The sequence below is a fragment of the Taurulus bubalis genome (genome assembly GCF_910589615.1).
Source record: "Taurulus bubalis genome assembly, chromosome: 3".
Taxonomy (NCBI): Eukaryota; Metazoa; Chordata; class Actinopteri; order Perciformes; family Cottidae; genus Taurulus; species Taurulus bubalis.
The window spans coordinates 22,303,932-22,376,020 of NC_136591.1; the positions used below are offsets into that span (position 1 = coordinate 22,303,932).

The 72,089-nt window shown below is 40.8% G+C and overlaps 1 protein-coding gene across 1 annotated transcript; it reads right to left on the reverse strand.

Moving 5' to 3' along the window:
• Nucleotides 1-13,864: 13,864 nt before the first annotated feature.
• On the reverse strand, nt 13,865-36,776 carry syndig1l (synapse differentiation inducing 1-like; the record flags this gene model as incomplete). Its single annotated transcript, XM_079215371.1, has 3 exons — nt 13,865-14,023; nt 20,307-20,444; nt 36,261-36,776. 3 exons carry the CDS (start codon nt 36,774-36,776, stop codon nt 13,865-13,867), a joined length of 813 nt encoding a protein of 270 aa, XP_079071497.1.
• Nucleotides 36,777-72,089: the final 35,313 nt, after the last annotated feature.

Sequence of the window (72,089 nt, forward strand, 5' to 3'; positions counted from 1 at the left end):
CCCATTTAAAAGCGCGAGGCATTAATGCGAGGCCCTTTCTGCACTCTGAGGCTGAGGAGAGGGAAAGAGAACGGATAAAATGACAAGGCATAACTCCCATGAGCTGCTACTCAAATGATAGATTTGTAGTGAGAGAAGAAGTTAGGCAGAAGCATAAGGATATATTTCATCACCAAAGAAATGTGTCAAAGTGTTTCATCTCCCAAAAAAGATCCCTGCTGTTTCTTAAATAATAGAAGACCTCTGTAAGGCTCAAATTCCCTCTTGATAATGAAGCATGAAAGAATACTAAAACGCAATTTTTTTTCACAGTTACTAGAAAGTCAAAAAAATAAAAAATAGTATCCAGCACCAGTGTGTTTAGCCTTTTAATTACTTGACCTATTCTGCCTCATGTATAATGTATGTTTTTATATACTGCATATTTAGGCCTTCGAAAGACCACCTGCCAACCTGTCTTTGATTGAGGTGGAATTTAAAGTTGTTTTCTCAGTGGCGTCCCTTATCTCTCACCATTTAGGTGTGTAAAGCATGGAGGCACACAAGGAACGTGGCTCACCAAATGAACAAGAGAAAAGGCGTCTATTGGAATTTTGCCCTTGAAAATGGTAATAGACCAGCTGAACAGACAGCGCCATGAACACCAGTATGAAACCAAATGCAGCAGGAGTGCCTATAAGCTGAACTTAACATTTGTGGGAAATATCCAAACCCGGTCACATGTTTTTCATGCTTAATGAGCCACATTCTCTCTCTGTTCCCCTACAGTTGATGGATTGTCTCCAAGGTTCCCCGCAGGTCAGCAATGAGTTCACCACTGAAGCAATAAACCTGGTATGTGCTTTCAAACTTTCTGTTTACAGCATTTTTTGACCACAATCAGTTGGGCAAGAAAGCAGGCTGACCTATAGCGCTTTAACCACAGAACCACTGGACTCCTTACCTTCGAAGGTCATCAAGCTTACAATGGGAACTGACACAGCTGATGTATGTCTCCCACTCAATAATAGTAGTTGTGTGACAATTTTCCATTGCCCCTCACAGGCAGGAGGTTTCTTTTCAGAAAGCGTTGTTGTTGTGGAAACAGGTGCACAATATATGAGCCCTATTGCTTTAGCCAAGTTGCTTGTTAAATGAGGCATATTGTTACAAAAATGCTCATGCATTTGGGAATCTGGAGTGCTTTCCAACCCGCAATCTGAAACAAGACAACCCAGTCAGTTTTTTTGTGGGCGTTCTCGATAACATGTGATTCAACAAGCCATTCAGATTGGGCTCCCATTCCTATGTTACATGCAGACTCCTTAGAATATAGCACCCCCCCATCTGAGTCTCTCCACCGATGGCTTGCTACCAATCGGAGCAGAACGTGTGTTTCGGACAAAGTGTGAATACAAGTATATTCAGACGGACAGTAGTAGAAAAAAGATGTGCTTTTGAACATGAAAGCATGGAAACATGTTCTCGTAGAAACCAAAAATACAAGTGTGAACCAGGGAAGTTGTTGCCTGTGTAGCAAGTCTGACTATTGTGACAGGGACCAGAGTTTTTATCCTTTCGGTCCTTAAATTAACCGGGTCTTTCCGCAACAAAGATATTTTGCCTAATTTTTTGCCTAATTCCGTAGCTGCCATGCTGTGAAATTGTAAAGTGAGAACCATGAAAAACCTTGACATTGAGACGATCCAAGGTTGTGCAGAATAGTTCACTATTGACATTATCATCGGGCGATGCGTTCATGCTCTTCAATGCCTTTTTTCTCTCCAACCCACGGCGGAAGGAAAATGCAGCACTTTTTGTCTGGTGCGTGTGTGCTTTGGCATGTTGTGTAGAACATGCGGCGCCCCAGAGAGTCTCACAGCAGCTGTCGGTCTTTTGTGAAGAAAGATCTGGTGGGCAAGACACTACCAGCTGGCGGGAGGGAGGGAGGGTGCTCCGCCAAGAGGAGGGTGACTTTAGAGGCTCTGCTCAATGCAACAGCGATAGCAGACGTCTGTGTGGCGGTGCCTCTGTCTTGTTCTGTAATCTCTTACTATCTGTTGAGATTGAATGGATCTTTCTGAGGGTCCGTGATAAGTTGCAGCGCTGGAGGCATTAAGCGGATCTTTCTAAAACACCAGATTGCTCCAGATTTACTCCAATTAGCCGACGAGGGGAAAAATTCCAGATTGGACACGGAGTCACTTTCGGTCCAAATTGATTCCTGTGCATATTTTGAGAATAATATTTTATCCATTGTGGCCCTGAGTTTGTGCATGGAAAGTGGGGATCAGGGGCCTCCTTAAAAGGGTCAACACTGTGGTATAAGACTGGGCACGCCATGATACTCTGCAGTGGTCACAGGACAATGGTTGTTCACATACCAAGGTTGTTAGTTTATATGTTGTGATACTTAGTGCAAGTTGTATAGAGGCCTTTGTCTGACAATATACTGTATGGCACATACAGTATATTGTCCATAATTCTAGTGTATCAGGTTTACGGTTAGAGAGTCTGAGTAAATTTTGCTTTTTGATTTAATTGATCATCACAAGACACAACTGAAGAGTAATGGGTCACGTTTGCTTGTTGATGATTGTAGAATTATAATGCAGCATCAATGCTGATCATATTTCCCGTTTCAAGGACGTGCTATGTATATTTTTCATGTTCTTTATCTGTAACGATGTGATTCTTAAGCTGATTCCAGCATCGTTTTTTTAACAACACTCAGTTTCCATTAAAAGGCTTCCTCAGGCATTAATAGATGAAATTTCTAGATTGTATCAAAGCAAATATTTGCATACACTGTCTGTGTGTGTGTGTGTGTGTGTGTGTGTGTTTAAAAAAAAAATGAAATCATGTTATTTTCCATAAAAATGAGTGTGAAGTGCTGCAGGGCGGCCATCAGACACATATCGTAAACATTCAAACAAAATGTTGTGGCGGTGTGAGACAAAACAACACAGGATTAGGCGTGTAAAAACAAAGCATCTTAAATTGGGAAATACTCAAAGCGTTTATCTCAACCACTTTTCCCCATATCTGGATTCCAACTGTTCCAAAAGGGGCTTGCAGAACGCTGTGAGAAGAGTCGGTGCTTGAAAGAAAATGAAAGAGAGCGAGCGCGAAAGGCAAATCCCATCCCTCCCTCCATACCCTGATTAATTAGTTCCAAGTTATCCATGAAAGTAATACACTGATAAGGCCAGGAACAAACAGAAGCCAATTACTAGCGTTTCCCTGTGAGCGCAGAGCTGCTGAACACCAGCAGCACTGATGGAAAACATTTAAGGCTGGGTCTTGTTGGCTGATTGGACAGGTGTTTGAGGGTGTTGGAGGGTGTTAGCGAGGGTTCTCTTTGCCTCGCAGCGCGCAGCATGTCTTTTCATTACCGAGCCAAGTACACAGCCTTATCAAGCTGCTCTCGTCAATGATGGAAGATGAGACCTCGCATAAAACCGTCATCGACAACAACAAAGTGTGAAGAAAGGGATCCTTGGGACCTGACCTCGAGGAAAACACAAAGATGCACACACACATGCACGCGCTGCAAAAACGTCCTGGTTAACATGTCCGAGTAATAGTTAGTCATGTTAGTGTTCTTTTGTGCTTTACACTGCTGTAATCCCGCTGCTGCAACACCATCAATACATCGATTCTGCCACCGCCATGCTTCACAAGCAGCCTTTGACTTCAGATAAGAGTTTTTCTGCAATAATCCAAACAGCTGGATTCTTCTGCCCACCGCATAATTAGGGATTGATTAGCAGCCGACTGGTCTGCTCATGCATCATGCTCAAAACCACAGGGTTGGGAGCTTTCAGCAGGTCTCCATCTGTGTTTTCGTGCCTATTTCCGAGCTCTCCGCGTCTAAGAGTGCGTTGATTTGTTTAGAAGCATTACAGCTATGTTAGCGTGCATTACGTCCAACCTTGAGTCTCACTCAATGCAGCTGGATGGTCCGCCTCCAAACGCGTCATGACCTGACATCCATTCTCCTCCTAGTCATTGTCATCCATCCTTCTGATAATAAAATAATCAGAAGATAAATAATAAAAATAAAATAATAAAATAATAACATAATAATCAAGGCCAACCCTTCAGCCTGCCAGAGGTTTCAAATGTAAAAAGCAACTTTTCTTTTCTTCCTGTGGCGTAGGTGAGTCCCCAGACATCACTCATACACCTTCCTCCCGATGCTTCAGCGGCGAGGGAAAATGTCTACAAGCAGGATTGATTTGTTACGGAGTCGAGCCACGTAAACTCGGCCATGCCCTGGGGGAGTCAACAAAGCCTTCACGCAGACTTGCTTGCCATTGGATGGGGCTGTCATCGGGAGATAATTGACTGTCAATTAGGTGACGGAGACAACAACGTTAGAGTCGGCAGGAAGGCAGTAAATCACTACCTGTCTGTCAGACGCCATTGACTACTCCGGGCCTCGTCGTCATTCCCTCTCCATCTCTTGTTCTAGCATAAGCACCATTCCCTCTGAGGTATCCTGCTCTTTCGCTTTCTCTCGTCTTGTCCTGCTCCTCTCCTGATGGTGTTTACAGTACGTATGGCGCCATTTTCTTATATGACCATGCAACCTTTTTAAGGATTGATCGCCTTATTAGCCGCATCAAGATGACTGAGTGTGCGGCACCCGTTTTAAAGGTCCCCCCCCTTGAATGTTGCCACACCCCGTCTTGCATTGCTACACACATTGACTCATGTATGTAGCGAACCCTAACCCTTTTATTTCGTCATTGTGTAATCTGAGCTCTATTGAGTTGGCATCCAAGTACAGACACAGAGCTGTGAAGCAGTCGATAAAATAAAAAAGACATTAGAATAGACCAGTCCATGAGCTTCAGCTGGAGCAAACATACACAACACCATCTCCCAGAAATGAATTTTGCTTTTGCACTCGAGGCAGCAAATTCCTTGTTTTTTTGTGTCGTTTGAGTGCTAATTTGTTTAGAATGGAGCGCTGATCCAGATCAAAGAGACTCCAGTGATATGAATATTATCCAGGCTCATAATCAGACTTGATTCCAGCTGGAAAAAAATTCTGTGCTAAGTGCAGCTTCCTGCAAACAACCTTTTTGTTTCTTGAGCTGTAAGCTGGGAGAGCTCCATATCATTAAAGGAGAGAAATCTCACCTGGAACTAGTCTCTGTGTACCGGTTCACCAGCTGAGGCCGAGATAACGGCATCGGCCAACCTGCCAACTCTGAAGGAGAAATTACGAGTCAAGGAACACAAGAAGTTGCGAGTGGCGGCTGCGGGAGGTGTTCCCACAGAGCCGGGTGTATTGTTCAAGATAATGACAGTAGCAAGTGTGTGTGGGGGTTGGTGGCTGGTGCATTATTCACACTGTTACTGTTTCCATTTCATATTGTCAACAGCTGCATGCGACTGAAGGCCTCATCTCGTCTACAGAGAGAGAGACAGTAGTAAAATTCCCGCCGAGGCGCTGTGAATTCAATCAAGCATGAGCACACTTGAAGACAAGGAGGTCCAGATGACATTTGAAATGCTGCAATCTTTTAGGAATCATTAATGTGACAGTTGTCTGGCTGTAGTTAAAGGAAGTGGACAGATTCTTTAGTTGAGAGCTTTGCATATCATTCTTACCATTTAATGACATTTTATGACCACTTTATTACAGAGATGAGTCTGTGTAGCGTGGTCGCTTATCTAATTGACACACACATATGCACACACAGTGGCATTTGATATGTGCAAGATGATGGAAAGTTGTTCAGAAAAGAGACAAAATAATTGACTCGGTCCTCCCTCAGATGGGAGTGATATTCTTGCAACCTTGACATTCGAAAGTCAGTTTTGCCTTGTAGACATTCGATTGCTCTCAATTAACACCTGCAAAGTGTCACTGTACAGTCATAAATGCAATGGATGCCCACATTTCCCCTGCAGTGTGTTACTGCTCGAGGCAAACTGCTGGTTTTGATTAGCGGCAGCTCTGCCATACCTTTGACGAAGTGAAAGGTCTGAGCCCCTTTAACTGCTGTGCTGATTCCTTTTTAATGTCTCGGTTAATGAAATAGCATTTTAATCCAACTTGTGACACATAGACACTGCTGCGTCTGTCCTCCATGCTGGCATGAAAAGCATGCATTATGTGAACCGAGGTAAGAGTCTACATCCTGTCCTCTTTATCACCAAAGTGGAAGAAAAACGGGTGCTTTTTTATTTTACAACTTTTTTTTACGGTAGTTTCTTCAGGACCAGCTTCTGTCACCAGACACCCGCAGCTCTTCTCTTAGCAGGTCGCTTTGAGTTGTCCATTTTATTATGCTTCATCCGCGCCCTGCTCCTCTTTGTCCTGAGGAAGATAGCTTTTGAATTTCAGAAACAGTCGTTGCTGCTCGGAAATGTTTATGAGGCCGACAAACCCGAGCGCACAAGTCACTATGGAGGGAAAAAGAGATTGGTTTTTCACTTCTGCTAAAACATAAACTGATGTGCTTTTGCCACAGGCAACAGATTTAAATGGCTGTGTGTGTTTTTCTTGGTGGTGTGTATGTGTGCAGGTTGTGAAACAACCTGGTCGAACACATGGTCTCTCTCTGATGGGTTACAAGGTCGATTGGTATATTTCAACATCCCTTTCAACAAGTCGAGATCCATCCATACATAATGGTTACAAAATTAAATAAAGTTAAAAACTATAATTCAAGGGAAGCCTAAGTATCTAATCCATCCAAAAACTGAAGTGAAAAAATGACGGGTCGTGGTTTGAGCTGTAGATGTTCGTATGTGAATTGTATTACCTTTGGGCACAGTCATGCTAGTGGTTTCCCCCTGTTTCTAGTAGTTATGCTAAGCTAACTGGCTGTAGCTTCAGTGCGCATAAGCATATTTCAAAATGTCGAACTATTACCAAGTAAAACAAAGACTTCACAAGAGTTCCATTCTAACAGTCCGCAGGCCGTAAAGCTGAATAATATACCTTGCAGTTTGAATCTGTCACCCACATTGCTTACTGCTTTGTCGGCTTTTACATAATCTTATCTTGCAGAAAAAAAGATATGTTCCCCTCAGCTGCCCAGCTTCCTCTGACCAACTTTCAATGGCCGTACATGCAAAGACTCCGCTGTGCAATCTCATATTTCCCCCTCCCTGATGTTTTTCCGTGCTTCCTTTTGAGTTGATATATAAATCTTTACAGAAGTATCCGGCTCTCTACGGTCCTGGAGGCTTCAAAATCCATAACATTAGTTTCATCTCGCCCCTTGCTCACAGACAAACTGACAAGTGCAGAACGAAGATAAAAGCCGAAGTTATGTGAAAACATTATTATGTGAAAACGATTACATTATTTTTGAATGGGCTTTCCTGGAAAACGAACAGCAAATACTCTCTGTGAGGTCATGGATGAGAGATAGTTTTTTTTTTTCTTCTTCCTGTGTGAGAGGTTTCCAGGAAGACCTGCATTATTCACTCGCTCTTCAACAGCATTAACAGCCCGATATCTGCCCGCATAAAGAAACTGCTGCTGCAAGGTAAACAACGATCCTGATGCAGTACTGAGAGGAAGACCGTTAATGTGTGCAAATAATTGCACAACTTAATTTAAGAGCTCTTTCATGAATCTCCCTTTGACTCAAACTGCCACAGGTTTATTATTGTGCAGGCATTTCTGAAAGAGGGACGTCCAGACTGCCAAAAAGCTCCCCCATTATTTCTTAGGGTGCCTGAAATCAGAGTTAAAGCTGCAATTTATGGTTCTATTATTTCATTGATTAGATTTGTCTTTCTGTGCTTACAGTATCTTAGCATTTGCTGGCAACATTAATGCCACATTTTTTTCAGTGTTAGCTGCTGCCTAATTATAGTGAGGATTTTGATTCACGTCTCTCAATCTAGTGCAGATATGTCCAGCTATGTCTCATGCATAACTGACAAATGCAGCAGTTCTAATCTGTGTCATTCAGCAGGGACAGAATTTTCTTTCCCGATTGAAAGAGATAAGTAAAATCAAATATACCCACAAAGAATATATAGAGACTGGTTGTGGAGCAGCGATCTGTTTGAAGATGGAATAAGTTTGTACCAAAGGTTCAGTTTTGTTCATGACTAGAATCCTTTTGTGATCTATCCATAGCCCCTGAGCTGCTATGGAAATGGAGCCCAACCGGCTGGGGGCCCAGCTAGTAGTATCATCTAAGATGAGAAAATGTAGGTAACATATCATTTGCATACAATTTTTTTTGGGGGGGGGGGCTTTTGAGACATTTAGTTTCCTCTCGGCATACATGGCAGTGCCCACTAACAGTTTCACACTACACATTCACTAAGGTATGTTAAAAAACTGTTAATTGAGCTATTTTGATTAAATGCCTGAGTCACATAAGCTAAATGAACCTCATTATCTGATGTTGCAATCCGTCCAAAAACCTTTTTATTGCCCCAAGCTATTCCATTACAAACAAAACAATTTGCATATCTTTTCTTTTCTGTCTAATCAATGAAAAACTAAATCTCCCCAAAATCCGCAGGTTAACAAAGCATTGGTATGAGAAAAAAGATGTGCATTGGTTCTTATTCTACAGATGTAGGAAAATTACTTCAGTCGGTGGAGGTTTACTTGCTTGATTTTTATCAGCTTCCTCGTTGGTATAAAATCTTTATCAGCTAACAAACCTCAAAACGATTTGAGGGGAGTTTGGAACCTCAAAATGACTGCGTATTACACCCCCAAATTGTCTGGCTGGTTGGGAAAACAATATGATTGCAAGCCACAAAAGTAATTATATTCTAACATTTCCTTTCAAATTCATTCTCTTTCCTTTCCTGTCTCTTTCTTTGGTTACAAAAAGCTTTCGTTTCCAACTCTCTAGGAAGAAATTTACTGCAGTGAAAACAACGGTAGCTAAGAAAAGAATCAGTGAGAGACATGTGCAATGCAAGCTCTGATTAAAACACAACGTTTAGCACGACGAGGCAGCTGATCCGCGTCTCCTTTTGCCTCATCCACCCGAGGACAGTTCTTGTCATGTGTGGGTAAATGTGAGAGCTCATATAAAGTGGAGGCTTCCAGGGTATTGCACCATCCTTTGAGTGAAATACAATAACTAATCTCAACAAGTGCACTTGTGGAAAAAGACTGAAGTTTTAACGTTGTTGCTTCCAGTTGGAAACACGAGGGGAGCGGATAAAACCCTGCTCATCCCTCTCCCACGATAATCTTTGGCATGATCCACTGATGCGGCCGAAAAATGGTTGTTACAATGATGACAACCTACTCGCATACTGTATGAGAAGAACTGGGGGAGTCCGATTCACTGATATTTAGTCAAATAAAAAAAGAAAGAAAACCCTCTATACTCTGTAATGATTGAAAGCTTGTGATGATTTTATTTGGAGCTCGATAAAAACAAGCTCTTCTTCTGAAGATCTAACTTCGGAAAACATTTTTTAAAGGGAGCATGTGAAATCCCTCTTGCACAAATCAAACAGACAACACCAGAGGACCAGCAAAATAGTTTCCTGCTCAGTCTTGTTTGCTCAGGCAAAGTCACTGAACGCTGGGAAAGACAACAGTCTTCTTTTGATCTATCGTGCTTATTAATTCAATCTGCCTGTGTGTCTGGCGTTGAGCACAGTCCTTTTTAAATCCCGGTGAAGGGAAGAAAAAAAAAGTGGAGCGTGCTCTTTGTTTTGTTTTTATATGGACATTTCTCACCCCTGATGACAAGGCAAGCGTCTCAACATCGTCTATTGTGCTGCTTTGTCACTGACAAAGACATCAACTTGTGACTCGCTCCTTATTCACTGATGAGTAATGAGAGCTCTTACCCAGCTGGTGCTGCAGTCGCTTCCACTGTAGCATCTAGCCTTCACTGGCAGGCCACGTCCAACCTGCATCACCTCAGAATCAGCTCTGACACGGAGCGATTCAGCTGCATGTAGGGTTTACTTACTGCCTACATGGGAAGATTATGTTGTGTCATTCACTGTTATAGAGCAGTAATTCCCAACCAGGGTATTTTACCTCAAACTCAAAAAGAATATCCATACATTTGTGTTCAGGAGGAAAATAAAACGGCCAGATTAAAAATTGGTGTGACTCTAATTTTAAGTAGATTTACAATAACCAGTAAGCTGCCCTTAATAAAGCCCATGAGTGCGTAACTGCAAGCAGACCAGTTTAAATGGTTAATTAAAATGCCAGCTACAATGAACAATTAATGAATACACCGTTAGCTATTTCCATTTAGCTAAAGCTTATAAAAGTAAAGGATAGACGGGTTTCTGTGCATCTAGGGGGCCGACAGCAGCACGCTTTATAGGAATTTTTGCAGAGCTCCAAAGCTGAGATGGCAGAGTTGCTGTGCAGTTCAGTGCACCAACCACAAAAAGGATGGGATCTGTGGGATCACGTGCATTCGTTCAGAACAGAAGGATGGATCCAGGGCCGTTAAAATGGCGGCTTGGGATCCCGGTGACCCTGAAGGCAGCTTAAAATAGCTGAAACTAACCTCGATAATTATGCTAACAGTTGAAATAGTTGTGGTAAAAGTAATGGATAAATGGTTAAAATAGCTAAAACTAAGCTCATGGGTTGAAGTACTTAGGTAATAATAAGTAGGCAAATGGATATAATTTGAAAATAGTTAGTGATAGTTGAAATATTTCATCAAGATTATACTCCATTCATGAAAACATATTTAGGCAGTGTTGATGAAGGGGTACTTTATATCTTCTGATATAGCTCTGCGGGTACAGACAATATTGTTGTAGATTATACACCATATACATGTGAATTACAACCCACTAAAGCTCTGTTAGACTGCATGATTGTGACTATCAAAATAATATAACGGCACAGTGTGAAATGTCAGTTTGTCCTGTACCTGCATTATTCTGTGTGTGAAAGGCTCTGCATTTATGCTCAATAACCATGATGGTGACAGCACAGAGAAAGGGGTACTTTTCGGCTCGCAGCGATGAGAAAACTGCAGCCACAAATTTCAGAGCTACTCGTCCGTCTTTCTAGCGAAACCACCTCCACTCCATGACTCAGTCTGTGTTTGCTATTGTTTTAAGGACAATTCAAGCATCTCAATTACTGGGCCAGTTCTCTCAGGTCGTGGAGGGTTTGAGGGAATATGAATCAGACTCTAGTACTTCACATTATATAAACCACAGAGGAAAAAAAAAACTGTTTTGATTTTAAGAAAGGACATCCTTCCTTTACGATTTATTTGTCATTACATTTGAACATGTCTTTATTTGCACTATATACATGTTGCCTTCACACAGGATAGGAAAAAAAAATCCCCAAAACATAAACGAAAAAAAAAAGAAGTAATCTTTAATTTGGCTTAAGAGCACGACACGAAGAGAGCACTACCACCCTGGCATTGAAGAATGCATTGAGCGATCGTCTTTGTTGCATGGATGTGTACATTAACTCATCACAATGAGAAGGAAATAACAGCAGTGAAACCCGCGTTGTAACACATTGCAGGTTGCCAAAGAAGCCAGATAAAAATACATCATTTTGAATGACACGCTACATAACACAAAGCATGTTCATCGTTATCGGCAATAAAACTTTCTCCAAGAGATGAAAGCAGACGCACAGAGTCTTTCGGTATAGTTACAGTGATGGTGATGATCTGTGTGTACACCGACATGGAATCAGCGGGCTCTTGAGTTGCCACAGGGAACATGTGGTCCGAAGGGGGTCGGTGGTTGTAAGGCCAAACGTATACAGTGTAATGACCGGCTTTTCAGATGACTCAATGGGGTGAATAACAGGGCCCCGAACAAACTCCGAGAAATCAATCGGCATTCAGCTTCCGACTGCCTCTTTGTTTATTCAAACAGGCAGCCGAAAATATAATTCAAAAGAAAAGCTTGGAGCCTTAGCTGCAGTTTTTTATTTAAGCAAAGCACACTGGAAACTTTCCTTCGTGGAGAGCATGGGAAAAAAAAAATCACTTTTGATTAGTACGGCAGAACCGACTTGCACGGTTATTTTTAAAATGTTCTCTGAGCCGAAGATGTGTTAATGGATTGTTTACTTGCAGGCTTTGACAGCAACCAGCGACGCCAAAAGTGGCTTATTAGTGAAATTAATGTGGTTGTGCTATTTTAAGGCTATGCTCCAGAGAGTACACATTCCTTCGGAAAAAAAAGTCATTATCAGGGAGCTAATTGTGCACCATGAATGTCAGGTATGACTAATGCAGGCCCTGACGTCGCCTCTAGAGGCTCGAGCTAATGGCTGCCTGGGTCCACAACACAACAACAACATCTCTGTAATCAATAATCCCTTCATACAAAGAGAATCTGTGAATTTCAGTAATAATTATTACCTTCTGAAGGAACAAATTGAAGTCTCAATGCTTTATTACTGTGGAATATCCTCTGTTTTAATAGCCGAATTAGGGAATGTGATTTAAAGCATTGCACAAAATATGAGCCTCTTCATAGCCTGATCACTTTTAATTGAGGCTTTTTTTATTATAATCTGACAAAAACAAGTTCTACATCCAATCAATCATGCGTAGCAGTATACTGCTGGCATAGCTAGAGTCATGCAAAGAATAATTGACCACAGATAAATTCAAAGCTGTCCGACTGCAACACTTTGTTTATATGCACAACCCTGGAGGATAGGTAAGGCCTGCCTTTTAATTACATTATTTACCTGATTTATAACTTCCTCGCCCATTGTGATGGCTGATGTTTCATTTCACACTGCCTTTACAGATGCAGCGTTTTTTGGGAGACACTGCATGCCGGTTTCCCCTGAAATTTCGGACCATCTGGCCACCTAGCATACAGCACTTTACTTTAAAGGCTCGACACATGAACATTCCTTAAAGCAAGATCAATCAAGGTGCCTTCAGACAGCAGGGAACACAAAAAGACAAACATAAAAAACAAAGCACATTTGCATGTACGCAGGCAAACCATATCTGGCGTGAACAGATATTGTTAGATTCCAGGGCATGTCTTTGATGGATGGACACCTCCTCTGAGGTAAAATACAGGCCTGAGGCTCCATCGAGAGTCTTGTTATTCATGCCAGTGCATATTGTTCACTGAGACAGAAAACGGCCTCTAATCATGTTTGATCATGTTTTTTTCTCTTGGAGCTTTATTCTTCTTTTTCTAATCAATGGTTCTGTTTCTCTGAAGTTTCTCCAAAAATGAAAGCCCTCCTTTGTCAGGATTGAAGACAATGTTGAGTGTGGTCATCTACTGTGAGGCAGGTAGCCCAGAGACAAATGGCAGCCTTGGTATTTTTGAGTCGATGAGGGCAGCTCACGGTCTAGACAGTCCTGGGTGGCACACTGAGATGATGGGAGATTCACGGAGAGGCTCCAATTTTAACTGCAGCCTAAATGACGACGACATAGAGTTGGTTTAAGAGTGATGTGCATTGATTTCTGACCCTCCACAACCTCTGCTCTTTAATAATTGCTGAAGTGAGCAGCGTTATTGTCTCAGTCGTTCCTCCTCAGTGTGTCTTGAAAGTTAAAAAACAGCCAAAAGAGGATGATGTCAACTGGAGTTAAAGTCAATGGGATGCAGAACTGGACTCCAACATGGAATACATCCATTACTCAAACCCTCTCCCTGTCTCAACAACAACAACACAAAACCCATTCTCTATCCCCAATTCCCCTTCTTCTCACCCTCCAGCTTGACCTCTCTCCAGTCAGTGTGGCTAATCTTGGCTGACTGGGGGCCTGTGGGGAGAGGGAAGCTGGAGAGAAACGAAAGGCGGAGGGAAAGACTGTACATCCTCTGAAAACTTTTCCACGAAGTCTGCAGGAGCAATGCCGATCCCACGAGGCGGTCGTTCTCTACCTGGGCTCCCCGGAGGTGTTTTGGAGGGAAGGTGCGTTTGCTATATGTGTCCTGGTTTAGAAAGGTAGGCGATAAGAGCTACCACCACTCCCACATACACACCGGTGCCTATAGTGATGGAGAGGGCGGCGAGGAACAAAGCACGTCTGGAGGCGATGTTGGCCAGTGGGAAGTCACCTTTGTTCACTGCCTTGGTGGTCTGGGAAGGAGGACATGCAAGAGAAGAAGAAAGTCAGATACAGTTTAGAGGGGGACCTCAGGAGAAAGGGTAACCTATTTTTCAAAAGAACCATAATTACAGAAGCTGTCTATTATTTTTGTGGTTGTCTGTGGAAAATATGCAACTGGAGGGGAGGGGGTGGTGCCCATTGCCCGAGCTGCTCAGCGCAACCCAGGAGGGCTCATCATGCATGACGGGACTAAAAAATGGCAATTAGTGTGAAAATGTCAAGGACTGGAGGTTCTGGTCATATCAGCGGGTGGCTCTGAATCATAAATGACATCTGAGAAAAGCAGATTTATCATAATTAAAGAGAGAAGAAAAAAACACTGACAAAGAACCACAGAGATTCAGCAGCAAAACATCTTTCACAGTCGGACACACACATAATATGGAGAGTACATTTTGACAGTGCTGCTATTGTTTGGAAACTATTATGGAAGATATGGATAATATGTCAACAACTTGTGCTCAAACGTAAAAGATGAACATTGTTATGCCTTTTGAATCATCAAAAAGCAGGTTTGTGTGCTCTTTTGCATGAGACAACAACCCCCATCAGCATGACCGACTTACCAAGTATTTAAGGTTATAGTGCATTTTTTACAACCCCCTATAGGCACATATAGATCCTCTGTGTGGGTTGTTGTATTAACCATTCTGCTTAAATAACAGTTTGTTTTACTCAGACTGACCGCAGTATAAAACAACTTAAATCGTTTAGTGCCGAGTCGGGTCACTACGAGTGTCCCCTTTAACGTTGCATGTCGTTTATTTTAAACAATTGCCAGAACTATTGATCACAGCAGCTTTTAACGATCTCAATACGCTATTCAGAGCGTGAATATAGCGGTAAACAACTGTTTCCAAAGTAAAGATATTAGTAATCTACCTGAGCAGGCAATGAAGCTGCTCTCTCTCTGTGTGTGTTCTCTTCTATGTGCTTTTAGTGCATTTTAGTGTATGTGAGTCCCTCCGTTATACCCCACTGGTTGAATCATTGGACAGTTACAGCTGATAACGCCAACCAACGCCGTTGTCCCTGACACACAGCTCCTCCCACTCCGGTTTCCCTAAGGTTAACACTGTTAACTACAAGCTGTCGGCTCAGCCATCTCCATGTTGAGGGCGTGTGGAGGCTGTAGATATGTTCTGAATGTCCAAACAAGCAACTTTTAAAATAATTTGATACTTAATAACTTAAAGGTGCCCTATGGAGTTTCTCTTGTCAACAGTATTTCAAATATTTAATCCTATTAAAAGGGTTCGATAAAGCATTAAGTCCCAGTTAATGAGTGAGATGGAGGAACTGAGCCGACCTTTATGAGCCAGATAGGACACATCGGCTAAAGTGATGCCTTCAGGGCTCTTGCTGCTTGTATTATTCCATACCAGATATGAGTACTTTGCTTGAAAATAAAACAATCGATAGAGGGTTCTCTTGTTTATCCTGCCCATTGTTCATGTGTTTACACGGCTGCGTTTTCTGAGTGTCTTCCAGCTGTCTTACTATTCCAATGCACTTGCTTGCCATGAGGGAAATGGAAAAAAGAGAGTCTCTGTTTTTGATTTGTTGTTTTCATTCATAAAGCTGAATAGAGTGGAAGAGTTTAAATTGTTACAAAGTCAAAAAAAGCCACTGTACTTCATCCTCCAGTGTCTTCCCTCCTCAACTAATTTCTGAATCACATAATAATCTCAAACTAATGAGATGAGATGGCATCAATGCACAACTATAATGTATTGTACCTATAACACAATACATTGGTCACACTGTTGAGCTGAATGTTTGCCAGAGCACTCTCTGTGTAAAAATGTAGTTTGTGAGTGTGCAAAATGACCTTCGTTACTAATGATAATGGAGCTGATAGTGTGTGGATGTGATGAAGCAGACATCAGACCTCCAACTCGGAGGCCACGGTCATTTCTTGCAAAAAGCAAGCCCCATTCATTTTGGAAGTGGAGCTGGAAAATAAAAGACAAGGTTACGTTTCTTGTTCATGGCTGAGGTTAAGAGGAATTGTGGCTGGTAGTGGAATGCGGTCTGCTGTGATGATTATTTTTTATCTGGCAGTGGTGATGAATAGAAAAATAAACACCAAAGCAAGGCGCTACACAAATCAACATTTGATTTTTGCTCTCAGACTGTGTAGAAGTGGATCAAATGAGGTTTTCTCTGCAGAATGCCTAACCTTGCTCATCGTCACAGAATGAGGACTTTGGAGCCGAGCCACTGCTTTTCCTCATTTAGAGGAGCCAGCTGGTTCAGGTACCTGACCCTGTTGCTCCTTTATTTTTAGCTGTGCTCTGCACGGCCAACTAAAGGGAGAGCCTAAGGTAAATGGAGAGACTAGCAGTTAATATTCAATAGCTCATAAATAGGCTACATGTCAAACTGTTGTTTATTTTTTTCAATTATTATAAATATGTTTTTTGTTTTCATTTTTGTTTCATTTTTTAAATAAATAGTAATATTAACTGATATAATTATTGGACCACAATACTGTATTATTCATATTACTCATAGCCTTAACATTTGCACTACAGTCATACAAACAGAAAAGAGCATCCACTTCAGACAGTGAACCAACTCCCATCCAGACTCCATTTCCCCCCATATGGCTCCGCATGCTTGTTCTTTTTGTCTGTACTTATTGAGCTAGTTAACTCAGTACGACAGATGCAAATTCCAACTGACACAAAGTGTGATGTGTCCTGGGTTTTAATATTAGAATAATAAGACAGCGATGGCACATTTCCCTGCAAAAGAAAAAGCACAAAAAAGGACAGATGCCTTTCCAGCTGTGTAATGGCTACTTACTCCTTTCAAGTGGTTTATGTTTGTTTTAGTTAAATCAGATCTTCATTGTAACGTTGCATGTTGCCCTTTTAGGGTTATCTTTAGGGTATGAAGACATTTATCAAAGATCAGATATGTAGAACTCTATTTATCACTGACAAACTGTCTGAATCTCTCTTGCACTGTAGGCACCAAACACCATGTTCATGGAGCAGCCAGCTTTGCATCTCACAGTCTTTAACCACAGCAGTTTATTACCAAAATAATAAATACATCATAAATAAAAGAAAAAAAAAAGCTAGGTTGTTACATACTGAAAAATTAGGTTGAAGTTAGCTTTCAGACGTTTTGATTATGTATTATGACCCCACATCAAGGTCTCTAGAAAGAGAGAATCCTCAAAAAAGTCTAATGTGACACTGGATAGTTTAATTGTCCGCATCACTGGCAGAAAGCAGAATTAAAGGGCACATGATACTTATGTAATTTCTCCACCAAAAACAGTTATTAATCAATTGCTTTATTCATAATTTTCCACCGAAAATTAATAATGAAATATCAGCATGTTGCTGCTCTTGAGGGTCATGACTCAAAAACACTAAATATAATGATACTATAATGTGGACAAAACAGATGAGTACAGTGTGTGTGTGTGTGTGTGTGTGTGTGTGTGTGTGTGTGTGTGTGTGTGTGTGTGTGTGTGTGTGTGCATGCGCACGCACCTATGCTCTTTCCCTTGTCAGCATCAGCTGTGTAAAATGTGCCGTATATACAGTATGTAGTTTTCCTTGAATCCCCTTGAGAGGAAAATGGTGAGAAGCATAAAGGCTTTATCTCCACAACCTTGACAAAATGATTGAAATGTGGTGTCATAGAAAAGAAGATAACATCACAGACTTTGCTGCACTGAGACTCGCATTGCGACGCGCTCTCGGGAAGTCAATTCAGCACCCATAACATGTTTTTCTTCTCAATAAACGGCCCACAAAGCCACAAATGTCTCTCTTGCTCTCTTCCTCTGTGTCTGTCTTTCCACCTCTTACACAGAGACACGCATACAAATACATGAACTGTTAAAAAATAAAAAATTTGCTCATCAATTTCCATCTGTTGTGATGACTTGTGGGCTGTAAAATAACTTCAGTGGAGCCTTATAAACATTGCGAAAGGAATCCTCAACTCTGCCTCCCCCAGCACAGATGTCTCTGAGCCGAGAGAAATTCATCAGCCTCTCTAAACAAAACACTCACCCTATTAGTGGCAATAATTGAAACTCAATTCTGCTTCTCTATCAAATGCTCCGAGCTAATTCCACCCCCCAGATATTCCCAATATTTTAGTCATTATCAGGTGTGTGTGTGTGTGTGTGTGGGCGATGAACGCTGCGTCCTGAAATAGTAAAGCACTGTTTGCCGTAAAGACATACACAGAATTAAAGATGTAGTCTTTGGCAATATGGGATATGAGGGATAAAGCAGCATATGAATGCAGGTTTATTTTCTTTGCAGATGCCCTCCCTCAAACTCCTCTCCGTGGGAGGTCATGCAGCGGCTCTCTCTGTCTTCACAAGGTCCGACCTTCCATTTAGACAAAAACACTATCGATCTGCCATCCACGGACTCTATTACAGCCGCTAAGCTGTTGCAAATGCCCTCGAAGTAAGTGGCCGAGCTGATGCGTTATCAATTCTAAACCTTTCGTCTCGGCTTAATCTGCCTCCCCCTTGTTTAATCCCATAATGCATCTGCATGCGCTGCCCGACGAAGGCCGAGAGTAGCAATGACAAAAACGGTAAAGTTGGGAAAGGGAGCATTCAACGTTTTTAAGGCTAGATTCAACATCAATGTCGCAGACCTTGCATGCGACGTGATTAGATCCACATATTCTCTCAGATGGGGCATAGTTCACAAGTTCACTGTTAAAACGTACCACATCCTTGTGCTAAATCCTGCAGAATTAATTAATTTAGTTTGGGGGTGGGGAGCGCTCTTTGAACGATTGAATGAAATGGAGACCAGTGAAGTGGGTTATTGAGCTATAAAATGAAGCGACTCCCACTACATCTTTTCCTTGACAGCTCTTCTGGACGCCACCTTCTAAAGGAAGAAGATTGGCAGAAAAGTCATCCATCCCTAAACACAGCCATCACTTCCCCGTAATTACCCAGGAAGAATCAAATTAGCTCCTGACAAGATAATTCACTGACTGCCTTCATCTGCCTCGGACGACTTCCCCCCACCCCTCACTGCGGATAAGTCGGCTAAATGCTCATGCTTTTGATAAGAATTCATCGTCAAAGGCAGGAGAATTCACTGAAAAGCTTCTCTGTCCTTAGTGTGTGCATAATGTGTGTGTTTACATGTGTGTGGGGGCTAGCCGTTGATGGCGCACTTATAAGAAAGAGAATCGAATAGTGACAAACGAGTAGCGATTCCTCGGCTCTTTGGTTGACGCACAGCTTATCAGCGAAGTTGTTTCCCACACAACTGCAAAGAGGAAGGAAATCCAGTTGGTGTCCATTAAGACAACTATTATGTGCAGATTGCCGATGTCGGCTTCAAAACGAACAGTGGTGCCTTGTCACGCCGTGACAGGTCGCACTCTGAGTTCACACTGGCTTGTATCTGTTGTCTCTACAGTTCATAGCAGCATGGCGTTATCTCTCTGTCAAAGTAAATATCTCTGGCAAGTCAATATTGTGTTGTCTATTACCCATTAAGGTATTGAACTTTAAAGCTCTCGTAAGATCTGATATCTAAACCGTAAATAAAGACAGTCAAGGTTAAACAACAGTTCAGAAAGATGCACCGTCTAAAAGTTTCCGAGAGAAAATCCAATGTTGTAAAGTACTTCTCACTTTTAGTGTGTTTTCATGCATTTCCTCCCACAAATACAACAGCTTAACGACAGCTCGAGCACGGCTGTTTACTGTGTCTGAGTGCTCATCGCCTTTAATACGTCGGCACACCTGTAATTGCCTTCATGTTCAATCCTCTTTAAAACACGACCAGTTCAAAGGCTGTCTCTCTTTTTAGTATTCTTATCGCCGCTTCTTTTTTTGGGAGTTTGAAAATAAGAGGCTTGAAAAGTGATTAATACGCTCTTTGGAAAGGTGGCTTTCGGCCTGTTTGCAGAGCATCAAGCAGCCATTACAGATTGGCCTTGATTTATTGATGGGTTGCCTAGTAAAAAGAGGCCTTGCGTTGGCAGTAAGTGTAATTTTTTATGTGTGATAGGCCTTCATCTTTTGGTGACAAAGATGTGGTCACAGAGCTGAGTATGCGCATGTCTGCGTGCATGTCAACAAAGTGTGTGTGTGTGTGGGAGGATGTACCTGCCATATGTTAGACCTCGACAAACAGATACAGTATCATTCAACAACATGTGTGACACACTACAATTTTTGAGGGCGTCGGCATTGCGTTCGTTCGTGTGTGTGTTTGTGTGTCTGTCTGTCCTTACCCCTTGTGAGAAGTAAAACGCTGCAATCCCCAAAGGCCAGAAACAGCACAGCATGGAGAAGATGGCCAGGCCCAGGTGGTCTCGTGGAGGGATGACGATGAAGTTGTCCTCGCTCTCGCTGTCGCTGGAGCAGTCCGTCTGCAGAGAACAACTCAGGTCAAAACGCACATCCGGTTTGTGTCCTGAACTTGAACTAATGAAATGTTCCAATTTATGAGTGGTGATGTAGAAGTGAACAAACAGGCGCGTCCAGCTACTCTCTGACACTGACGTAATTTGACATTTTGGGGAATAGAAGAGTCAATCGATACCTCAGCCATGTCTATACGGTAAATGTAATACTACGCCTAGTAGCCGGTTAGCTTAACTTAGGTTAGCATGAAGACGAAAGGGAACAGCTTGGAAGGCAAAGGAATCTGCTCATCATCTTATTGAATTAAAGGGACAGTTCACCCCAACATCAATAATACATATTTCCCCCCTTATCTGTAGTGCTATTTATGTATATAGATTGTTCTGAGACATTGGCTGTAGAAATGTCTACCTTCTTTCCAATACAATGGGACTATATGGCTCTCGGCTTGTGGTCGAAGTGCCAAAGTAATTGTTGTTCTTGGACCAACGTTTAGCAAAGTCTGTAGATTATCTTGAATAACTGGGTCATAATTCCTGGAAAGAAACATTGCTGTTGAGTTGCTGTTAATTTTCTTGGCACTTTGAGTACCACATTCCAAGTGCCATAAAGTCCCATTATATTTGAGAGAAGTCAGAGACTTCTATGGCCGATATGTCCAAAACTAGGCAACTCAAACCAAAACAGTCAAGACTGAAATAAGTATTTTGTCGTGTTTTTTATTTTGGGGTGAACTTTCCCTTTGAAATTATATTTATGTTGATTGTTTAGTCCTAACAAAAGTGTGAAAATGACAATCACGGTTTCACGAGGAGGTTATGTGCGGAAGTGGCCACCTTAACGGCCAAGAAATAGTCTGGCACATAATCCCCCATAAAAACAGAACGTGTCATATTAACACTTCTGCGTTTATATGGATTAAATAAACAAGATACATTGTGTTCATAACTTGGCTTTCGAGGTGCTGATAGTCTGATGTTGTTAGCATTGGGCAGTGTCCGTCTGGCTTATTTTTTGTCTGCTTCCAATCAGATAACTGGCTACTGGCTGCAGCTTCATTGTTTTAGCATTCAAACTGTGGTCCCAATCTTCTTATCAAGCTCTTGGCAATAAAGGTAATAGGAGTACTTTCCAGAATGCCAAACTATTCATTGACAGCAAACCCTTCATAATTAATTGCAACTTTAGAAAAGATATACATCATTTGGTGGTTTTTGTTCTTCCCTCATGTCATATCTTGTATCTGATATTTGCAGCATCCCTTTGGGTCAATCAGAATCAGTGAACACAAGCTGTAGCACCCTCTGTCAAAAACAGTCAGTGCATCCATTTCCTGTGAAGTTTTGGAAAGGTTTGATCATTGGTCAAGTGCATTTGCTGACAGACATATAGACAAAGGCCAATTTCCTTGTAAAAGATGAACGCTATTCTGTCTCTGTACAGGTAGAGGTGATTTTTGAGTCGACGGAGAAATAATCTGCATTCACTGAGAAAAAGCTATTTTGTGTAATGGGGAAACAAAACATAGACGAGTCACTTGCATTCCGGATCATTTCGTTCCCCGTAATGTCAGAGCTCGTATTCATGGACTTTTTGTGACGGGCCATTAGTTTCTCATTAGTTTTGAGATATGCAGATTCCTACATTTTGGCATCCAAACAACAGATGGCATTAAAGAAGAAGCAGCTACGGTGGATACGGTTGAAGGTACACTTCATTTCAAATGTGAAATAGTTATGAATCAAACACACCTCCTCCCTAAAGCTTTATGGAACTATTTCACGCTCCATGCAAAGTTCCTCACATGAAACTGAAACGCCTTCAGCGAAAAAGAATAGGCGCTCGTACATCTGCATACTGTTTCGGGGGTTCTCAGCCGTGAAGCCACGGCAGAAAAGATCAGGGTGTGTTACAAATGTCAACGTTTTTTTCATGACCACATTTGCCCAAACAACCTTTAATGTACGTACATATATAACATTTATTCTGCCCCACGACAAAGGCAAGACTAAGAAGAGAGATTTATTTTCCAGGCTGCCTGTAATGAAAAGAAATCACAGATTTAGCCTGCGGTTTCTATACAAGCCATTAAGCTGCATCCTTCACACATCATCCTGTTTGAAAGATGAGCCAGCAATAGGGTGGAACATGAGAAATAAATGAAGAAATCAAGGCTAACAGTGTACTGTTGTATAGCAGAAAATGAGCTTCAATGTGAAGCTGAATATTTCATCATATCAGATGGGTGAGGGGGGGAAATGTGACAAAACATGAGGACATTATCAAAAGCTCAATCATCACATTTAAGATGGAAATCTAACAAAGGAAAAGCTCGTCCTTCATTTTCATTTAGCAATCTGACGTCTTATTCTTTTCAGTGGCTTTATAACTCGTAATCCCTTCGTCTGTTTTTCGTTGTTGTTGTGTACCTATCGTTGTGTGTGAATTTGTATTTCAAATCCAAAGATGACAGTGTTTCCTCTTCAACCACAGCTTGGTATATTACCTCGGTAGAAGCCAAGCGTTTTGAGTACACCCAGCTGCAGCCCACCTCGGTGTGCGCTGGCCTCGGGCCTGGACGAGCATAGCCCGCACCAAGCCTGGATGGAGTTGTCGTTTTCTAGTCTAGTCCAGGTGTTGGTGCTGGGAAAAACATTTTGCCTCACTGGCACCGGGCGTGTGTCTCTTTTGCTTCTGAATTTTCAAAGTTAAAAGAAAGCTATCAAATCCACTTTTTGTTACTGATAAACATACTAACAATATAAACATACTTCTGATGCATCATGGTCTCCTTATAGCATTGTATGTTTAAAGTTATGACCACAAAGTCATTGATAATGGCTTTAATTATAAGATTAAGTATGATTCTACTTCATGGTTGGACGCTTTATGTAAAGTAAAAAATATAATTAAAACAATGCAAGACACAACAATAACCACTTAGCCCTTAGATAAACACACATCACATCATAATGCATACAAATATGGAAATTATAATACACCATGCAATTATGAAGAATTATGATACTAAACCATACGAACGTAAGTCTTTATAATGCTATTATTATTATTATTGTTATAAATATGATATACTTAAGTATAGTTAAACATTGCTATAAGCAGATTATAAAGCATAAGTATGCTTATAATGCATTATTGACATTGGCATCATAAGTGTTACCAAATTAGTTATTGTATTTACTGTTAGATTTTCTTTGAGTTGAAGGAAAACAAAAGGCAGCAGGAGGATTTGCTGAATTCTGAGTATTACTTTTATCTTGTTAAATGTAAAGCTACATCTTAGGGAAACCCCTACTGGGAATTGAGGCTGAATAATTTAAATGAACGGCAATGACAAACATGTAATTCTGTTGTGTTTTATGTTCTGTTTGTGAGTTTTATTTCAGTCAGCAGCAGAGTAATGTTATGGTGTTTGCTTTGTATTAAAAGTTATTCTAACTAGGTGAGAGTGTGGGGAGTTAAAATACTTTAAGGGGTGAAAACATTTTCAATTAGTTTTCATAACACGTGGCTCTGGTGTATCATGTTGCCGGATGGATGGTGGGGATTAGTGCGTGGGTGGTGAAAATGTGTGGGGGCCCTGCCCACTAATGGTAGGGAAAAAACAGATGCACATGCTTTCTCTGTTAATAAAAAAAATAGGCATCCTAGAGGACATAACAAGTATAATAAACTCAAAAAAATCGAACGAGCAAGCAAAAACTTCGTAATCCGTCTCTGCAGCCTCAGTCAATGCCTCTCTGTGTTGTCAAGCTGAGAAGCTTATGAATCTGTTAAAAAGCTGTGAACACAGACCCCAGCCGAGATGATCGATATATTCTCATTCTCAAAAAAGAAAAAAAAGGTCATAACAAACGAGCATAATGCGGCCCACATTCTGCATAATGTCATTCTGCGTTCATAGCCTTAAGCAAGTGAAATAGCGCAATCTCTCTTCAGAGCGAGCCCTGCCCTGCTCGGTGCCTCAGAGCTTACTGACAATATCTACGCAGCCTTCTGGCTGTTTGGAGAATGAAACCATACATCATCTAGGGATACAAGCTGTTTGGTTAGCTTAGGCTATCAGGGAACAGGGCGAGAGAGGCGGAGGAAGAAAGTCAAGCGAGTGAACAATGAGGTCGGCTGGAGTCTGTGCAGACCGGCACGCGGGACATCACAGGAAGCCAACATGCAGGCCTGTCTGGATGGAGAGGAAGGTCATAAATCATGAAACTTTCAAACAGCTGCAGATAAAAAACAGGCCACCAATCCCTCTGCAAAGTTGTCCCATGGAACATTACATATGTAGCATTATCTTTTATTTTTCCTCAAATCACACACTCTCAAGAGTGCAAACTAGCACACAGGACAGACTGACAGACTTTGGATTTACCGAGAAGCCGTTTGATTTGAAGTAAACAGAATTGTGTTTACCCATTCCCTACCTGACTTTTAATAAGCGTGTGTGTGTGTGTGTGTGTGTGTGTGTGTGTGTGTGTGTGTGTGTGTGGTTAACAGTTGTATGTGCCCAAACGTCCTAATGACTATGCATGCCGGTGCTGCTCGCTGCTCAGATATGTCTTGTGGGGTGTAAACCCTGTCGACATGTGGCAACAGGCTGACAGGTAATGAAGAACTAATGGATGGTTTCACCACTCAGCCATGACAGCAAAACCAAGAGGAGGGCTTGTATAATTTATTTGTTGTCAAATTGCATCCAACAGCATACAGGAAATGTGCCCCTGTCCACTTCTGCTTTTTACCCTCTGCTCTCCGTTCTCCCCGGAGATTTGTCTTTGTACCTTTTTATTCTTTTGTCCCGATGTCAAGTGAATGTTTCGCACCTCACCACCTGAGTGACAGGCAGGTAATCATAGGAAGACGGCGTCGGGGCGAACATGAATTTTAATGTCGGGGTTGAGCCACTCCACTGTTTAAGAAGCGTCTCGCGGGCGTCCCGTTTATTTGATGTTGTTTTTATTTGCGTTGTTTATGTATCCAGACTAAGCACAGCGAGAGTGTTCATGATTTACTTACGACAGTGAAATAGATAAATACATATTGTCTTTGTGCACATAATGTGACAGCAAGTAGACCCAGTGAATCTGGCTGGATATTATACTACATTTACTACCACATATTTAGACTCTTTTAGTAAACGAACCCTGTCAGCATTATTTTTCTGTGGCCATTTCAAATAAATACATACAAATTAAACAGTTTTCTTAATGTGTCACTTTGTTATGCTTTTGAAGCCAGATTTACGTTCCGAGAGCTGAGTCCTTAAATTACATGCCACAGGCCTCTATTAGGAATTTCCCCTTGCCATGCTATGCAATAACAACATAGTCAGTGAGTTGAAAAACAACTGTACAATAAAAAAATAAAAAATGTGCTTGTCTGAATGTATAAGAGGACAAAGCAAACTGCACACCACAAACACACTTGACGGAAGACACTGAATCAAATTACAGCACCCTCAGAAATTAATATTGTCTTTTCAACCATTTCATGAAGCAAAAACCAGCGCTTGAGATTACATGAATGAATTGCTTTACTGTGCAGCCACACAAAGGTAGAGGTCTGGATGCTGAAAGAAACCACTTTACAGCCCAAAGGGAATTCAATTACTTGGCTGAATGCATAAGCAAAGTTAATGAGCGAATGCCATTAAAGATGCAATACGGCACAGAAATTGGCATTTTCAGCACATTTACAATCCCAATAGAGGAGAAGTACACACTGGGAAATCACACAAACTATAAGCCCAATGTCATCTCATGGCTGCAACAGTGTGATGTGTCCATTAGTAAAAGCATGCCATTTAAAAAGGGAGCAGGCACACATCATTAGGATTGCTGCCCTTTTAATAGTCCCATCTTATTTAATTAAATTTCGACAAAAGACGGTGCATGTTCGCTTTGCATAAGTGTCATCTGCAGGTCATCTGGCCTCCCTGTCTGTCTGTCACAGTTCTAGCCAAGGCAATATTCAGTCCCCTCCCCCCATTGCATCCTAATGCAGCTTCAGTGGAACATACACTCTGTACCCACGATCAAGCGATCCAGATGGTCATGTTAAGTTATTTCAGGGTATAGGAGCCCCGAACCCCAGCTGTGACTATAGGGTTTTGTCTTAAGGGATTTGTATTTTATCAGACGTGATTGAGTGCTACGAAAGAGGGGCGGCTGGTAAAAAGAAATACAAGCTTTACCGCACGCTTAATAGGAACCCTGTGATTTACACAGTGCCTGGATTCAGCAGCCCTATGAAGCCCACCGCACTCAGACACCTCAGAGGGACACTCGCGGAGTGTGTGATCACAGCAATAAAAGCCTCGTCATGATGCAGTCCTCTCAAACGTGTATTTCAGTCGTCGGAGGGGGGTTGGTGAATGTGCTACCTGTGGTGAATTAATGAACAAAATATTTGTTATTTCTCTCTCGCCGCTGGCCTCTTGTTGACACGTGTGCAATTCAGGAGCGTGTAATGAGGCTACAACACAGGAACGCCGCTCATCACGCTTGGCATTCCCGTCGGTGTCTGTAAACAAGTTGAAATGAACGAGCGAAAATGTGTTGTTGATGAAATCAGGGATTACATCTGACGAAAATCACAAGTAGTTCTTGACCTATCAAACCAGAATACCTCCTGTATATGCCATGTTTAATTAGAAATGGTTGATCGGGCCTATATGAGGTATTAAGGGGACATTTGTCTGGCCTGGGACCTTTCTTGCATGTGCCTATCCTACCCTCATCTCCTATCACCTCTCTACTGTGTATCTCCTATAAACACATAAAATGCCCCAGAAGCAAAATAAAAAAAGCGTTGAAATAATTATGTTTTTATGTCAATAAAAAAAAGGGTTAAGCTCTTATAGCCCACAGTCCACACTGAACACATCAATAGTGTTTCATCAAACAGGAGCACTTTATGTACGAATGAAAGAAACTCACACATCACCCGAAAGCTGCAGATGGGACTGGATTAAACAATCTAAATATCAGCTCTAAGACTGTAACTCCACACAACAAACACCAGATCCAAAGATTTTGGCCACAGTAGAACTAAAAACCTTATGTCAAGATAAATGTCACCTTGAGTTTAAAATCATTGGAGTGAAGCAGCTAGCGTCTATAATTTAGATGGCGATCGATGAGCCCGTGCATGTAGCCATTTAATACGCTGTATTACATATTCACACCCAATGAGAAGGTGACCTGCCGGAGTTATGCAGAGAGTGGCTATAAAGCTGAAAAGCAATCAATTGTAACAGATAACTGATTATACATACATAAAAAAGAAAAGAAAAAGCCTTTTCTCCCCCAAGTTTCTTTTTGAATAAAATGGCTAAATCAAACAGACTGAGGGACAATCATTATGCGACTGTCCCCTCAAACTGCTCAGATTAATAACAAGTAATCGTCCACGAAGGGCTGAGATTACTCAAAACCCGTTGCATTACAGAAGCCTTTCTCTCGTTTTTTACTTTTTAATACTCTGAGCTGCCATTCGGGCGAGGATTAAGGAAGCGCCCATGAAGTTTGGCAAGAGAGACGATGCTGTGCTACTTTTGTTTTTTATTTTCAGGAACTATATTCGACACCAAGAATGGGAAGAATTTTTCTTTTCAGCTGTTTCAAACATAACTCTCACATATTATCTCTTTTTCCTGAACAGCCCAGCTATTCACACTAGCGTTCAATACGTTACAAATTTTTAAACATATGCGGCTGCTAAGTGCTATGTGTTATAGGAAAGAGAAGAAAGAAACCAGGGTTTGAGAACCCGTCTCTTTTAACTATCGCTGTCACTTTCGACGTGAACAATCAAGTGCAACATGATGAATGTCTTCCAGGAGCGAGTGTCAGAAACTATGCGCCATTATCCCCAAATTTAAACAAAATCACATCTTCCCACTCTCTATGATGGTCTGCTTTTCTCCCCATTTACAAGTGTGGCTATTAACTCCTATTAACTCTTCTGCTTTCTGATGAGGTCGGACAACGAATCTGATGAACTAGTTCTGATAGATTACACCCCGGCCTTGTGCGGTTGATTTTATTATGTAGGACAGTAATTCTTTCTCAGTGTAGGGACCAGAGTAACATGGCTTTCTATTTGTTTGCTTCACACTATGGAAAACATATGAGAAAAAAATGTTATTACATTAAGCTTTTATCCAAAGCATCTGACATTCTGTTTCTACTATAGACACAGGAACAGGGAGCAATTCGGGGTAAATTGTCTTGCTCAAGGACACATCGACATGGACTAGCGGAGCCAGGGCTTGAACCACCGAAATTTTGGTTGAAAGACGGACATGCTAGCCACTGGGCCACTGTCACAGTTTTTATAATAGTGTTTGAGCATGTTGAGGAAAGAGGGATGAAATATCGATGGCCAAAGTGCAAAACCTCCTGTCTGCAAAATGATTCAGAAAAAGCGGTATTTTGTATTATGTATTGAGTATCCTCAACAAATAACATTATGCTAGAAAACAACATTTTGTTTTACTATTCTCAAAAAAAAAATTCAGATAAGAGGTTTTGCTCTTCGTCCATTGATATGCTTAAATTTCAGATTTTATTGAATACTTCATTACTGGATGACCGGTACAGATGCAGATAGTTACTTGATTTCGTTATGTGAGCAGGTGTGACAATGTGTGTATTAAAAGTGGAACGGGGCCCAGATTCTTGTGCTGCTAACTCCCACTCACTCTGGGAAGGTTATAGACAGGAGACAATCAATCAACCTGCACCAATCACTATAATTGTGACACAAATCACCTCACAAGTTTCCCACCTGAGAACATTGCCAACTGTGGTCCACGGTTAAAGAACGGCCGCCGGCGTTTAATCCAAAGTCTCTTTATTGATGGGCGATTGCTTTTTCCCCGCAACATTTTGTTTCATATAGTGAATATTGTGTACTAAATTATCCGTCTCTGATCTTTAAACTGTCAGACACCCCTGTGCACCTATTTTAAAATTGTCATATCATATCTTAAATGATGTTTTCAAAACTCATGTTTTCTTTGAGTTTGAGCATTCAAGGTCTGAGGGAGGGAGTGAACGATGTTGGTCATTCAAATGGTGATATATGCTGTGTAAACTTTCATAATTTTCCTCTGCACAATGCCCCAGCAACAATGTTGAAGCAAACCATCTAAAGTTTTCTTCAATGATTATTTCTTTTCTGAATAATTTTAATCCTCATTCTCAAAAATCAGAGACGTCATGGGCAGAAAGGAGTCTGTGTTTGAATCTCTCTGTTTTTTATTTTTTATTAGTTGAACTGTGAGATTTGACTAGTAAGCTATTTGAAAAGGCAGGTGCAGACAGTGTCATTTAACTTTTGACTCTTATCTTGCCCCAAGCGGAAATGGAAAGGTAGAAAATAATGTCATTTTGTCTGGAATTTTCACAACAATTCAACGTCTAAGATTTGCTATGACAAAATAAAACGTTTGAGATGCCTGACTGGATGGTTGACTATTCAGCTGACATAACAGTATGGAGTAAAACCACAAAATGTACATGTGAAATGTTGGGATTTTAATCACCCAATGTAAAACCTGTGATTTATGGGATCTGGAAATAAGAATAAGGGACCTATTTCTTCCTGGTACATTTAAAAGTACAATTAAGTGACATTCTCGGTCAGAGAGAATGTCACAATTTCCTTCACTTTTCTGGAGCCACGATGCGCAGCCTATAATTTATGTAGCTCAAAGAGAGACACGCCAAACCATGAGATAAATATCACCGGTTAGCAGAGGTTGTGATGGTAAAATATAGTGTTGTAATGTTGTGGGTTTTTAGAGCCTAAATTGAACTTTAAATAACCCTCAGGGAGATGAGGCACCAAATGGCCAGAGGCTGTGGAAAAATACTGGGGTCAGAGGCCGGTTGACATTTGTTCACCTATTATATTGGGGGGCGGGGGGGTCATAAACAGATCAGGATTTGACTTCTCTGGCTGTGACTAGGTAACTTATCTGTGTTCAAAGACTAATGGATAAACAGTCTTGCACATACCAGGACTCTGTGTTTTATGGTACTTAGGAGGCGGGACCCTGATTGTGTTATAAGTGGGGTGATGAATGTAGCTCCATTGAAATTTGTGTCACAACTGTTTGAGCAGTTGCTGCAGACTTTTTCCTCTTGCAAGAATAAACGGACTTAAGACAACTTTGATTCAGAGAAATAATTCCTTCTTTAACAGATCGACAGGGAAAATCTTCCATTACAAGGTGAGCAAGCTTTACAATCCAACGGGCGGACTCGCTCACCGCTGAATTGAAATGATCCAAGAGATCGATTTGTCATTGACTGCTTAATGACAAATGGGACATCTACAAAGGATTATATGACATGGGCTCATATTGGGTGCTGGACCCTTCAAGAAGGGAACAATGTGTGTGCACTGAACTGCAGCATGACTACATTGTAGATTTAATGAAGGCGAAAGCTCAAGTCCCTTCAGATTTAGTGAGAACGGATAAGCCCTCTAATCAAACCTGCTCTGATTTAAAAGGCTGCACAGGTGAGGCAGAGGGCAGTTGGAGATGTATTTATTTAAAAACCCATATATTTGATTTCACGCCCACGAGGCATTAGCACTCCAATGCTGATGGCAAAAAAAAAAAAGGGTTTCTCAATCAGAAATTCTGAGCAGCGGCCATTTTTATTGAAATGTGGAGTGGCACGACTTTCACATGCTCAAATTATTATGTGAACATGAAATGGACTGATAAATGCAAATTTAAATCACTGGAGTTGGTGTAACAGATGGCAGGCAAATATAAATGGCGAGTTTTATCCCCAGCTCAAGTGCGATTTCTTATGCGGGTGAAAATACATGTTTCCATTTTAGTGGGCCGAATACATGACTTCAAGATCAAAGCAGTGTCCTAGTATTTATTCCGCTGTAGCCATTACATGCGTTTCCATCCATTAGTTACCTCTCAACACAATAGTTTAAATTGTCAGTGTCAGAGTTTGCTGTTCCAGTAATCCAGAGAACAGAATATCTGGTTATTTTAAAGAGGAAGCATATTCAGGTATACGTCCAGTAGACTATTTGATGGGGGATGCCAGACCTGGTTCCCACAATTACCCCTTTCCATCCCGTAGTAGGAGAGGGAGTGCAGTGACAGAGGTTTTGTTTGTTGTTAAATTTAGTCTACAGTCTGCCTGACATTTGACTGACGTGTGTGTGAGATAGTAGCATCCACCAAATAAAGCACCTACTGTGATCACGCAAGACTCGCCGGATCGCATCTCAGATGAGAAATCCTTCTTTTTAGACTTCAAGTTTCCTTATGTGTCTGGTGTCTGGAGCAATCGGTGTCCTGTGAGGAGCTATCGGCAGAGTATGTGTGTCTCCCAAGTGACTTCGTCAAGAGTTTGATTGACAGATGGTGTATCCAATCACCTGCCAAGTCTTATTAGAAAGTGCTTGCCCTTTTCCAATGGGTGGCTTCTCAGATGGTTCTGTGGAACAAACCATCCAGCTCAAAACCTAAATCAAATCATTTCAAATGGAAATCCAGGACTTGTAATAGAGACGTATTAAGCATTACCACCAGTAACCAAAAAACCGAAATCTTAAAGATTATAGTTTTAAAAAGAGTAGTTACAAACAAATACAATTCATGATATTGCAAACCCAACCATTACTGAGGATCTACCAGCACTATTCACAGGGATGAGTGGTTTAAACTGATTAAACCGTCTTATTTTCTCTGGAACTCTGCTGTTAGATGTACTACCTTGCAGAAGATCTACCACCTGACACGGATGTGCCCACTGACGAGCCTGGAGCAACAGTATGGTTTCTTTTTGGGACCTGATCTCACGTGCCGGGGAGAGGAGGAGACAGAGGGGGGTCCACTTGGCAGACCTCCAGTGCCCATTGTACACTTGTTAGGGCTGGATCTGATAAAAGGAGACAGATTGGGTTGTCTGGGTTTTCCGGCACACAGGGCCTTTTACGTGGAAGGACGTTAGCCCTGTGTTAGGCTTGTCGGCCTCTGAAGGCAAAATTCTCTTGGCTTTAATCTCCTACGCGGAGGGCAGACGGCATGACTGCGACCTCGCAGCTGAGAGCGATGCAGCGCCTTGCTGAGGTCTCTTCAGCAGGGCCCGCTGCTCATCATCACCGGGCCCTCTGCTTATTGGATATTCTGCCTAATAACTGCACTGCTCTTTTCCAATATTCCGCTCAAACTGAATAAATGCAAGTTAATGAAAAAGGAGGGAAAGTGGTGTTACCTGAGGATATACAAACACATCTTTTACTGTATGATTTTAAAAAGTAATAAAGGGAATTGTTATGTGGAGATGTAAGCCAAAAAAAAGGTTCTTGACAAAGGGAAAACATTTGTTGAAACACTTTCAGTGACTCTTACAGAGGGTTGATAATTGGATGTTTTTTTGTTTTTTTGCATAAAAGGTTTTCTGTATGCAGCTCGTACGGAACTGCAAAAGTGAGAACGAGAGGTTCAAATCATAGGAGGATTGCACATTTCTCAAGTGATACCATTAAAATCTCAGTTGTTTCTTATAATGCACCTTCAAGTTTGAAAACAAAAACAAATTTAAATCTCCTGGATGAAATTTCTCTACTTTACTGATTCCTCCCAGAGGCAATCTGTAAAGTGTTTCGATAATTGGATAATGTGTGCTGTGTTTAATAAACCCATTTACAAATAAAATGCTCCTTCTCCTTTTTCCTATTTCTTTTTTTATGATTAGTTCGAAAAACAGCAGGCATTTAATACCTGCATGTTACAGAGAAAGTAGAACGAGCACATCTTGTATTGCCTGTAGTTAATGACCTTTAATGAATTGGTGAGGATTTAAAGCTTATTATTTTACACAGTTTCCCGTGTTGTGTGCAACACCTGGACAGTGGCATTCCTCAGTCTGTGCAATCTTCTAATACTTCCTGCTGCAGGTAATCCTTCTACTACAGCAGGTTATTGAACTGTGTATGTGCTGCATATGTTTGATGCAGGAAAAATTTGCTCATCTCAAAGAAAGCTACATCAGGTGAATCAGCTTTTCTGGCTTTGCCACTATTTTCATCTCATCTCGTTAAAAAGTGCTGACGATAACTTTTCAGATAACGAGTAATATGCATTTGAAATGGTTTTATCGCTCCACAATGCAGGATTATGATGATTAACGATTGGACCCGAACTCTTTTGGGTGCTGAACAGTTTGGAGCTGAATCAGGCAAAAGCCATCACACCCCACTGATTCCTTCATTACATCAATATGACTCACTAAGGATGAGCTGCGTGTACAGCGAAACAGACAAGATAAATGGGGAATTTTAAAACTTGGAAGACACAGTCGGCATGCGGAATGTGAAAAAGGTGCATTGGTTACATCCCTGAAAGACGTCCCTGTAGGCTAAATTTAGTGATCAATTTCACACAGTTTATTTAAAAGGCAATACATATTTGAACCGCTGACCCTCGTCTTACAACTGTCTCTCAACCACATAATTTTTTTGTGTGGCATTCCTATAATAAGAGCAACTGTTGCCTTCCCATGTGATTGCTCTTGAGCTGTTAGGTTTTATTAAGGTTACGCGGTCACCTTAATAAAAGAAGAGAAAAAACACAAGAAATATGGCTGGGCAACAACCATCTTTTCCTAAAAAAAAATGCTCCAACCACTGATTTAGATATACAAAATCGCTGTGTTACTACGGAGAACTGAACAGTTTAGATTTTACCAGAAAATTGCCTGGATATAAAAGCATCATGTTCAATCCTTTTGTCACATTCACAACCTTCTTCATAGGAAGCCTCTACCTAAATATTTTTTCTTCTCCCTCATGAAGAGGAAAAGAAGATTGGATTATTTTTCCGCTCTGTTGTGCTTCAGAGTTTTCAAGTGACGGTTTTCTTTACGAGATGAATCTGAACCCAGTTATCTGAAACACTGCGCATGAGCTACAATGGTGAATGTACGCCATTGTAGTTCACAATAGTTCGGATTAAAAACAAGCATCAAAATTAATGCAAACCTTGACATTTAGCTGTCACCCGATGTCCTTTATTTAAAAGCACAAATAGTAATATTGGTGGGGCTTTTTTCTGTTTTTGTGTTGTGCACGTTCCATCGTGTGGGCAACACAATACACATTATCCCTGCCTCACACGTCAAGCTGTCCTGCTGAACACTTGGTGGCAGTGATGTGCAAAGCATAGGCAGCGAAGAGCAACACTGCAAACTACAGTGGCGAACATGCATGTAAATATTGCACAACTTTAGATAGTCAGAAAATCTTTATTCATCTTTATTAATGCCTCCAACATGTTTGTTAGAGTTCGAGGACACAGAGGTTTGTAAACATAACCTTTGTTTGTTTACAGGAAAACTCCACAGAGCTCCTTTTGGCTGATTAATATTTTTTTAATTTTCTCTCCATGTCTTCGCTATACCCGGCCCTCTTATCTGCGGTGTCAAGGGGTCTGCCGGGACGCTACATAATAAGTCCCACTGTGTATTTTTCTTTTTTGCATCTCGACACTGGCTGAGGGGACTGATGATGCTGTTTTTTTTGTACGTGCTTGTTCATATATGAACAGGGAGCGTGTGGGAATGTATGAACAATATGGTAATGTGTGCACTTAACCTTTGAACTGCCAAGAGGAGCCTCCAGTTGGTGCATTATTGCGCGCAACATTATTCTTTCTTACTCTAATCTGTTCTCCTTTTTGCGTGCATCCACCTACGTTTACTGGTGTGAGAGAGAGAGAGAGAGAGAGAGAGAGAGAGCGCGTGCACACCGGAAGGAACTTCATCGCATCAGAAAATGCATTTATTTAGTATATATAAATGTATTTGCTTTTTGACATCTGCCCAACAATGTATTTCTTTCTCTCTAGGAAGTTAGTGAAGAACCGTGTTTTCTTTTCTTTATTCATGATGTGGAATGTGCCGTCTCTCTGCAGAGCCCCCGAGCTCTATGTAACCGTGTCACGTTGCATTTTAGCAGCTACATGTTCATCACAGCGAGTCAGGTTCATTCTAGCAGACTCGCGGGTGAGTGGCGGTCAGTTCATTAGTGTCTAGCAGGACACTGTTCGTACTCAATACCCTATATGCCGCCAGTCCAATCGCTTAAATCCTTTAGAGTGCTTTGTGCTATTGGCCACGCCGGTTGAGGGTGAAAACTACTGTATTGCTGTAGTACTGTCACACTTTATAACCCCGGGTGAGGCCGGCACGGGTGATTTATTACTATCTGACGGTAAATTTTACCAGAGTTGGGAATCGAGGCCAAGGTCAGTGGATCAAGTGGGATTTGTGATCAGTAAAATGTCAGTCTGATCCAGGCGTCGAGCCGAATCGTGTGATGATACAAGTGTGCAAATACCACAGGGTTACGGGCTCGCTCGCTCGCAATTAATACAGTACAAGCCAGCGCCTGGACACCTGGATGGATGAATACATCAACCTGTTATGGAACGTTAGGAACACAAAGTTTCTCACTGACTCCCAGAGAAATGAACATCATCTTCCATCAAGTATCTTACTAAGCTAAAACTAAAACATTATGTCTGGATCTCTTTGGAGATAATGCTGAGCATCCTCGATGGTCTGCACACTGCCTTGGATGATGGCGCAAGCATAAAACTCAAGGCTAAGTGCAACATACTCTTATTTTCAATGACCTCGTTTTAAAATGAATAACACTGTAAAAAATTCTATTCACAGCTTTGAAAGAAATCCATTCTAGTCAAACGGTTGGTTTCTTTCATTATTCCACTCATGCGTTTCCTCTCTTACCTCATACTCCACGTACTCCTCCTCCTCCACCTCGTAAGAAACCGTTTGGATCTTGACATGCTCGCCGTCCTCCAGCAGCTTCGCCTGGGGATCCTCGGTGGCGGGTGTGTCCGCCCCCGCCGTGTTGGACGCCTCCTTGTCTTTCTTCTCCGTGAACGTGGTCTCGCAGCACTCGCTTTTGTATTCCTTTGCCTTGATGCTGCCGCTGTCCTCCTTGTACAGGATGAAGTTGGGCCTGTAGAACGCCTCGACCGCCAGGTGGAGCGAGGTGGCGTCCAAAAGCTGCTGAGATTTGATCTTCCCGTTGGTATTGTAACTACCTCCGCTCATTACGTTGCCGTTGTTCACCTTTCCTCCTCCTCCCTCTCTTCCTCCTCCCTCTCCTCCACCTCCAGCAAAGTAATTCATAATGTTTTCCTGGTACTGGTTATTAGGGAAGTCGCCCCCATAGCCATTGACCATGTGCTTACTGTTTTTGTCCAACAGCGGGTTCTGGAGCTCACTGAGATTCTCCATGGCAACGATGGTCAAAGGGTGAGCGGGTGTTTGCTGCTCGGCACCGATGGCACTCGTAAGGAGACGGGAAGGAGGCGGGTAGAAGAGGACAGGATGTGCTCCTCAATGGCGTGCGTCGATGTCAGGAAAGATGTTAATGGCGTTCAGCATTCAGCACTCAGATCTAGAGACAGAGACCGGGAGATTTTCTTTTTAGATTCATTATTTAAAAAAATGGAAGGATGATTTTATTTGACATCTACCAGCAGGTAACAGTTTGCCAAACACTTGCTCGTATTTGTTCAAAGTTCACCCGTCGTTCCCTCGGCAGCGACAACTTTTACAGCGTCCCGCCTGTCAAGAGCTGCACCCTGCAGATGATTCCATTAAGTTTAATTTGCTTCCTCGCTCTAAACACAAAGTCAGACTTCACACACAGACACACACACCTACACACACCTACACACACACACACACACACACACACACACACACACACACACACACACACACACACACACACACACACACACACACACACACACTCATACTGTATCGCGGTGCCAGCAGCAATACATCAACGCGCTCCCATCTACTACAGTATAATCTGATTATTATTTCTCATTACGTGTCGTCAAGGTGTCATCAGCCTGATCGGGAATCAGTTGAGTTCTCCGACACCTAAAGTAGAACACTGTTGTAGTTTATATCATATGTGAACATATGAGAGAAGTAAAACAAAAAGAAGAAAGATTGGAAATTAGCATCAATAACACAGGCGGCCCCTCGGCATATTATTTGTATGTTTGTATTGTAATCAGTTATGAGGGTGAGTTTACTGAGAATCTGCCTCATTTAAAAGCATCTAATGGTGATAAAGATGTGAAACACTTAATTCTAATTGATAATTGACTTGAAATTGACAATAAAAATGTTCAAGGAGGGAAATTTAGACCACACAAGTTCAGATTAATGTTTTTTTTATAACGTATTTAAGTGCTATAATAAAATTAAACATTCAGTAGTTGTGAGTAGACAATTTGTTTTGTTCATGGGAACATTATCTAGTGTGTGGAATCTTTTTTTCTCCGTCTTTTAGACAATTATTAACCTGAAGGAATATATGATTTGTGATAATGTTCCCGACCAAGATCTACTCTGAAGTCTGATGTGTGTTGTTATGAACTTGTCTTCAAGTCAGGACAACTGAGACTCATTGAGTTTGTTCTATTGTTTACCGAAGTAACGACTGACGAGAAGTACACGTTTTGCACACAGAAGAAGTGAATCATTACCGGTGGCTGATAGACTCAACGTCTTTATGGCCGCTATGCTTCGATACATTTCCCCTTTCTAAAATAATATGAGCAAAAAATAATTTCTGGCTGTATGCCACAAAGAGGTTAGGGCCATAAATAATCTCAAATTGCTCATGAATGTAAACCAAAGAAGCACAACCATACAAATAGACGGTCACAGCCTTTAGTAGTGGTATAAATAAGCCCCCATTGATCAGTCTTTGTGATACTGATGCCAATTGTTAATATTGTCTCTAGGTGTCTCTAACAGAGGACACCCTGTGCTCCGATCAAGGACTCGCCACCTGATTCATCGTTTTAGATCACATCTACATTTAGTTATCACAAGAATCAAAACTAAATTAAAAACGTACCTCTCTGGCTTTCTCCAGGTTGCAAAAAAGAACCCAGAGTTCTCTGCTTCTTAGCTGGCACCCTTAACCTTTGTCTGATTAATCTGCGTTTAAAACATAAATGCCCAAAGCAGATTATGTCTTTGGGGTCCTGATCCCAATCGCACACGTCTGGTTTACGACACTATTTCCAAATGGTTAAAGAGAAGATATTTCCAATCGAAGACGACAAGATTACACGTAATGCGAAATAGCATTGTGGTGATGGGATATGGATAATAGCTTGTTGGTGCACAGGTTAACAACTTGTACATTAATAATTGTGTGGACAGTCATATTTTTTTCCTCCATTTATCCCTTGGTTAATCATGTTCCAAAACCGCTGCTGTTTCATATCTGGCAAACATATATATTCATCTTTATTTTTGATTAACCTTTAAATTCTGTGTCATACATTAATTTTAAAACAGACATCCAGTATACACAGCTTTCAACGAGAGGTGCAGGACAAGTAATGAAAACATCAAGATCTCCTCCTTATTTCAAATTCTTAAGCTCCATATTACATGATGTTGTGGAACAGTACTCAGAGTAGTCTCCCATCGGACAGAAGAAAGAGACTGACTGGCCAATAACCTACAGTGTGCTTAATTCTCACTCTTCCCTTTCTGCTGCATCCTCAGTCAAATAACGCTCTCATCTCCCGTTTTAAACTTTCATTATCTCCAGCAAACCTGTTGGGAGATCACGTGTTCTGCCATATGTGTGCGTCCGTCCGCGGCTAATCTCAGCGACTACTGGACCCGTCAGCCTCATCATTTGTTTGTGCTCATTTACGACTCAAGTACCTCTCGTGATTATGTTGACAACATTTTATTTTTTAAACTATTTCCTTTGGCTGTTTTCTTTACTGTCATTGACGGCTGACTCCTCACTCCTCTTAACCATCCAGTAAGCGAACAACCACAAAGGCATCTCAAAGGCTAAAACATACATAGACATCGATTGAAAAGTTTGGTCCCATTTTGAACTGAAGCATCTGAAGATTAATTCCATTCCCGATATATATTATGATCCACTAAAGGCAGGCGCGATACTATATGAATGAATCCCCATTTTGTTTATCTTCATGCCCATCTGAAATGTAAGGGGAGCCGGGAGGGACAATTGTGTGAGATTGAACTCTTCTTTGGTCGGGAGGGGAGAGGTAGAAACATCTGCTGGTGGATTTCTGCACTCTGCTGAGAGCACTTTCCTGGTTTACACGGTAATAATCCCTTGCTTCTCAGGTTCCCCCGACAAAGTTATCTCATTCTCTCTGAATCTTTCTTTCTCGTCCTCAACTACCCCGACGTAGGATGTTTCTGTTTGCTGTAGTTTTTCAGTGTTTTCTGGGACATGAATAAAACACAAGCCCCGCGCTCCCAGGCTTCCGAAAGCTCAGTAAGCACCGGACAGCCAACAAGTTTACAGGGTTCCTCCCCATTGGACCTCCGTGTGTCTGAATGTGCTGACATTGGTGTTCCACGCCAGCGTGGCCTTTGTACCACGTATAGCTCCAGTTATCGCACACTCATGCAGTTCTCAAGTCGGCTGAGTGAAAGTGTGAGCACTTTACGTTATGAAGAAATCCTCATGAAAAACTAAAGATGAGCAGATGCTGAAGCCTCTATCTACTTAGGATGCGGTCACCACACCTTTTCTGGGGTAGGGCAGTCTCCGATACAGGTCTGAGCCATGTGGTGGCATCTGCCTTGGTCGTGTCCTTAAAATACTAATGCTGTGTTAGCTATGATTTGATGAATATTCAAAACTGATTATGTGGGCATGAACTATTTTTGTTTTTATGTGTGCTTCTATTAATTGGTTCCAGCTGGCTGTCACAGACAACTTTTACCATTGTGAGTTTTTCATGTCAGAAAGCATAATTCAGCACAAATCAGAGGATGGCGACTTTAAGTTGAAGCAGCCACAAATAGCGTTTCAACATCAATAAATCACCACCGCATTAATACTCAGGCTCCGCTGTGATTACCGTGATCAAATGAGACAGCCGGCACGAGAACAAGCTCCTTCTACCGGCTTCTATATACGTTTAGATTTGATGGTGGAGTTTTGCAGCTTCAACAGATGTTGCCTCAACAACACTAGACACAATGTTGCTGTTTCAAAAACAGGTAAAGATGTCAGAGTGTTTCCACAATGGCAGACAGCAGAGCCTCAGACAAAAATAATATCGTTTTGTTTTCTCTTTAGTAGGCGAAAGACATCAGGTAGTGCAACCAGATGCTAATGAACTCCCCTCTCTGACGTGGAAACGAACCCAATGCCTGTCATGCGTATAGCCTCAATAAGTGCTCTTCCAAGAAGCCCACTTTCCTGTTTCTGCGACTGTAACACTCCTGCTCTGCACAAAGGCTGCGAGCTGACAGCGGATTAGTTTTCGTGTCATTACTTAGGGATGCTCTGACAAATCTTCTTGGTGTTGTCAGGCTTCCAAATACGTTGCTGCCGTGTTGCTGGTGCAGAGAGGGGCTTTTTTTTCGTCTTTCTTTTTTACACCAAATGGGAATTTAAGTGTGAATAAGCTATTTCAGTGAGAGCTGAGTAATGTAGGACATCGGGCGAGTCATAGAAATAATCACTGTTCTGTGTGTGCGCACATTTGTTTGTGGGTGTTTGTGTTTCGTGCCTGCACGGTTGTGAGTAAATATACGTGCGTACGAGTGGGCGGAGGTGTTCGGGATGAGAACTAGAGAGTGACAAAAGAGAGTCAGAGAAGAAAGGTGAAGGAAAGAGAGAGATCATACTTATACGCAACGCTCCGGTTGAATGCATTCGTGCATGTTGGTCGGCAGCAGCAGCCGGGAGGCGTAAAGAGCTTGGGAGGTACGGCTGAGAGCGAATGAGGCAGAAAGGGAAACAATCCAGCATGACAGAGGTGGCCGATGCACAGGCCTGTGTGCTGCAGTGCTGCTGCGTGAGAGAGCCCCGAGGTGGCTGACAAAGGGGCTAATAGACAAGTGAACAACCTGTAAGCATCCAGGTGTGCGAGGGTAAGAGCGAGACCGGGGCATCACTAACATGCCAGCCACGCTGATACGTCGGCGAGCTTCAACCCCATTAGACTCCAGTCAGCACACTCTATTTCCCTGCGTCAGCCCGTTGCCAATCAACTTCAGACCTCTGACCCTGAAGGTATTATCAGCCGGGCCTCGAGGCCAGCGTGGCGTGATGCAGCTGAATACCAATGTGTCTTATCTGTCGGCCATGTGTACCAACCCATTTCACGCGGGCCTGTGTCTCTCACAGCTTTCTTTTCCTGGATGTGGAGAGATCTGCACACTGCACTCTGCAACAACAACAACTTCATCTTTCTGTAATTTCATTTTGGAAGCGGTGGCTGGCATGTAATGTGCATAATAAGGTAACGCCAGGTAGTTATTGATGATCGCAGAACGGGATAATGCACGAGAGCTCATTGCAGGATATGCAAATGCATCCCAGAGCACTTTCGTCAGTGAACCTTACCCCCTGGTCTTGGCACATGAAAGTCCACCGACAGATTATCAACAGAAAAGGATGAAGTGAGTAATGGGCTTATAACCGTGTTGACTGATCCTTTTATGAACTATTATCATCAAAGGAGACTGAGTAAAATGACATAATCCACTTGAAATAAATTTGAATCCTATTCCTATGTCAGCAGTCACTGCTGATAGTCTGTCCCTTCTGTCTACTGTCTATCAGTGGAACTGATAAAGCATTAAACCCTTAGCGAAGGAACCTTCCACAAAAGGATGTAGCACCCCATGGAGCCTTGTCTCTCCTTGGGTACCGCTACACTCTTGCGACTTGATTTTTTTCCCACACCTCTATCAGATGTTGCTTGAAAAATTCTCCATTGAAAATCTCCGCCACATGTGTTTGAATAATCCAATGGGTTGCTGCTGTCAATAGCAGTGCACAACAGTGGTTTGTTGTTCAGAGAGAGAGAGAGAGAGGTTCTGGCTTAATTGTTATCATTGCCTATTGATCATGGTCTCCAGGAGCTGATGGCCAGACACCAGAATCTAGATTGTGTTTTGTCTCGAATAAGAATTTCTTGAAGTTATTCTGTGAGATAGATAGATAGAAAGAAACATCTTCTTTTTTTTATGACTGCTGAAGCTGAGTGGAAAACAAGTTACTTTCTGGCTCAGGGTTTCTCTATTAGGACTGCAGCTCAAGCAGCGATCAGACCTGACATCACTTGTGCGGTCCCAATTGTTGCAGACACCAGGGGCAGATCAGAAGGTGGGGATTGATAGCTGTGTGTCTGTGTGTGTGTGTGTGTGTGTGTGTGTGTGTGTGTGTGTGTGTGTGTGTGTGTGTGTGTGTGTGTGTGTTAGAGAGAGAGAAAGAGGGGGGCATAAGCGCCTTGCTGCATGCCTCTTTATTTTGCCTGAGCTGCTAAATCTTGGCCGCAACATTTATCCCTGTCAACACCTTCAACAACAATTTACTGCATGCATAAAACATAATATTAAACAAAATATCTTCAATGTAGACACTCAGCCCCTCATTTTCACACTTATGGATATATTTTTGTCTTGGCTGTCTTTGTTTACATGAAGAGAAATATTCTTGATCAAAACAATTAAATGATATATATATATATATATATATATATATATATATATATATATATATATATATATATATATTTTTATTTTTTATTTTTTTCTTCTATCAAACCAATCTCCACAGCTTAAAAAAAAGGCACGATTCCAGTCCAGAGCCCACAGAGAGTCTTAACGTCTTCATGTTAAAAGCTATACCTCAAACCACAACACACACAAAGAAAAAGGGATTGGATCTAGCAGTCGCAGGTAGGAACTGTGTGCAGAGTTCTTTCTCAACAACATCCTCCATCACAACACACATGCGATGCGACACTTCACCACTTGTCTCTATTAATTAAACACTGTCATGCGAACATGCGCGCGAATGTAAAAACATATTCTGCGTAAAGGCATTAATGTACCCGTCATGAAACAAATACCTCCACGCGCGTTAAAGCTTTACAACGGACCATTACGCACGCTGTGAACAGCAAACTGAAAAGCTAGTTGTAGATTTAATGGATGAATTAATCTCCTACCTTGTGAATTCTCAACAATCCAAATATTGTTTGGAAGATGCAAACACTGGCTTGTTTCCGCCTGTACATGGTGGTTGGAATGCTGACGGTGTCGCCCAGGGAAATAGACATTTCTCAGACTTTTTCATTTGAAGAAAGAGCCAATCATTTCGGGCTGAACAGGTCTCCGCTCGGCAAACCGCCGCCGTCACAGTGTCGTTATCTCTCTCTCTCTTCTCTGTAAATATAAAGGTCTTCCTTCCCAATAAAGCGTTTACCTTGAGAGTCGAGCGAAATGTTGTTGCCTTTGCAAAGTTCAAACACCCTCTCCCGTTGGTCTGTGCGAGAGAGAGAGAGAGAGAGAGAGAGCGAGAGAGAGAGAGAGAGAGAGCGAGCTGAGTTCTGGTTGGGGGAGGTTCAGAGAGGCAGGCGCGGCTGGAGAGAGGAGGAGAGTCCCATATGCGCTTCGCAATGCGCGCAAGAGCGAATAAAGCGCTCACCCTCCCTGCATGCATGCGCTGACTTTCACTAAGCACGTGAAGGATTGTTCTTCGAGAGGATGTTTTATTCTTCTTCCCAACCATCACCAGGCAGCAGTATCCAAAGCACTGGACAATAACAGTACAGTAACCCCCCTCACACTCTTATTTAAATTGATTATTGAGCTGCAGTTGGGAAGCAGATGGCAAGCCTGCAAACTATTATATTGCTTTATCCAAGTGATATTAAAGTATGAATAAATAGCAATAGACGTGAGGGAGATTATGATTGGGTTGGCTGGATTCCTCATCTCTCATAAATCTCATGTGGACAGATAGCAGCCACAAAAGAAGGTTTCTTAACAGCCACTAGCCCACTACAATTACTCAGAGTGGGCCAGTGATGTCTGTGTTGAGCCCACTGATTTGATTAGTGCAAGTGAACGGCAATAACGTCAGTGAGAGCCCTCTCTGACATTTTGTGGCACTCAAATTAGTCACTTTAACTTTCTTCAGTTTTAAAATAGACCTGGAGAGCCAAAACGAATAAAAGCCAATTGCTCAACCAGCTTTTTATTGTGAGTGATGAGCTCCATGATCACAACATGTCCTGCCTTAAAGTTAAATCAATGTTATTTTGTGACGTGTTTCCTGTTTTTGTGTTTTGTTGTAGTTGCTGGTTTGAAGTGGGCGGAGCTCAGTTGAAACCCGGAAAGGTTAAAGGTGATGTCACAGCTACTTCAACACACTGATCAGGTTTAAGGAACATTTTAAACAAAGTCTGATTGCGGCTTTGGGTTTGCTTATGTTGCCGGGCCCCTGTCTGAATCCGCTTAGATCAAACCCACAGACATTAGAAGTGGACGTAGTCACTGTGACGTCACCTGTCGGTTTGTGAACTGCAGGTTTGAAGCCTTGAATACAGCATACTCTGCTTTAGGGTCTATTTTAAATGGACCATAATTTATTAAATGAACAAAGTGCTGTATTGAAAAAGACTTGCGACTGAGACCATAAACTCATGTTTTACAATGTTTACTGAGGTAATAAATCAAGTGAGAGTTAGAGTTGTTTTCCTATAGACTTCTACACAAGCCGACTTATTTTTGCACCAGAGTTGCTCCATGATGGATATTAGAAAGAATGCAAGTTTGAGGCACTTCCCCATCGGCTTCACTTTTTAGATTTGGAGATTGCCGCCTGATCAAACCACACCAACACAGTCCTGAGATATATATATATATATATATATATATATATATATATATATATATATATATATATATATATATATATATATATATATATATTAATATTGACTATAAATGGCTCGCTGTCTTCTTGTCTCGAATGTCTTGTGGTTGTTGGCTTAGTAAAAAAATAACTTAAGATCAAACATACACATAACATCACACACACTCCAGGCAAGACATTAGAGTGCAATTGAAAAGACAGAAAATTCAATAAATATCTGCCAGTTTGATGGGTAGTACTATCAACGCAGTGTGGAAATGAAAACAGAGTACAGCAGCTTGCTGATGTCAGCTCCATCCATGTAGTAGTTTTCACTGGTGTCATATAAATGGTGTTTTCTTGAACACCATGCTATAGAAATAACATGTGAGCATGTGAACTTCCGGCTCGCAAAGATGAATTGGAAAAGAAAATCAAGGCCAACAGTAGGATTTTGGGGTTATTTTTGTCAGTGTATTTTGCTAACTTAATGTTCTCCCTCTGAAGAAGAAGTGAGAGTCGCCAATGAGCCGCTGCAGCCGCCCGGCAGAGAGAAAGAACGGGGTAAAACAGCGTGTAGTGCCGGCATATGTCCCTCTTCTTCACTTCCACCAAACCAGAGGAGCTGATTGTTTGAACATTAGAAAGACTAAAGATGTGTTTGGTGAGTTATTTTGTTTCTGTCCAGTTCCTTATTCCTCGTACATGGTTTACTGAGTTTGCCGGATCATTTTCGGGATAAGATGACGTAGGTCAGGCTTTTCGGTTCCACGAAGCAAGTTTGGATAAATCACCATAGCAAAACATAAAATCCCTTAACCTGCTCCAGGGCAGGTTTACTTCAATTCACTGGATAAGCTGGCCACTCCCACGGACAAAAAAGGCAGCTCCCTTCCTCAGTGATGAAGGAGCGATATTAGTTATATTAGTTTTATAGGGAGAGAGTTCTTCGAGATCGCCAAGATCTGTTATCACATCATCATGACTTCCTGTACGCGGCGCTATAGATTCTGCTGACAAGGAATAATGTATTTACGGGACCTTCTCGTACCACAGGCGCAGGCGATTGACCGTCTCACATACTGTATGCATAGACCATCACCCGCTGCATGCCGTGCTGCTCGTAACGTTTATTTAGCGCTTAAGAAACTTATGGATGTGTTGAAAGCACTCATAATCATATACATATCATTATTGTAGAAAATAATTAAGGTGAACTCATGATAAGAAGAATACAGAGAATCACACACAATTTATTTCCACTGCTTCAATTGATTGAATTTCTGATTATGAATAATGCATACATACTGATCCGCCCATACACATATACTTAAAATTAGCCGATACATGTTCCCAACACTGACACATTTAACTTATATTTTGCGATGCTTATGTCTAGCGGTGACGGTGTTAAGCTGCGTTCACACCAAAAGCGTTGCAAAAACGTTGTGAATATTCGCAACGTTTTTAGTGTGAACGCAGCATTAGACTTTGCCATGATTAAGGTCTTGACTTCTTCATATGCGTTCATGATCATCTCCTGCTTGTCAGCGGTGAAAAAAAATGGCTTGTCCTTTGAGTTTATTTTCCATTGTACTGTTAGAAGATCATGGAATCTGTCTTCGATTTTTTTCCCCTCTTTTGAAGCAGACGGCAGTCCGAGTTTGGCGTAAAAGAGAAAGTGGAATTCAGAAAGTGTCCTGTTGTGCTTATCCAGCCGGGTCTCCAGCAGATGTGCCGAAATCTCCGCTTGCACACAATGCTTCCTGGGACTTGTAGGTAAAGCTGCCATGGCTCAGCAGCAGGAGAGATTAACTTTCTCGGTCAATATAGCACTCTGGGGAATGTATTCTTTCAGTGGCCTACATTTACCATCAGCACTGATTAGGCATCCACATAAAAGGTGGTCAATTTTACTTTTAAGTTCAAGACAGCCTCCACAGGGTTAATGCGTAGTTCAAGTAGCTTGCTTAAGTGAGTGAACTTCAAAGGTTGCCTTGCACCCCGTCTGAAATCCTATATCACTATCTGGGATCTAAATCGTCTTTAACAGTACGTAAGAGGAGTCCTGAACCACAATCTCGACATTTTGATCTTTGAAGAAAATGCTCCTACGTTTTGATGGCGAGGGATCTGTGGTATTGACACTCCTGTCCTTTCATGTGCAATGCATTTTGCGTTTCGCATTTGAACGCGTGCACTATAGAGCAAGAAGAAGAGAGGCTCAAATACATTCTCGTAGCCGCACTGATCACTGCTTTGGTTTGACCAGGTGATGGACAACGGGGGTAGTGAAACGGGGGCTGACACATAGGGACATGGCTCTGATAGACTGTGTAATAGCCTGAGCGTTCTGAAACACTGATCACACCTCCATTTCAACATTTTCCCAAACCACCCTCTGCTCTTACCCTGCAGTGTGTAATCTCTTTCTCACTCTCTCAGTATGTTTTTTCTCCATATTGTCATCTACTGTCTACTTTTTTTCCCCTAACTCAATATCACTGCAATCATATCTGACAAATAGATCCTGATCCACTGGCCAGCTGCACTCAGGACCCCATCAGAAACCTATCAATCATATATATATATATATATATATATATATATATATGTATGTATGTATATCACACACATATATGTATGTATATCACACACTTATTTTTGCACCAGAGTTGCTCCATGATGGATATTAGAAAGAATGCAAGTTTGAGGCACTTCCCCATCGGCTTCACTTTTTAGATTTGGAGATTGCCGCCTGATCAAACCACACCAACACAGTCCTGAGATATATATATATATATATATATATATATATATATATATATATATATATATATATATATATATATATATATATATATATATACGTATATATATATATATATGTATATGTATATATATATATATATATATATGTATATGTATATATATATATATATGTATATGTATATATATATATATATATATATATATATATATATATATATATATATATATATATATATATGTATGTATGTATGTATGTATGTATATCACACACAGCCTTTCTTCCTTCCTTCACTCTTTTATTTTGAACCCAGCTCGGCCACAGAACTGAATTTGGCAGCATCCTTCTCTGCTTGTCGTATTGGGTCATTCAGCACCCCACCATACCTCCGGGCATGACTTGCAGTACAGATGAGCTGCAAGATCCAATTTGTTTGTGTTGCGATGACTCCAATTCCTTTGCCACAGAACATTAGGGCTGCAAATTAAAATCCCTGGGCTCAGCGGCTCACAGGTCTGTTTGGAGACAGGTGACAGGCACACCGGGGTAATGGCAGACGCATGGAGGGAATTCTTTAAGAACTGAGGTACCTCATCTTTATAAACCCTTATTCTCCCCTCCCGCCGGTTTTCCTCCTCGCTTCCCCCCGTGGTTTCATCTGTCACCTTTAGAGACCTTCTCCTAAATGAGTTTAGAAAGTAGAGGCCTCATCTACAGCGTCGTGCTCAGAGTTACAACATCTCGAGTCACTCTCACCTCTCAGTAGACATTCATGGGGAGCACCGGGAGGGAATACAAATGAGCAATAATGTGGAAATAAAGTTGTGAGAAACTTCCACACAGCTGAGCCAGAGGATGGCGATGTTTACAGATGCTGGATGGTAATCACCGATGTATATTCTCAAACATTAAGCAGTGTTTATGCTGCATATATTAAGTGTTTAATGTGTCCATAATCATTTTTAAAATGTCTTCTTTGTGGAACAAATTTGACACATACAGAAGGTTATTATATCACACATGTACCATATACCATAATTTTGCTAAACTGTTTTGCCCCGCCTCTGGTCTTTATGCTAAACTAAACTAACCAGCTGAATGACTGTATGTGTTTTCAGCCACATATTTACTTTAATTTGCTCATCTAACAGCTGCAATAATACCAATAATATAACAACTGTTGCAAAATAATATATACAATTGGCCTCACGCAACATATGCATTAAGAAAAGTTACTTTGTGGGATGAAACGTTTCAAATATGAACCAGCATCTGCTTAAATGTGCAGTGTGTATAGGATCGAGCGGGACGGTTGCAGATTGTAATCAACTGAAGCGTGAATGGTCTTATAGCCAGTGTATGGTTTGTCCACTCTGGGCTGCTGTAGCAACATGGAGCCAAACGCTCTGTTTGTAGATATAAACGGTTAATTCTAAGGTAAAGAAAACACAACGTTTCTTATTTTCAGGTGATTATACAGTGAAAAAAAAATAATTATTTATATCACATATATCCATTTCTGCCTGTAGATCCCCCTAAATACACACCGTTCTTTTAAAGTCATGTTTAATTCACCACAATATATAGTATATTCATGACTCTCGGGCTAAAGGTGGGTAGAGTCTAACCTTCGCCTCATGCTGCAGAAGAGCTGACGGTTTGATGGCGGCATACTAAAAACAACCACCTCGAGGTGAGAAAGAAAAAAAAGATTCTGTGGGCTTTAAACTCTCTGCTCAAGGTAAGATCAGTAGGTAAGAACATCAGTCACGTATACTCTCTATAGCGCCTTCACACCAATGCTGCACTTTCTAAGAGAATGTCCAGCTGTGAAGAGAGACAGTTGTTGCCTGCATGCTATCAACACACCATTGTCATCCCTCTGAACACAGCACACAAACCAAGCTAGTACTTTTTATGTAATTGCTGCTTGATCTTTTGACTTCAAGTCAGTTTGAATGCGAGACACTTTCATCAGTGATTTAAAAGGAATTCCAGTCATTTTCACATGTGACTAACTTTGTTTGCACATTCATGGGATTTTACAACCAATGAGAGCATATCACAGAGGCTTTTTCAAACAGAGCTTTGTGTTCTCGCCACCAAATGAAATAGAGAACAAGAAATGAGTCTGAAAATAATCAAGCGTCGAAGTGGACCCGTCCTTTGGCGCTGAGCACACACTGCTCCAAAAATGACTTTGAAAGTCTTTCATGAATTGTGTTGTGATTTGAATATGAAGAGAGCAGTCGTTGCAGATTATTGGAGAAAGCACTGAGGCTGTCAAGTTATATCTCTCCTCTCCAGCTATGTCTTTAATGTACATTCACGGCGAGTCCTCAATGCTTTTTTTTATGCCCACCTCCTTGTCAAACATTAATTGTTTTTACGCTTGCAGGCTCCCTTCTGTTTATAGTAACTGGCCTTTTACTAATAAGCTTCACTGGGAATCCATGAAGCCTCTCGTTTTAATAGTTTATCTATTTCTTGTTGGGATTGACATTTTGTTCACTTTGTGCAATTTATATTTTCCGCCAGAGATCCATACATTTATTTGTCTGTTAGATTGATAAAAAATAATTCTCTTCACTGTAATACCTCTCTGTATTTAGCGTTCTCATAAAATACTCACTTTTTGCAATTTAAAGTAATTGTATAATGCTAATACAATCATTTTGATATTTTATATATATTTTCACGTCTAAAATGGTCCCTTGTGGAGGAACTATCTTCCTCTTTTAACCACACACAGACTATCAGTAAGTTATTCAAATGTTCAAAACTTGCTTCAAATGTTTTAAAACTGTTCCGATGAATTAATTATCTTGCATAAAAGTGGAAGTAGACTCAAAGAAAATGTGTTAATTTGGGCAGATAGACCAACTCAGATTAATCCTTTACCACAAAATGTCTCGTCAGAGCCAATTTAACACGGTGTGGCTGTTCAACTGTGCACAACAATGCTTCACTGTCGCGTGAATGAATAGTTCTCAGGAAAAAACAATCGAATAATCACTGATTGGTTCAGTCGCAAATGGGATAAACCTTTTGAGTTTGTCAAAGGCTGGAAAGGCTCATAATGTTTTGACTGATAAGGGTTGAGTGACTTGACATTAGGGTAATTATGCTCCTCAGCAAGATGAACATACAATAAAGAGTTGGTATGAAGGAGATCCGTATAATCTAAGACTATAATACGTGTCAATAGATGCAAAGTGTGTGCATTCTCTCCCTGAGTGTTAAAAAAGCTAATGCGCTGTGCCTACCATTTGTCCTGCATTTTACATTTATATAAAGCCTGATACAGTGCAAATATACTACTTCAGTTATTTGGGACTATATCCCACGGATGGCTGCTCTCAGCTCAACTTTCTCTTTGATCAGGACCCTCTCCGTCTCCGTTGCATCACTGCCAGCCTTTGGGTGTCCTACTAGACGTCTCTCTCTGGTTCTTTGATTCCACCACCTGCCTGCACTTGTTGTGACTGTTGTGACTGTTTCAACCAGCAACTAGTCAGCATCTCTGCGTGTGTGACCATGGATAACCCCAGAAGACTGCTTTAGAGTGAATTCGGAACAACAAACTGAGCTACCGATGTTGAAAAAGAGTCTCGCCGCCGAACAAATGCCTCAGCGTGTATTACAATGCCAGCAGGAGCACAGTCTCCTTGGCAATTAATTAAACTGTTAATGGGATTGTCTTAATGGAAATATCTTGCGGAAAACAGTTGTGCAGCTGGGTGGAACGTGTGAGAATCTTAGTCCATCATTTTATTTTTATTTGGTGCAGTCCCAGTCCTCCTTTTGAGGGAAGGAAGACCTGCCTTTTCAGGAGTTAAGAATCATATAGTTTAATTCTGCTGTCGGCATGGTATCATAAAAGAAGGGTGCCTGTCAGAATACCAGGCCAGATTTCACCCTCCCTGAGTGCTCAGCAAAGCCTCCTGTGTCTGTCTCTGTCTTGATCCTGGCTTGGTGATTGGCAACTGTTTAATGAGGCCCTGTGTACCTTTGATTATGAGGCCCCACTAATGAACAGCATGTCAGTTTTGCCCTATTAGCAGAGAATACAGTGCTGGCTACCCTGGGTAATCAGTGGAGCGGCTTGTCCAAATGCCAGTCAAAGGGCACAATTGATATTTCATGCGGCTCCCTGTGGAAAATTCTAATCATCAGTTCAGTCCTTTAGATCATATTTCTCTGTGGTGATGTCATCTGCTCTGCATAAGAGTCTGGAACTGGTTTTAACACCTGCTGTGAAAGCATGGTTGTATACTGTATGTATTGATGCCCATATTTATCACATACAACCTTGCTGACTTTGTTTTTTCTCTACCCATGAATGACATACAGATATATTTTCAGCTCGACTTGGAAATGTGTATACCGGGAGTCACGACCGAGTGGAGTCTGAATAGTCCAGACGGGGGGATTTCCAGATCACAATAGTGAAAGGAATCAAGACAGTTGCTGCGAGGCTGGTCTGCAGGAGAGAAGGTTGTCGAGCACCGCACCTAGATTGAAGAAGATGAAGTAAATATTAAATTCAAGGTGCTTTCTGACTCAAAAAACTTTTCTTTTAAAAATGAAACCACACAAGGCATGAATTAGTCCTAAAAATCCTTTACTGTTGTTTTTTAGCGAACCAACTGCTATATTACCTCCCTTCTAATAGCCTTTTTGAGGATTTCAGTCAGCCTGAGACTCTGTAATCGCCCCCAATCCAGAGTGGCTGACGATCAATGTTTCAGCCCTTACTCCCCAGTTTTTAGTTCTCCTTGATCTAAGCACAGTTTTTCATTCCATCAATCTTAACATTTTAAATTAAACTGGAATTAAATAAACGTCAGCACTGTCGTGATTTTCATTCCAAATAAAACTAGTCTCTCCATATTGTTCGATATAATATCTTTCAATGCTCATGTAAATTCCTACAACACTGAGTGTTGCCATTCGTCCTAATGATCGCTCGGAGCTGAGTGACCTGTTGGCTTCTCCCTGTTGTGCGTCTCTGCTTCCAAGATCTTGTGCTGCTTTTCTCTCTTGGACCTTCGAGCTCATGTTTTAGTTTTCCAGAATTTAACACCCTTTGCAACGTAATAAACACCCAAGTTAGTATTTCTCTTTTTTATTTATTTGTATTGATCGTTTCCTATTCTATTAAAACAAGTTTAGGCCATCAACATTTGAGTATTGACAACTATGGGGAAAAGTCTCCCGTTACAGTAAGAAACAAAGGCATGAAGACATGACATTGGTTTAAACTAATTAGCTAATTTGATATGCTGGGTATATTTTGGGAAGCAAATTGTGGTATTACGCGTACACTAAACTTGACTATTGAGTTAAGATGTCAAACTCAAGGGGTTTGAAATACCGCGTATGTATTTTTAGCATCCTTATTGTACACTGACAGTGCAAGCCAACCTTGCTTCTGCAGAAAGGTGCTCATTGGAGTCACCTTCATTGTGGGCAGACATCTGAAGAAATCTCTATGAGTCAGAATGCACAATGAGATATTGCAGTAGGAATATTCACAGCTGAGTGCGGATGGAGGCAAGGGAGTCTAATCAGCCGCCAAGACTGAGTTCTGAAACACACACACACACACACACACACACACACACACACACACACACACACACACACGCGCGCACACCTGGAGAGACCAGATTTACTGCAAAACGAGACACAATCAACACCATGCTTCACTGGTCTCTCGCTCAAACTGCTTGTAGTGCTGAGCTCATTTGGACAATATTTAGTATTTATATTAAATATATATGAACTTTTCTCGACAACTTTGACGTTTTAGTTTTTGAGGCAAAATTTGTAGATTTCTATTTCAGAAAATAGAACAAATAGTTCCACGTATATATGTATATATATATATATATATATATATATATATATATATATATATATATATATATATATATATATATATATATATATATTCAATGTATTGGACTATTAGAGACTGGTCTGCTGTAATTACTGTAATTTTACAGTGTTTACCTCAATATACAATTACTTGCTAATTAACTAATTTGTTTCCTGGTAATCAATTACATTTGTTAAGTATTGCCAAATAATCACACGTCTATTCAAACATGGGGGCCTATTGATATTCATGTATTCCTATATTGATTTATATAGTGGCAGATTTACATCTCTTCCACAGTAACAGAAGATATTCACATTTGGATCACATCAAATACGGGATTCATGGGAACGAATAGGTTTGTGGACATAAGCTTCTTGTTAATGCCCCAATTCAATTAAAGCCTCATTTAATACGTCTCGTATATGCTCATCTCTTTGTAAAATATATAGACGACTAAAGGGGGTTATGTGTGGAGTAATAAATGTCCTCTCACTTTGCAGAAACCGATGACACCCTCCAGCTACGGAGATTATGACTGAATGACTCAGCCCGAGGTTGGAGGATATTGGAAATAAAACTTAACTTGGAATCACTATACCATGCTGAGAGAATCTGGCTGTCAAGGCCTGTTCTCTGTAAATTCAATTAAAATGTCAGACTTTGTGTCGGTCCATGCATAACGTTGGGGTGTATTACATTTTTTTGTGACAGCAGTAGAGCGAGGAGGTGTGAAGACTAGAGAGGTTCTAGTAGTTGCTCTGTAAGTAAATTAAAGAAAAGTAAAAGGTCGGAAATTTAGAATATCAGCAAGTTAAATGGAAGATGTTTGACTTCTCAATGTGCTGGACTAGAGAGCAGATAGTACTTTGATCACATGACCTTTGTTGCAGGTTTTTCAAATGCATTTTTCATAGTAAAAAGTTTTCATGATCATTTATATAAATGATTATGGTAATATACTGTATATATGCTTATATCTAAGCAGACAGATATGACAGATAATTCCTTACTTGCAACATACTGTGTTACTTTTCACATTGCCTGTAGCTAAATCAATGTCACAATTAAACAAAAAACAAATGCAAAGAGTTCATGGAAGGTAACTACTCAATAATTAGGACGTCTGCACGTTGTGTACAAATCCAATTTCGATTGCCATTTCTTACACATCATCGTTGGTTCAGTAGACAGACAGAGACAAAGCACAGCTCTGTGTGAAATTCATAAATCTGCCATTTTTCACAGATGAGGATTGATTAATACAGCTACCATATCATTAGTCCTGTCATGGGGGAGATTTATTCATCTGTGTTGTTTCTTTACTTGTATAACAATCAGATGTTATTAGTATTCCAGCACCACCCTGCTCTAGGTGTGTCGTAGATTATCACTGAAATGATGTCGAGTGCTCCGACATTATTTCTGACACATACAGGGAGTGAGTCACAGCCCGACTAATTTGTACGAGAGAGCAGGTTATACATACAAACACGACTAGAAGTCCAAAGGGCCGCATTGGTCTGCAAAAAAACTGTTGGATACATGTTTTAAATAGCATATTAACTCCGGAGCTTTCCCAGTGTACTCTGAATAAAAAGTTACAAATGTTCTCCCGTAGACACTGGAGAAAAGGCCTGCGTAGGGTCATTCAAAGCAAAATAGTTCATCATCCTGGGAGCATGAATGTCCGAAAAACAAAGCTCCACTGAACAAAGCTGACATTTTGACCTTTAGGTGGTGCAGGAGCACAGCTAACAGAGTGTCCAAAATGGAAAGGGTACATCCTCTAGGAAGCACGAATATGTGCAGTAAATATCCATTAGATTTTCATCGTTAACATTACATAAACCACTCAGCGACTTACAAGAAATGCATTCAACATTCCCAGGAAAAGATTAAGAAGCTAAGGAATGTAAACCCAATGGAAGTAAACCCATTTTATATTACCACTCCAGAGTCAATGGAGATTCAATTAAGGAAAAAAGGAGCCTTTTATCCTTGCTACATGTCTATAATCTGAATTTTAAAGGCAATATCATAAAAGATTTACTAAGATGTCTTCTGATTTAGTAGTTTATAGATAGTGACCCACAATTTGCAAAAACTTGCAAAAACTCTTACGAGACTTGATGCCAAACAACCTATCCTTTCATTTATTAACCTTAATCATCCAAGAGCATACATTTGTCTGTATGACTGTAAAATGTTCTCAAAAAGTTCTGATTGTTAAGTTATATATAGTATTTTCCCAAAATCAGCATAATATTGATATTAAGCAATCCAGGCACAAATAAAATGATGTTTTGTTTGTTTATGCCAACACCAACACCGTTTGGTCCTGCTTTCCAAAATCCTCATCCCTGAGCAGGCAGTCAATTTTTACTCCATTATGCTGTGAAAAGCTGAACAGGCTAAATGAATGAGCCCAGAACAAGCTGAGCCGTTTAAATGGCTTTACATGTGAAGGCTATTTTTGAAACGGCACAACATTGCCGACCAAATTGGCTGTTCAGCTCAGCTCGTTGTCTTCCAACGCTGTTTTTCACCAGTGTTTACACACAGGCTGCAAATACACGTGTGGATTACAACTTGCCTTTTCCTTTGCCCCCCCCCCCCTCTCTCTCTCTCTCTCTCTCCTGAGTGACGGATGTAGATTGACAGCGGCTGCTTAGAATAGGATGTCATGAGAGGCAGAATTTTTGGCATCTGGGTTTGATGTGTTTTGTTTTCTTGTCTGTCTCTCCTCTCTTGGTCTCTTTGAGTCTTTGAAGAGAGTTTTTTCCAAGAGATGCCTTTTCATTACAGACATTCGTCAGAGAAATTGCAACTGATGCAAGCTTTTCAAACAGTCATTCAACTATCAGTGATGTCACAAGTCTTCTTTGTCTTTGTCTTGTTCTTAACGATTATACCCGTATCACTCTGAACATATTGTGGATACACATGTTTTTATGATGCGGGACACGTAGATAAATAATGGAATCAATGACTTGAAATAGAAGTAATAGAGGATTTTTTTTCTTCTTCCACTTTTTGTGTTCCCGCCCAACGACACTAATGGAGTATATGAAATATTGAACATTGCATATTTGTTGGCATAACACTAGTGTTCAGTTGAATGCAAAACAATCAGGGGTGTTTCATTAATTGTAATTCCAGCAATACATCAAAAGATAATTGCCAGGAAATAAACCTCTATTTCACTGCAGTTGTCAAGACTTGAAGCTGGGTGTGTATAATCAGTCATCTTATGGGAAATCATTCATTTTAGTTCCCACTTTTATTTTCCCATTAAACAGATGGTCTGTTTACTTTGCAAGGGATCAGTATTTTGAACATAGATTGTTACAAATTAATTTGCATGAGCCTCTAATGCTAAATATATATACACATTTCCCCCTTGGGATGAATAAAGTATCTATCTCTATATATCCATATATATATATATATATATATATATATATATATATATATATATATATATATATATATATATATATATATATACAAACCGATATGTTTTTGCTCTCAGGATATATTTTCCTGTTGTGTTCTGTCTAGCCCAGCTGGACATAGGATAACTGAGAGAGCCAGTAAGTGTACATTTTTCATATTTTTATCTGACAAGTCTATGATTAAAACAAAAGAGGTGTTTTTTTTGTTTTTTCTGCCATCGCTTGGCATTTCAACTAAGTCATAAGGGGCTTGTTCCAGGAACTGACAGACTTCTGCAGGAATGAATGAGCCTCCAGTGTTCTGTGTCTGGAACAAGAGGCATGAGCCTCTGTGCACAGAGATAAATTTAGGAGAGAAAATGTCAACTTCTGTTGTGTGCTAGATTTGAAATGCACCAGAGATGAGAAGGTGAGGCTCGAGCAGCATCTTCAATGCACACACACACACACACACACAGACACGCACACAAACACACGCACACACACATGCACACACATGCACACACACACACACACGCACACACACACACGCACACACACAAACTCACCAAGAGGGAGACAACCTTCAACAATACTTTTACAGTGTTTGATTCTTTCACATATGTTGTGAAACAAGAAACAGGTATCGCAAAGTTTCCCTTTGGAGAATTGTAAATGTGTATGGAAATTCTCACCAACTGCAGATGTTTTCAATCGAAAAGGTATTTGCATGCTTGGAATGTACAATAGGCACTGATTACATTAATTAGATGTAAATTATGAGAAATCCTGACGAGCTGGTCAATCCATTAGCTAATTGCGAGAGGACACTTTATTCTCAGAGAGACAGAGAATTACATTTGACATAAAAATAGCCATACTAGCCACAAATTAGGTAAGACAGGCTGGTCACAATAGCAACACGTTGAGACAGGAGCTATTTTCATACCAGCCGTCTGCTCGTATACAATATTGCACAATTAGCATAAAGACGGCGACAATGTCCCTGGATGAAATTACTGGCGTGACACGGTGGCCAAATATGTTTTCCGCAATGATTAAGGCGAGATCTCACTGGACTCATGAAGCTATAAAGACAAACATTAGGATTAGCATTATTTTAGTATTTCACAGAAGGGATTGTTTATCACAGGCTGGGCAAAAAGTCAAGGAATACAGATCCTTTTGATGCTTGTACAGCTTGCAGGGATGGACATTTTCTTTGCATGGACTCGATTATGAACAGGCAGGGTTATATTAAAAGTGATTATAGATTGTTGGTGCCTCCCTGTCTATCTGTTGATCCAATGGACGAGGCATCCAATGCGCCACATCCTCCCATTGTGTCTGTAATACACCTAACATATCATGCCTGGAGGGGCAGATAGCAGGAAACAAAGAATTTATCATCATCATGCAAATAATTTGTAATGAATCGCCGTGCACTCGGACCCCTCCCTTCTTCCGCTTTTAATTCCACCCCCTCGCTCTCCTCCCCCAATAATGCTTTTCAAAAACAAATGTAACAAATAATTTCTAATGAATCGGCGTGCACTCGGACCCCTCCCTTCTTCCGCCCCCACCACTCCGTCAACATCTTCTGACATCAGAGACGGACGAAAAGCAGGAGGAACAACTGTGATGTTAGTTTAATGATTTCAAGCAAATTATAAAGGCGCAGCACGCTCCGAAAACTTTTGTCAGCCTACTCTTTAAAGAACCATTGCCAGGCGGGCGCACACTGAAGGGAAAAAATAGTTTATTGAATGGATTGGTTTCATTTGCCTTTGAGGCGGTTTGCATTATCGTTGGTGTGATAATACCGAGCTTCGGGCTGAGACGGCCTTGGAGATAAAAGTGTGCTTTTCTGTATGCTCCCCAATGTTCATTACAGTGTGTGAAAGAGGAACGAATCAAAGGACAAACTAAAACCCGGAGGGCAAGAGTGATGGCCTTGGTGATATGCTGTAAACAACAAGAGAATAAAGCACTTTAGTCATTTAGAAGCCCCTAATTTGGCATGTTTTTATTTTTAGAGTTGGGCAATTCATCACACACAACAAATGCATTGACACATCCTCGATGCACTTGCAGTGACTCAGAAACCCACAAACTGTACAAAGTATTGAGAGGACGCAATACATACCTTACCATTAAACCGGAGGATGTAGCGGACATGTTCGACCCAGTTTCCCCCATGGGGTGCTGTAACATGTTCCACTCTTTCCTCCACACACTTGTCATCACCTTGGGACTATAAATTAAAAAAGACAAGATAGACACTTTGTGGATTGGACAATTGCGCTGATAAAGCAGGATTAATATTTTTGTCATCTTAACTTTTGGCCTGCTCTCACCAGGCACAAGGCGGGAAATGGTACTCCGTTCTTGTCCCCTAATGAGTTCACGCTCTATTGGATGCTACACCGATGCACCCTCAAAGAGAATGATCATCAGCGGGGCACACTTCATTTACCTCCTCATTTCTCTTTCTTATATTCCCTTTGCCTTTCTCTCCCCCTCACTTGCTCACTTTCTGTTGCTCTCACCCTCTTGTTCCTGTCTGCCTCTCATGAGTAGCATATACCTTACTGTAGCCGCATTAGGGCCACTCTAATCTGTGTGTCGGGGCGGAATGGGATGTTCAATGGCTTTTCCTCGTTTCCTGGCTGAGAGGACCGTGTAATGTGCTAATGGACTCCGCGGCTGCTGCCTGACCCCCACATTGGAGCGTGCAGAGTCGGGGTCTGTAGCTGGGACTTCCCCTTTTGCTGCTATCTCAGCCAAACAAGTGTGGCTTTACTGAACATCTTTTTATAGCTGCAAAGAGAGTGGCCATCCACTCTCAAGGTCATCAGAGCTTTACAGGTGACGGTTCCGAACAGTCTTTGCTGCATGTCCATGAACTGTACCAGTAATAGGTTTGGATAGACATGCACTCTGACATGGAACTGCACATTATCTGTAGCCACATGGGTCAATAGTGTATTTTCGTTGAGTGATATTTAGGAGAGGAAAAGATATTAGTCTTGTGCCAAAAGAGTTATAGTAAGAAGGATTTTCTTTTTTTTGCAAAGCACTTTATGGATCCAGTGTTAGTATGATCATCTTATTTCATCCTCACAGAAATGATCTGCTCCGAGTGGACATTATTAAAGTCAAAGTGGTACTTTCCGCGGGTCTTTGAGGGTCATCGTCATCAGAGGGTGTACACGTAGGCTATGCGCTGACGTCCACATACTGTCAAATTTGTTGTGACCGCAAAACTGTGCATGTTTTGGGGCGCGGCCTCCAAGTGGACAGTATAAACAGAACTACTTTCCGTCTGTGGTGTCTGCAGTTGTCCGTGTATGCGTCCTTTTGGGAGTATAAACGAGGCCGTGAGAACAAACACATTCATACTTTGACAGCTACTTTGTTAACATTGTGTTCTTTTGTTGTTTTATTACTGATTCATTACTATTCAGGGTGTGTGGCCTATAGAGAGGAGAGAAGATGAAAATAATTTAGCATGCACTTTATCTTTCTCTATGTATTTTGTTGTTTTGTGGGGATTTGTGGATAACTCTTTCAACGTAATGATGCAATTGCTCATCAATACTTTTCTTGTTTTGTTTTATAGCTAAAAAATAGTTGTCAGCAGACATTGTAGGCTTTGCTTTGGTTTAACATTCAAGATTTTTCATCAGCATTTAATTAATTTTAAATCACATCAGAATCAGTTGTAGTCGTATTCACATTTGTCACAATGTTGAAAATCCCAAGAAAGGCAGCAAACCCATCGCCGAAAAGGTTTTACTGTCTATGAATTGGCTGCAGCGTTGGCCAAAGGGCTAACTTACTCGAGAAAAACTGCCGAAAGCTAGATGTGAAACACTCCAGTAATGCCTTCATTACTAGATCTCCATGTCAGATGACATTGAGAACAGCAACGTTGGTAGAAAGAGTTTTGAATGTCAGCCACTCCTCTGTTCTGTTGTTCATGACAACTCAAGATTCTGACTGCGATCTCAATTACGAAGCTTGCTGAGCAGAGGGTGGTGTTGTGATGGTTCCCTACTCGTAGTGTTTCAAGATGTCTGATTTCAGACAACAAGCAATTCTAATCTCAGTGTGAGCCTGGTACCGAGCCACGTGGTTTGGCAATTTGCATCAAGTTTAAACTAAATCTCATGTGGCTTGTTGCCACAAAGGCTGCGTGCACACAATCAATTTGCTCATGTGTGACTCAGGTCTGTCCAAGTCACATATAGTCTGATCTTTTTTTAATCTGATTTGGGCCACTTTAAAATGTGATCCTAAATCAGGCTGGTCAGATTTTTCTTTTTTGCAACACGACCTCAGTCTGAACAGTAACATCAGAATTCATGCAACGATCCCATCGCTCTTGGCCTCCGGCTTTGCACCCACACACACACACCTCCGTACAGAAGTAGCTGCCACAGAAAAACCTAACTAGAAATATGTCTCTCGTTCTCCTCATCCTCGTCCTCTTCATCATCTCATCTGCCCACAAACTTGCTGGCTTCCACTGCACATCTACTTTAAAATGAAACCATAGTTGCTGACTTCAATGGCCTCCGTGTTTGCTTCTGTACGGCGAGGTGCTGCGTGTGGCATCTTTGTTGTTTCTCTTCCAGTTCACGGCTTTGACCAGTTGAAACTGGTATTGGTGACATTAAAAAAAATGATGTGAACAGCCAACGAAAAAAATCAGATATGAGCAATATATCCAAATTGAGCACTGAGGCTTGCATTTTCCTTCACATGAATCAGAGAAGACACATTCCAGACTTGATTTTACTGTAAAAAAAATCCACACAGGAAAGGAATCAAAAACCTAGCTTTCTACAAAAGTCTTTGCAATCTGACCTCAGATATACTGCTTCAGAACAAACCAACAGAATATTTAAAAAAACATCTCCTCCTTGACAGAAATAATAAAAGGAAACAACCCAGACTTATGTGATCTTTCCTATCACTAGAACAGGAAAGTACAGAAAGTAATGATGGATGATCACAGTGACCCGGACACTGTTAACGTTTTATTGTTGTAAAAAAGCTTGCTCCGATTAAAGGCCGGTGTTCTTTTAGCTTAACAGCTCACTCTAACGTCCATCATCACCTTAAGAGAGCTTGAGGAAACGATCATTGTAGCTCAGAGCTGGATGTCTGCCTGAATCTTGCCTAACCTTGGAACATCCTATCAGAAGGGCTTAAAGGCACATAAAGGCACTTTTTTTTATCATTCCTTATACTCTGAAAAATGTCCAGACTATTTCAGCTTGTCCCTTAGGCCACTCTGGTGACCGCATGCAGTGCAGAAAACCAAACGCGATGCTGGCAGCCAGGGGCGGTGTGACATTTTGAGTGGAGATATACAGAAACAAGGGCGGGGCTGGCCGATGAGGACGTACATTTGTGGGCCCTCTTCATATTGTTTACAAAAAAATATGCCTATTGAATCATAAATAATCAGAACTCTACTGCACTTAAATCCTTGTCTAGCATCACTATACTGTTCCCATCATATCTCAATATGATTCTCAAAAATTACAGCATACGGTCGAACAATAAGCCTAAAATACGCCACTATACCAAAGTCTCACATGTAATACAGAAATATGGTAGTCTAATTTATAATTTATGATTTTGATTATGTTGTATTTACATTTTGTATCGTGGCATACCAATATTATCGAAATATTACTTATATCATGTATAACACGAGTTCTTTTGGAGAAACTCAACAGTGAGATTATCTTTTCTTTCTTTTTTTCTATGAGACTGTATAATATAGACTGACAGTCTGTGCTTCCCGTTCCCGAGTTTCTCCAGATAACGGGGAAGAAAAGTGTGTGCCGTTCACAGGTGCTGCTCAGACATCCAAATCTGAACAGAGTAGGCACAATATGAATAAAATACCAGTACACCCAGCCCGGTGTCATGGCCTTTACTACTGGTTTACCCCTGAGAAACAAGAGGCCATGCAGGACAATAATCGGTAGCACTTTATAATAAGTACACACTATTTAGCATTAGTAAAGCATGAATGAAGACTGCATTCATAATTTATAAAGCATTATTCCAACATGAACACTCATTAGTAACTCATTAGTATTTCATTCTTGATTAATAAGCTTGGGTTTTCATACTTTATAAATGATAGATTCCCCATTTAACTGTAACTGTGTTTATTAATTGTGTTAATGATGACTACTGATGAGTGTTCATGTTGAAATAATGCTTTATACATTATGAATGCAGTGTTTATTCATGCTTTACTAATGCTAAATATTGTGTATTTATTATAAAGTGCTATCCAATAATCCACCACTTAATCTGACAAACAGAAATGATAAAGAAATATTAACTTCTGCCAACCATAAGCAAATGATGTGCCATCAAATTAGTGCCATCATCTTTAATTGTTAAAGGCTTTGGATGTGCATCTCGTTGTTTTCCTCATTGAGATACTTGACAGTTATTCAATACCAATACAATACCACTTTTTTTCTGTTGCCAGAAGGTGGGACCTGTTTTAATCAGTCAAATTAAACAAATTAAAAAAACAGAGTAATTAAGTGTGGTTTAAAAAAAAGAAAATGAAGGTGTAATCTAGTGTCTTGATAATGGTGGGCCATGAGTCAGCTCTGCCCCCCAAGCCCCCCACCCCATAAACCCGCTATTGCCCAGTAATACTAAGCAAATCAGAAGCTATTCCCTCTTTAATTTTCACTGGGGCTTTCTTTCATCTGGCAGATGTCATAAATGGCTTCCGGCAGATAAATGTCTTTGCCTCTCAACTTGTTTCATTGACTTTGAGTGATAAACACATCAGAACTTCACCTTGTGATGTTCCCTACCACAGCGTTGTCTGGGTGTTTTCGTCTTACAACTTTAACCCTTTCAGTTTGTTTTCAGTTCATAAAAGTTAAGTCGTCTAACAATGTCTTATTTAGCGTTCAGTTGTATTCGTCTCCACTGTCTCTTGTTGCCAAAAACCAAGATGGCGACAGCCAAAATGCCAAAACTTAAACGACAGTATAAACCAACTGATGACGTCAAGGTGACAACATCCACTTCCTTTATAATATATATATATATATATATATATATATATTATATATATAAATATAAATGTGTGCATGTAAATATAAATGTGTGTATATATATATATATATATATATATATATATATATATATATAAATGTATATATATATATATATATATATATAAATGTAAATGTATATATAGTCATGGCACTATCCAAGCTGACTTAAAATTATTTACGAAAAATAGGTGACTATTTCACAGTCAAACAATTGCTTGTGTAATATGTCTCAGTTAATGAATGACCTTTTGTCCTTTTTTAACTTTCAAATATGCCACATCTAGGAGACCAGGAAAGTAAAATGCGAACAGATATTGTGGTTTCTACCTCATCGTCTTCAAAGTCACTTTTTACTCCTTGAAGCTGTGGTGTAGTAGAGCCCCAGGAGAAGCTACCTGAGGCCCACCTGCCCACAAAATCACCTGCTCCCAAGGGAGAAGAAGCAGAGCTGGTGTGAAAGAAGAAAGGAATCTGATCTCCGTCCGTCTGCTGTCTTTTTTTCCATCTCTAAACCCAACATTTTGTTTGTGAGCCACAGCTGAACATCAGTGATATGGACCCATGGTTTGCATTTCAAAACCTCTCGTGGTCTCCGGTATGCGTTACGCTGTCTGCACTACTTGTACCGGAACAATATTAACACTGCGTGCTCCTGAGTTGGCAAAAACAGGACATTTGGAAAGAAAATATAGAAGTAGTGTCGTCTCTTTTTGTATCAACATGTTTTAAACTCAATCACTGATGCAACTTATGTTGTGCATCCAACACTCTTCAAACCCAAAGAACCTTTTATTAAATTTAAGCAGAGATCCCGAGAAGGAAATGTGTTTAAGATTATATTCAACACTAGCAATAAAAAAGACAATAAAAAAAAACATGACACCTCAAGTTTATTGCCCTCTGTGTGCATGTGGAGCTACTGTCAAACATGGGATTTGGAAAAGTTCAAGTAAAGAAAATCAATTGACTTCAAGTTTGATCCTCACTACATAACTCTGACTATATTTTGTCGACCATCTTTAATGAAACAGGTCTTGACAATATCTAAATGCATCTTATTTTTTTCTATACTACATCCACTGCTGCTGTTGTTCTTGGTAGTCGTAACGTTTTCATCATGCCGACTACTCTCATGAAATTAATCATTTATGTCATATGCATTGCATGTGTCATGTTGTTCTGTACACATGACATCTATTGCTTCTGTCCATCCTGGGAGAGGGCTCCTCCTCTGTTGCTCTCCCGAAGGTTTCTTCCTTTTTTCTCCCTGTTCAATTTTTTGGGGGGGAGTTTTTCCTGTTCCGATGTGAGGGTCCCAGGTCAGAGGATGTCGTACAGATCGTAAAGCCCTCTGAGGCAAATTCGTGATTTGTGATTTTGGGCTATACAACATAAATTGAATTGATTTAACTTGAATTAATTCCTACTACAGTCTTTATCCTTCTGTCGAGCCTTCCCTTCTCGGTTAAGATGAAACATCATTAGCCCTCTCACTGGTTGCCTTTCTGTCCTGTCTCACATTTAAACTGGTGCCTCTGGGAATGTCTGGAGGTGCGAACTGATCCTTTTAGATGAGAAAATGGAGTTCATGCATTCAAATCCTCTGAGGTTACAAACACAGATGCTTTGAAAGACTTTGCAACCCTTTTATTTAGCAGACATGTTTATCCCACAAAGAGTTTGGATCGGTAGTAGCTAACAAATAGAGGAGAGGTCAAGAATCTTATTCCAATGTTTTATAATTGTTTTATTTGCTGTAGTCTATACAGTTAAAACTGACATCTACGTATTAGTAACTTTAAGATTTGGTTTTCTATTAATGCTGTTATGTCTGTAAATGTTTAGTAAATATTGAATATGATTATTACTGTTGTGGGACCACTACTCCCTATGTAACAAAGCTCTGACCATAATTCTTTCAATTATATGAAAGGGCAAAATAATTGCTGGAAAATCCTTTTGATGCAATACCCGTGATGATATTGATTTAAAATATATTGAGACAGCATATATAAAGTAGTCTATATCTTCCAGACTGTATCTTTAAGACCACGTTCCTCCTTGTTTTGTCCTCGCTTCTGTCTTATGCACAAAGTGCTCAAGATTTTCATAAAATTGGGCCAAAGCAAAATTTTGACATTTAGATCTTTTTTTTGTGAGGTTTGTGACCCCTTTGTCTTTCTCAGTTAATTTCTGTCCATGTTTCTTTAAACAATGAACAAAGAGACTGAATTTTGAGAAATGAATCAATATTCTTGTATGACTTTTATTGATTTGTTTAAAGGCTTACTGTCTTGGTGTTATGATGAGCGATTCAACCTTTGAGCCATTTTCATGTCGTGTGAAATTATATTTGAAATTGAAATAGCGACTCTTTCATTATGAAAATGGCAATGCAATTTTTTTTTACTCTTGGTTTTGTCAAGAAGGCTTTTATTAAGTTAATGCTGTCTGGTCTGTCAGTGATAAAGTATGAGTTAATTTTATTGGTGTATGTGTCGTCCACACCAAGAGGAATATAAAGCAGTTCAATAAGCTTCCTCAGACAGGTTAGACCTCTTTAGATACACGTGAACACACATGTCTGCTGCTTTCAAAGGACTCATCCTGCAAGACCACCTCGCAGGGCTTTTTTTCTCCATTCTTTGAAATACAAAAGCTGATTTCCAGAAATGAAAACCTCTGGGTGGAAAGACTTTGTGTTCAGCTCTACAACTGGTTCCTTTTTGGTGCATTTGGAGGAAATACAATTCCCCAAAAAAACTTGCGGTCAGTTTTAACTTAATGCTTCTGAGCAGGTTTCTCTCTATATGATATGACAAGTGACATATTTTCTTTTAATCACTTTTCATTCTTCCTTTGAAGCATCTTCACTTATGGCCCACCATCCTTTGTGTGTCCTATTTCACTCCTTTCAACCCCTGCAGTTCATTTTGTAACGGCTTGTGTTAGTGTATAATCTTCAATTGCTTACTTTTATCTTATTTCCTCATACTATTTGTCAGATATAATTATATATGTATATATATACATATATATGCGTTTCCCTCGACTATACATTGCTAATAGGGCTGCAGATGGAAGTGATACAATATAGAGTTTAGGATTAAATGTATTGCAATACTGTAAGTAAGGCAATATTGCAATTTTTATAACATTTTTGGAAAAAAAGTGCATTCCCTGCAACAACTATCTAATGTGAATTCTGAAGAAAGGAATTATCATTTGCCAAAATCAGTTTAAGTGCTTCCAGGATTCTTGAGGAAATAATGTGGCAGACTGTTATTTCATTCTAACATGACGCCATTTAGCTGCTCTGCTTACATACTTGGACAAGCAAGACAGATGCTAGCTTTATTGTTCAGATTGTTAAACAATACATTTCATTTTTTAACATTACAGAGAAAGAGATTTTAGGATGAGGACTAGCTAATGTGTTTGAACATAACACTGTCTCAGATGATGAATTCTTTTTCAGTGTGAAGCTCCCCAAATCCAAAAGGAGCAAGACAGAGCCATCACTCTGACTCCAGCCCCATTCACACCACTTAAACTTGTGGCGAAATCCAAAGCTTGGCAGACTCGCCGTGTCCTGGGTAGATATGGTTGTTAAGCTATGGTTGGACAATCACCGTTGCACTTGAAGAAACAACATTTCAATGAACTTCATAAAATCATGGAAAGGATTTATACACAATTAAAATGCTTTCTTCAAGCATTAAGCAATTATGTTGATCCAACTTAAAGTACTTGAGTAGGATCAATTTAATTTACTAGGGTTGGTTAAATGCATTAACCAGCGTTTTGTCCAACTTAACTTAATAGGATTGGCTAAGCTAATTCTACATTAGTAAAAGTCAATTATGTTGAGTCAATTAGTCAATTAGTCAATTATGTTGAACCAACTCAAATACATTTATTTAATCCGACACAAATAAATTAGGTTGATCTGGCCCAAGTCAATTATATTGGACCAACATAATTGATTAAAGAAAGCAGTGTTGAAATACAATCCATGATGGGGAGTGGGGTTAGCTTCATTTTTTTCCAGTCCAACTCATCTCACATATCATTCATTCTTGTATTGTTTCTCTATTGAGTCCAATCTGTGGATGATGTATTTCTCTTTCGAATGATGTGTCTTTGTAATCTGGATTAAAAAAGAATTGGGTGTGTGATTGAGTATTTGTCTTCCCGTTTATTGGACTATATTAAACAGTTTAAGCAAAGTACAATTGTATTTTCAGATGACTAGAAATACTTGTTTACTTACTGTATCATTGACTAATCTGGGTAGTTAAAAACAAGTTAAAAAACTTTGAATCACCTGCAAACTGTGATTGATTCCGCTGTGTTCATGCTCTGACTGTTGTAGCCCTTCTGAACTACTGTACCAGCATAATATATGTGCCCACTACTTTGTCTCCTGTGCTGCAACGCAACAGCTTGACCAATGAATCAAATGCTCTGACAAAAAAAAGAAAGAAATTCGGTATCTGTGGCTGTCGCAGGACTGTAATAAGCCCGTCTGATCATTTCATTCGACTCGAATGTAATGCTTGGACGGGTTACCTGCCTGTCTTCTTGCCTGCCTGTCTGTATTTCTGCTTGTGCACCGATATGCTCGTCACCGGAGTCTTAGAGAAGCTACGAGTTTCACAATAATACTAACAATAGCCATGTTCGTTGTTTCAGTTCCATGATAATTCCTCATTATCATTTTTGGGGAGTGGCATAAGAGGGAGAGGGTTAAAGGCAGGGTTGATAAGAGGCCTGAAGGGACGGGCTGTCCCTTTAGGCCTCTTACCAACCCTGCCTTTAATGAATAGGCATAGCACTCATAACAGTGCAAAACATCGTTGCTGCAGGCCAGAGTCACTCATGCAGTTCAAGAACAACATGGCCGCAGGAGATAAATACCATTAATATCACACGTACCAGTGCATGCCTAATATTATCAGTAGAAAATAAATACATTTGGTATTATTATTTTTTGCTTTAAAGCTACCATGAGGAACTTACATTTTCTGTTGATTTTGCCGGTCCCTGTGGACAAAATCAGTAATGTTTCCGAGGAACCAGAATCCCGTTCTTCTGGTTCTGGTTCTCCCATGCCTTCTCCCATTCCTTCCTTTCAGGTGACCCAACGGTACGGATTGGGCCTCCAACAGCAGGGTGTCGGTGTCTCTGATGATGCCACTGAGATGGGAAGAGGTTTTCTACTTCTCTGAACAAATGTGGGTGTAGTTCGGTGAGACATGATGCCACTTGGGACTGCGCGGCGTTGAGATTCCGTGTCTGCAGGCGGCTGGTGTTCAGCTGCTCGGGAAGATGAGTGGGCCGGAGGTCCAGTTCCACTGCGTTGCCCTTTGCTGCATCAATTACCACAGACTATGTTTTGCTGCTATCCGCATGCTGTCCTGGTTCAATCTCCTCTTCACTTTGGAATGCACCACAACCACCATTATAGCAGGGCAGAGATCACCGTGCAACCTAGAGCAGCTCCTCTTCAATTGCAGGTCAAAACGTGCCTGTTCGGAATAGTCTGATTGCTTTGCCTCCGGTGTTGCTGCTCATCTAAACAGCTTTACATTCAAAACTGTGCTTCCTTGGGTCCTGAGCAATATGCCTGCCATTACATAGTTAGATCCCCTACCACTGCTAGAGTAGCCTAGACGCATAACTTGGCTGCAAAAGCTACGTACATCCATGTAGATCAGTGGTGGGCCATCAGGGCCTGCTAAGCCTTCTCTGCTGGTCTAAACAGAATCACAAAGTTATAGCTATTTTATAATTTAATTTTAATTTATAATTAAAAGTTATATCTATTTTATAATGTAATTGTTTTTCACAAATACACTACATGTATTATAATTATTTTTCCCTAGCTTATTTTCTCATTGCTTAGCTCCTGTCTTGTCTGTTCCTCAGCTTTTGGCTGCTCGCGGGCGGCTTGGCAGCTGTTACGTGCTCTGCTTAACGCTCTTGTCCAATCAGATTTCACCATAGAGAGAAATCTCTACGGTAGAAAAGCTGGTTAAACTACATGGTGACGGCCAGCTAGGGGGTTCTGTACGTGTGATTCGCGCCCAGCTGTTAAACAGCTGATCCAGTGAATGCGCCTAGAAAATGGTGGAGAGCGTACCCAGCATACCGTTTCGTGGTGTAAACAGTTGATAATATTGAAACAGCACTCCAAAATCCCCGATCCTGAGAAGTCCTTCTGTGCGGAGTTTGCACGTTCTCCCTGTAGCAGCGTGGGTTCCCTCCAGGTTCTCCTGCTTCCTCCCACAGTCTAAAGACATACAGTGTAGGTTAATTGGAGGCTCTAAATTGCCCGTAGGTGTGAATGTGTGAATAGTTGTCTGTCTCTGTATGTGCCCTGCGATTAACTGCTGGCCTGTCCAGGGTGAACCCTGCCTTTGCCCAATGCCAGCTGGGATCGACCCCACGACCCTGAATAGGATACCAATAATGATCTGTTCCAAAAACACCTTGGATAGAAACTCAAAATACCTTGTAGTAGGTTTCTGTAGCTGCTACCCGGAAACAGTGAACTAGTGCTGCTCAAAATATTTGAAAATGTATTACTGGTGGTAGCGACTAGAAGGAAAAATGAAATGAAAGAAAAGAAAAGAAAACATGAAAACACAACATACTTCAGCAGCACCAGCACAATTACCGCGGCTATGATGGATGGTTACCTAGTTGTCCTACTTTCCCACCAAACGTTGACCACATGGTTATTCGCTTTCTTCATCATCTGTCATTTGTTCAAGAAAAAAAAAAAAAAGAGATTCACATTTTAATGCTGTGATATATTTTTTATTTCAAACAACTTTACAGTCTATGAAATACATTATTTTGAAGAAAAGGACAAAATAGCAAAATAAAAAAATGATGTTGATAATTTGTGTATATTTTGTATATACTGCTCATAGCAACTACAGTATTAAGATTAAAGGGTTAAAAACTCCGCAACCTTACTTTTCGCTTCGATAGTGTGTGTGTGTGTGTGTGTACGAGACTGCATGGTGTGTCATGTCTGTCGATGTTGGGGAGCAAGGGGCGTTGTGCGCCTAAATAAATTGAACAAGAAGTCATGTGTCAGTAATGTGTCAGCCGTCCAACACGACAGCCTGGAATAAGCAACATTTGGAAGCAACAGCGAACTGGACATGTGGGCTGTCCCATCGTGCCACCGTCTAACAAGCGGACAAGTGGCCTAAATGGCAACCAGCCATGATATTTCTAGGCTGGCACTCCGACATGCTCCTGCAGAGTACCTTGACACGTGCATCTCTCACTTCAGTGTGCACCAGAAGGACGTCAGAGACGGGAATGAGAGTACAAGTGTGACCCAGAGCTCCAACCATCCGTGAAACATCTAAACACTTGAGAGAGAGATTTTTTTTTTTACGAGTCCGGTAGCAGAGGTGCAGTGTGATCACACATTTTGCATATCAAATCAGATAAATGCATAAAGTGCAGTACATACATTCTACCCAGACTGTAGGAGGACTTTAGAACATCTCCTCTACTTAGGCTCCTGCAGCTGATTGCCTAGGAAATAGATGACCCATCATGCAAGATGATATATATATCGTGTTCCTCATGCTAATCTCCTGATTAGAACCTTATAT